The 65,609-nt window shown below is 44.1% G+C and overlaps 1 protein-coding gene across 1 annotated transcript; it reads left to right on the top strand.

Annotated features, from left to right (window-relative positions):
* Positions 1–15,864: 15,864 nt before the first annotated feature.
* On the top strand, positions 15,865–44,449 carry TMEM156 (transmembrane protein 156). The gene is given in 6 exon segments (XM_065404566.1): positions 15,865–15,964; positions 22,814–23,128; positions 25,634–25,891; positions 27,857–27,967; positions 31,619–31,717; positions 44,361–44,449. Coding segments are annotated over 6 exon segments (972 nt in total).
* Positions 44,450–65,609: the final 21,160 nt, after the last annotated feature.

The following is a 65,609-nucleotide window of genomic DNA, read 5'->3' on the forward strand; positions in this document are numbered from 1 at the left end:
ACCTAAATCTCCCCATGCATCATACAGGGAGCCTGGGCACCTAATTTAGGCTGAGGATTCCACTAAATAGCAGGCCACCAAGGATATATGTCTACACTGCAAAAACACAGAAACAAAATAAATCAGAGCAGAAACTCTCAGAGTCTACAGACTCGGGCTTGCATTGCTTGTGCTATGGAGCTAAAAACAGCCATGCAAACATTCTGACTCAGGCTGGGACTTGGGCTGTGAAGCCCACCTCCTTCCCGGGCTTCAGAGCACGAGGTGGAATGTCTACATGTCTAATTTTAGCGCCATAGCATGACCTCAAGTCTGTAGACCAAGAACTTGCTGCTGCAGGGTTTTTTTGTTTTTGTTTTTTTGGCAATGTAGACGTACCCCAACATGTTAGCACCTGCAAAGCTAAGTGGAGCAACAACTAAGTATATGTGAGGATCTGGCTGGTGTTCTTAGCCCATGGGCCATGACCTTAAGATGGGCTGACAGAAGGTTTATATAGTTAAAAGACTGCCTCCCATTCACTGGTAGCATAGTCAGGTCCCAAAGGTCAGCATTTTATTTGATCTATCACATGGAACAGATGGGATTTAGAGAAACAGAGAAGCATTTCTTGCAGCAACTACAAGGAGGTAGAAGAGGTTGTTGTTCCCTTGTCCAAATTGCCTATAGTGAGGAAGAGAAGTAGCATCTCCCCACACAAGAAACTCTGTGAAAAGCACAGAAACTGATCCAAAGGACTGTAGGATGTGGTGTTAGAAGAAAAGCACAGTAACTTTGGGTGACAGGAGGTAAGAGAAGGAAGACCACTCATCTATATTAATTATCTGTATTATGAACCTTCAAAGTTACTTTGAAATTAACAGCTTCTTTACCATCCATTGCAATGTGCCTTGCTATTTTAAAATAGAATATTTTTAGGGTATATTCATATCTTGCCTGTCAGTGTTTGTAAGACAATGATGGTTAAGTGGAGGTCTATTCTCAGACCAATAAGCACACAAATGACAGCCCAGATCTTACATGTTACTCCATGCCAATGGATCACTTCATCTGTGCACAGACGCAGTGAAGTCTACAGGGGTCCACCAAGCAGAATCACTTGCAGGATTAGGGCCTATACGTGCACAACAAAGAAAATAAATCCTATTCAAGAGCTGAAATGCAGAACTGTGGCTATATATATTATTTATGGGAGAGTTTCTGAACTACGATAATGGAATTACTAAAATGTGTTTTACAAGATATTGCACAGAATGATAAATTAACTGACTTTTCTAAAGATGTAGACACTGCAGTTCTCTAGAACAAATAAGTGTCCGTAGTTTTACAACCAATCACACATATATACATATATGTATTTGGAATTATGTCCAAACTGAAACAATGCTATTGTTCCTATTTGTCACTTCAGATGGGGAGGGATAGCTCAGTGGTTTGAGCATTGGCCTACTAAACCCAGGGTTGTGAGTTCAATCCTTGAGGGGGCCACTTAGGGATCTTGGGCAAAATCAGTACTTGGTCCTGCTAGTGAAGGCAGGGGGCTGGACTCGATGATCTTTCAAGGTCCCTTCCAGTTCGAGGAGATAGGTATATCTTCTCCCCCCCCCCCCCCCAAAAAAATGGTGTTCTAAAATATATTTTAAAAATTGTGCTCTTAAATACTAGGTCAATGTTTTTTTTGGCAATTCACAATTTAAGATACAGTTCTTAAAAATAATTTTCTGGTATAAATGTGTCGTCAACTTGAAGTATAGTTTTCATTTAGAACCCAATTCTGTTCCTGAAGTCAGTATCAGAACTCTCACTCCAATATCATCATGCCACAGGATCTAATCCTGCAAACATTCACTTTCTTATGTGATAGGATAGCAGATGATTGATAATGGAACTACAATTTAACTACTTAAATGCCTAAAGTTAAGCATATGTAAGCGTTTGCAGGATTGGAGCTACACTCTCTCTTTCAAACTACATTTATCTAGCAATGATAAGCATATTTCTCTGAATATGTTCCCCTCACATGTGCTACTGTTATGTCTCATCCTCACCCTCCGCCCAATGAACAAAAATTAAGAATTGTAATCCACATATTACCTAGCAGTGCTACTATAAAAAAAAAAAAAAAAAAAAAGCAGGCACAATACACTTTTACTGACACTGAGGTGAGTTTCTCTTTTAAAGAGTCTGGTGGTACCTAACATAATATCAATAAAAATGGTCTCATTTCTCTTGCTTTCATTACAAAAAGTAAATACATAAATAAAATAAAGACTTGTTATAATTTGTTCAATTTGTGCCCCATTAACTCTCTTGCAATTACACATTTCAAAATTCATCTTCAGTTATACTAGTAGTTAACAGACAACAACAGTGCATTGCCAAAGGCCTTGCAATTAAACAAATATGTAAAGAAATAAGAGAACTGTTCTCTGCAGAAATCCTTAGGGGCTTTAAACCACCAATAACAACATTCTGCCAACATTACAAGTATTGAACAACAACAACAACAACAGAGATACCAAAACAGAGATCAACTTCTATGAACTTTTCAAGAAAATACTCTGGCAACACAAGCTAAAGGAAAAGAGAATATAATTCCATACAAATGCTAGTAATAATCCAATTTTGTGGTGGAACATGTGGGAAGTCCACAACACAGTATAATAAAGATTTTTAAACATACCAGAAGCCAAAATACTGCCAGTTTTGGTTGCTTTTGTACAAAATTTTATTTTATTTTGAGAGAGGCACACATTTCAGTAGGCACTGGAAAAAAACAATAGAATTCCCCCAGAGTAGGAAAGGGAAAGGCCAATAATGGAACTATAATGGCAACTTTTGTTGATTTTAAATTTTGAGAATACCAGAAGTCGTCAGAGGTGAGATTGAACATTATAGTATGAAGACCTATTTTTCCTGATCTTATTCCTCATACCCAAAATAAAAACACTCATGGAAAGAATCTTCAAGAAAAGGAAGTGGAGGTATTGTTTCCAGCAAGATTAAGCAACTGCCCACCATAAAAGAGTTTTTGTTTTCTTGAACAACTAAATCCTGATCCTTGCAAACACTTAGGACATGTCTACACAGGAAAGTTATTATACTAGTATATAGTAAGATGAAATTTAAACTGATATAGTGATACCACTATAACTCCTATGTGGCCACTCTTATTCTGGAATAAGGGTGATTTTTTTTGTTTAATTTATGTCATTTTGGAAGAGGTTTAACTAAACCAAAAAAAGCCTCTCTTATCCCATAATAAGCAGTCGAGCCAGAAATCTGGTCTGGGGAGCCTAATCTAGCACACACATACTAGCCTAAGTCAAGAGGACACATACTGAATTTAAATTATTTGTTTGTTTTTTTTTTTTTTGGAGCAATTATCTTTGTACAGATTTAGGCCCCGATCCTGCCAAACACTCATAAAAATGACTGTCACAACTCCCATTGAAGTCAGTCTACTTGGTATTTAAGGGCTTGTCTACATATGAAAGTGTCAGGAGTGAGACACCCCGCTGTTCACGTCGGACCCCCCCCCCCCCCCCGCTGCCCACACACACAAAGATGAGTGACATTTGGCACGAGTCTCAACCCCACGCGACACTGACACAAGTTAAGTTTAGTTCTCTCCCCCCCGTCCCAGTCCCCAGGAGCTTCCTAGGACGGGGCCGCCTGCTCCTCTGTACAGCGCCCACGTCCAGCAGAGCGGCAGGATCGCTGCCCCTCGAAGCGCCCCCTCCCTACAGCCTTCTGCCTCCCGGCTGCCAAGCCATCAACCCGTCTCCCCTTCTCACCTCTCAGGGCAGGGGGGGCTGTCACTGTGAGGCCCCAGCCCCTTCCCTCCCTCCCTCTCTCTCTCGTAGCCCCCGCTATGCCAGGGGAAGGGAGAATGCAGTCACCGGGCAGCCCCCTCCCCGGCCACCTCTGCTGCAGGACTTCCCGGCTCCGAGCCCCGAACTTGTTCCCCCCCCGCACAGGGCGGCTTCATCCAGGCTGATGGAGGGGAACACAACGAGGGGAGGGGCCCTCAGCAACGCCCTCCGCCCAACCGCAGACTCCGCCTCGTCACTCGCGGGAGGGGAAGGCCAGCTCCTCCAACCGCCGTCCGCGCGCCAGCTGACAGTTCACTTCCGCGCGCCTGAGGGGGAAGGAATTAGAGTCGCCGGCCGATGGGGTGGAGATATGCAAAATTAGGGGCGGGGTCGCATCCACACAAGGGAGTGGGCGGGGTTGAGGCACGTCGCCTCAGGAGAGAATGTTGCGTTAGGCAGGGATTCCCTGGGATGGGGGGGCGGCACGGATAGAGCCATGCTCTTCTCCCCAGAGCTAAGGATTCCCTCTGGCTGGCAGATGGGATGTGGGGTCGCTGCTACTCTTCAGGATATTTATTTGTTCAATTCTGTACTAAACTACAGGAAGGCCAAGTCTGCAGATTCCCAGCTGGGGCAGGCATGCTCAGCTAGCTCCATGAGAGCTAGCACTAGTATAAAAAGTAGCATAACTGCAGTAGCACAGGTAGTGGCAGGAGGGCATGACTTAGCCATGCTGAGTACGTATCCACAGGGTTCAGGCATGTTTGTAACACTCATTGAGGTAGTGCAAGTATGTGACTCATCATACTCCTAGCTCATAGTGTAGGGGTAGCCTAAAAGAGGGCCCCACCAATTCTCCAGCTGCCGTTGGCAAGCAATCTTTATGAATATAAACATGAATGTATAAACAGACCCATCAGTTACCTCAAATTAAATCAAATAAGCCAATGACAATGTAAGTAGAACAAAAATCAACCTCCCTGCACAATCCCCACTAGAGTTACACATCATCATGCCCAATATCCATCTCCTCACAGGCAAAGGAGAAAAGCTGGGCCTTGCAGCATACCCTGAAGGCTACAAAGCACCTGCTGCTGTGTCATGCAAAACCTTATCAATGTCCTCAGCCCCATGAATGCAGAATAATTTCCCAAATGAATGGACTGTGTGATAGTCAGATGTGCTATCTATTGATACAAGAATGTATGAGTTCACCATTAAAGTTTTGCCTCACAGCATAATGATGTTGGAGTGTGTATTGTTTTTAGGTATATCTGTTGGATATTGATGTGAAAGCCTTTATGGAGTGTTATTGGCAGCATTGGGGCACTAGCAGAGGTGAAAGTAAGCCGATCCGGTCCGGTCCGGCTTCCCCAGGCTGGCGCTTTAAAGGGCCCGGGGCTCCCTGCAGCAGCTGGAGCCCTGGGCCCTTTAAATTGCCCCTTAGCTCCGGGGCTCCCAGCCACCTCTGCAGCTGGTAACTCCGGGGATGATTTAAAGGCCCCAGGGCTCCCAGCCACAGCCGGAGCGGGGCCTTTAAATCTTGATTTAAAGGCCCCGCCTCTTCCAGTTGAGGCCACTCCCCCGCTCAGGACTCTGGCATACCAGTAAATCCTTTAAATTACTTTCACCCCTGGGCACTGGGAAGGTGGCAAGGAGATTTTCCCCTTCTTGTTTGCATGCTTTTAAGGTTTTGTGCCGGTGGATAAGTCCTGATATAAGCTTAGCTGTAACTAAATGTAGTTTTTGTTATGAATAATTTACTTTAAGTATGTGACTTCAAATCACAAGCCTAAATGCTTAATTGGATTGGGACCAGAATTCTCATTGCCTTGCAGGATCAAGTCCTTAATGAACTACAAAATGATAGTGTTGGTCACCATTACACCTGGACAAATAATAGACTTTTTGGTTCAATGGTAATTTAACATATATTTATATTTAATTTCAGTTAATCAAAAAGTTGAAAAAATCTTCAAAATGAAATGTTAACTTAAATTTTGAGCATTTTTAGACATTTTTGAATATTTTTAAAATGAAAGGAAGTGTCTTTAAATTAACAAGTCAGCAAAATTGGTACAAATTCATGAAATGTTAAGGTGTTCCTGAATCTGCATTTTTTCACAGAAAAAAGTTTAGGTCAAAATTTTAGGAGCTCTAGTCAATATTCTCCATTCAGTTTAGATCCTTTAATTCAATGGTTCTCAAAGCCGGTCTGCCGCTTGTTCAGGGAAAGCCCCTGGCGGGCCAGGCCGGTTTGTTTACCTGCCACGTCCGCAGGTTGGGCCAATCGCAGCTCCCACTGGCCGCAGTTCGCCGCTCCAGGCCAATGGGGGCTGCGGGAAGCAGCGCGGGCTGAGGGATGTGCTGGCCGCCCTTCCCGCAGCCCCCATTGGCCTGGAGCGGCGAACCGCGGCCAGTGGGAGCCACGATTGGCTGAATCTGCAGACGCGGCAGGTAAACAAACCGGCCCGGCCCACCAGGGGCTTTCCCTGAACAAGCGGCGGACCGGCTTTGAGAACCACTGCTTTAATTAGCTGTGAAACAGTGAAGTTTAGGTACAATGCTTCATCAGCTAGATGCTTCCAAGGGAATTGGATCTGAAGGATACAGTCCTGATGTCACACCCCAATGGCCACCTCCGCTTAGGGAGTCCCCCCGGGAAGGTAGATTAGCACAGTATATTGCTAACGCTGTTGCAAGCATCGCAAAGCATTTTGGGGAGGGCCAAAGGTGCATGAGTGGAGAGTGGAAGGTTTTTTTGTAGGTTACAAGAGGCCGAAAAGGGGGGAGAAAAAAAAGAAGAGCAGAGAACCGGTTAACTCAACACTGCAGCTAGCAAGCTTAGTCCGAAGATAAGACGCTGGCCTCCGCCCAGGGACACTGCTTGCAGCCAAGACTTGGCTGACAGCCGAGAAAGATGGGGGCTTGAAAGTTGCCCAAGCGGCCATGAGAAACTGACTACACAGACCTGCACCTGCAGGACAGCAAAACCAGCAGAGAGGAAAACAAAGCCCAGGGCTGCAGAGTCTAAACACACAGACAAGACAACAAGAGGGGAAGCCAACTAGGCGTCCCTGAGTCTGGGATGTTTTGGGAAAGGGAAAGAAACCATAGCAAGCCTGTTTGGACTGGTGCAAAAAGCACCAGGAACAAAGGGCCCTGGACGGAAACACCCCCAAAGAAGCCCAGGACTTAAAACCCTCCTGAGGGCTGGACTTGGATAGCACAACAGATTCTTGGGTGCCCTGGGCCCAGGACAGCACTCCCGTCCACTTTTCCTCTTCTCTTCTTCTGACGTTACACCCAGACTTGGCCAGTATGGGTAGTGCGGGTGTGAGTATGAAAGTGCGTTAGGGCCTGGGAGCATTAACGCTTTCTTTCGTCCCCTGAGTGACGTGGGAATGGTCCCAGAACTCCCTGCTGTATTTTATTATTTTATTAATAAAGCTTTAAAATTTGAACACTTGGTGTGTTACGTCATCTCCTCCCCAAACGATCCTGTGGTGTCAGCCTGATCACCTGATGCTCCAGGCAGATTGGTAACGAAAATCTGTCACAGTTTTGGTGGAGAATTGTGGAGGGGGGGGAGCCTTGTGGCGCGCACCAACTGTTTTGCCCTTGATATTTCATGTTTGCTCCGTCCGGCACTGTTGGCATTGCATGTTGGGGATTTTATGATTAAAGGTGAGCCCCACCCTCAGTCGTAGCATGACAGAGAACTGGAGGGAGGTTTAGTATTCCTCTCTCCAGCTCGGTTGGTGGGAGAAGGGTGCAGGTGGGTTTACCCACGGTCGTAGCAGTACCGGGCAATAGGAGGAGGACTTAGTGATTCTCGCTCGAAGGGAACAATCCTCGGTGCATACACCCCCAGTCGTAGTATAACTGAGTTGAAGAGGAGAACATAGGGTGTCTCACTCTGACTGGGAAGGGTTGGGGTGTATGTACCCTTGGTGGGATCGGACCGAGTAATACGGAGGGAGGCTTAACGTCTCTCCCTCCGGCCCCTCAAAGGTGGGGGTGAGCATTGTAAGCCCTGGTGCCAGTTGGTGTGAGCAACGTGTAATTTCAAGTAATTGAAAGATCTTAAGAATGGTACTATGGTATTGTGACAACATGTTCAGGAAATAGAAGGGTACAGCTATGGACTCGGGAGTCCCGCAGTCGTGGGCAATGGCATCAACGGTGGGTTCAAGGCTGGACGTACGGGCTATAGGAAGCGTGGACATGGAAGTCCGGCTGCCCGGTTAGCTGGCATTACAGGAGGCAGGCGAACATGATGCCCGAGCCACGGGAGAGGCAGCAAAGAGGGACGGAACCCTGATGCCTCTTTCAAAGGGGAGGTGAGGAGCTCTTCCGGCTGGAGAAGGCTCTCACCAAGGTAAAATACAATCCCTGGGGTTCCGTGATGGAGCTTCAGAGGAGGATGCATTCTTGGCAAAATTTGTTGAATTTGTGTACTGGGTATAAAGAGCAGAAGGGTAAAAACCTAGGGGTAGCTGTGGGATTAATTGGGACTGCAGCTGCCATGTGGTATCAAATGTTGTCGGGACAGAAAGAGGAGTTGGGGAGAAGGGAGGAGGTGTGTACCCAACAGCTGGTAAAAATTAAGCAATTAAAAGCACAGATCACTAATCAGGCGGCAACCCAGGCCTATGCCCAGGACAAGTTGCAATCCTTAAGACAGGACTTCCAGGCGTAAAAAGCGGAACGCACCCGCCTGGAAGCACTGGCTAAAAAAGTACCAGTCCTTCAGGGACTTGTCAAAGACTTGACCATTCGTGCCCAGCATACGCCGCAACGGCAGTGTGCTTGCCATAAAAAAAAATTAAACAGTTAAAACACCAATTGGCCGTGCGTTCTGTCCAGGTGGCAGCCATTACAGCGGGTGAGGGGGAGAAGGTCGTATGTACGGCACCCCCCCCCCCAACTACAAGGAAAGCACCCTGTGGGGTAATTACAAAAAGGAAAGGGACCAGAAGGGGTGGGGGCTAGTTAAGAAGTCTACCCTCCTTGCTAAATTGATAGTGGAACAAAGCCTGTGCCCATGGAAAGGGACAGTGCAGAAAAAAAAAAGGATTGGGCCCAGACAATCAGGCAGGCAACAAATAAAAAAATGGGTTGAAAACCTTAAAAGCATAGTGGCAGAAGTAAAGGACGCAATAAGTGCAGACATGGGGAATTTAAAGCCCTAAAATAGTACTTAAAATGGTTAAATCTGGGAAATAAGCAAGTAATTTAAGGAAAGAGAGTGAGAAGTTAACTCTGCAGAGGCTGGAGAAAATTAATCAGTTAAATGTTGTAAAAGTGTTAGAGAAAAAGAGAATCCTTGGTTTCTTCAAAGGAATGTCTGTAAATAATCCAGGCAAAGAGATTATCTAAGTGAAATCATTTGATTATAAACAAGTTAGTCAAATTTGCTAAAAAAACACTCCTGGTGTTTTGTAGGTTTAAAATAAATTGGTGTTGTTTTAAATAATACCACTAAAATCCATTTGAATCTTCCATTCAAAGTTGCAAAACCAAAAAACACTTTTGCCAGACACAGGTAACCAGTTTAACTTTGGTATTTAACATTTAACCCTTAAGATAACTCAATGCTTTACAAAATTTAAATAATTTTAAATAAGACCAAAGTTGTGGCTGCAGCAAGCCAAAAAAAAAATAATTAAATCTGTTTTTTAAAAACAAAATAGCAAATAAAAGCTGTAGTAAAAGAGAGAAAGACCGTCCCCCACACTGAGCATTAAGGTGGCTCTGTATAGTCAAACTGTCACTTTGCCAAAGAAAGCCACAATAGGTTGTATTTTCTTTTTCAAATCACTGTGTGTTTTAAAAGCAAAAGTTAAAAGTAATCAAAACTCTGGTAGAAGTTAATTGTGTCCCTTTTAAGACAAAGTATCTCAGCTGCTAATGGCTTTAAATCCAAAAGCAAGCCAAAAAGCATCTGTGGTAATGCAAATTATCTAACTAATAAAGGTAAAAACCGTTAAAGCTTGGCCTGCCTATAAAACAAACACAGGAAAATATGGGGGTAACTCCTCTGTTTTTCCTGCAGTCAGCAAGGGTATTTGTAAATATATATAACTCCTCTGTTTTTCCTGCAGTCAGCAAGGGTATTTGTAAATATATATATATATATATTTTTTTTTTTAAGCAAAAATCTGCCACCCCCGAAAGGGTAGAAATATGTTCTTTTTGTCTTCCAAAAAATAAAAAAAACCACCTAATACCAGCTAAAGAGCAACCCAAAATACCATGCATCCACTGTCACAATAAATATTGTGTTTTGTGTCCCATGTCCTGTTTTGGTTTGTGTTGTTTGTCTTGTTGCTAGCATTGTTGTGTATCAAATGCTGCAAAAAAATATCCTCAGGCAGCAGACAACATATTGGGAGAAATTGGTTTTGAAGCAAAAATTATACCCTGGGTGGAGCTATTCGCCAGATGTAGCCACAGGGGGCACCCCAGCAGTGAATAGGAACCCCATGACACTCTACCATCGTAATCATTTTGATTGTAGACTGTCCTGTACTCTGATTTCACATCCTACTTTCCTCCTAACTTAATTTGTTTTAAAATCATCCAACTTTATACCTACCAGATTACTATCTTTCAAAGAACCCTCACCTCTACTGCCTCTAGTCTTCTGATGTCTATTTCATTTAATGCATCTGCTTCCAGACCATAGAGAGTAATACTATTAGTACACTGGTGTGACCCAGGCATGCCTAGGCAAGTATATTACGCCTGTGTCCAAACATCTTCTCAGTAGTTCAATGAAAGGTGTTGTCTCTGCTGAAAGCTAAGAACTAGCTGATTGTCATGGCTATTCTGAAATGTTTGTACAGGAAACAATTTTAGAGCTATGTAACAAGTAGGATATTATGTTCCAAAACTGTTAGAAGTGAAACTTGTAACCTGGGGCAGGGGAGTCTCAGAGCTGACTCAATCCATATTAAGAGCAACCTGCATCCATGGAGCCAGCCCTGTATTTCCTGTCTGGACCAGATGCAGGCTTGAGCATTAAAAAAGACAAAAGAACCCCAAGAAAAGTCTCTGAATAAGGGACCCTTGGGGTAGGAGACAACAATATATAACTGTATAAAGGAAAAATAAAGGTCACAAGATGTTATCCATTACAGAGGAGAGACTCTGCCAGTGGAAGTGTCTCATGACATATGGATTCCAGCTTTTTGGAATGGGCAAGTGCTGTTAGGACTCACCATTGGGTGAGAAATCCCTTATTAGACAGTAAGGTAACTTGTTAATAAGTATAGGGTATAGGTTGCATTTTATGATTTTCTTTTACTTGTAACCTTATGTTTCCAAACCCTTATACTTGCTTTTATTGAATCTCTATCTCAAGCTCTGTTAAATAAACTTCAGTTTGGTTTTACTATGGTTTTACTAGGTCTATGTGCTTTGTGCTAAGGAGTGTGTTGAATGGAGGTGAAACCAGTGAACTGGGGTGCACTGCTTCTACAGAGGCAGCTGATAGGTGTCCATAGCGAGTGCCAGAAGATAAGGCACTGGGCACTTGAGTGCAACAAAGTGGGGCATGTAAATTGCTAGCCTGCATTGGGAAAGAGCAGGGCTTGTGGAGCCTGGAGTGGAGCACTTGTGTTACTGAGCCTGGTGGGGACAGACAAGGCTGTCAAGTTGTTTGGAGTGGCTCAAGTCCGTGAATACCAACTTCAGTGAAGACTGTTACAAACCAGGACGCAAACCCCAAACTGGTTGTGAGTTTTATATTTAGATTTCATCAACTGAGCATCATGTGTGAACTCCACAAGCACTATAACAGCCTTAAGATGGAGTCACAGACAGTCCCCTTGAGTAGGGTTACCATATTGGAGCCCCTGAAAAAGAGGACACTCCAAGGGGCCCCAGCCCCACCCCAACTCCACCCATTCCCTGCCCCCGGCCCTGCCCCAACTCCGCCCTCTCCCCTGAACGCTCCGCCCCCCTGCTCCTCCCCCTCCCCTGCTTCCCGCGAATCAAATGTTCGTGGGAAGCCTGAAACAGGCAGGCAGCAGGTAAGCTGGGGCTGGGGCTCGGGGGGGGGGGAGGGCGCGAGGAGACGTGGCCCAGTCCGGCCCCCCCGGCCGAGCGGCTCCCTCTGGTGGCCGGCCAAGAGGCTCTGGCCCCGGCGGCTCCGGCCCAGCTCAGACCCTGGGGCGCCGGCCGAGCACCCCCAACCCCGGTCGCTCCGGCTCGGCTCGGGCCCCAGTTCCGGCCACCGGCCGCCGGCCGAGCACCCCCGGCCGCCGGCCAAGCACCCCCGGCCCTGGCCGAGCGGCGCTGGCTGGGGGCCGAGCACCCCCAGCCCCGGTCGCTCCGGCCTAGCTCGGCTCGGGCCCCGGTTCCGACCAGTGGCCGAGCACCCCTGGCCCCACCGGCCCGGCCGAGCAGCTCCGGCCCGGCCCTGGCCGAGTGGCGCTGGCCGAGCACCCCCAGCCCCGGTCCCAGCGGCTCCGGCTCGGCTCGGGCCCCGGTTCCGGCTGAGCGGCTCTGGCCCAGCCCTGGCTGGCGGCCAAGCACCCCTGGCCCCACCGGCCCCAGCCGAGCGGCTCCGGCCCGGCCCCGGCCCTGGCTGAACGGTGCCGGCCAGCGGCCTCCCAGCTCGCAGCCGCCTCCTCCCGGGCTCCGGCTGCTGCTGCGCTGGGGAGAGCGGCGGGAGCCGCGAAAGTTGAACCCTGGGGAGGAGGCGGTCCCCTTACCATGCCTCCCTATTTTCCCGGACATGTTCGGCTTTTTGGAAATTCCTCCCGGACGGGGATTTGAGGACCAAAAAGCCGGACATGTCTGGGAAAATCCGGACATATGGTAACCCTACCCTTGAGCACTCCAATCTTGCCAGCCAGGTAAACTTGCCTTTGTGATCGATCACAACAATATTCAAGTTACTGCCAGTCCTAAAGGACTGGTCACTTACCCCAGGTCAATTGCACTTTAGATCTTACACCAAAGATAAAATGTGTAGCTAATCCTATAATTAACTACAGATTTATTAACTAAGAAAAAGAAATGAAAGTTAATTACAAGGTTAAAGCAAGTAACACACACACACACAAATGAGTTACAGTCTTAGGTTCCAAAAGGTGATAGAAGCTGCTATAATATGCAAGCTCTAAGTCCTCTAGGGTTAACCCAGGCCAAGCACTGGGGATCCCTTGTTTATGCTTAGAAATCTTGCCCTCTCCAAGTCTAAGCAGCATAGTGATACAATTCCTTCTTGTCAGGGATTTTTATCCACTTCCCACAGAGTTCAAGCTGATGGGAGGAGTCCACCTGCATGTCTCTTCTTCATGGGTGTTGGGGAGGAGCAATCAACAAAGTCTTTGTTCTTTGATGTTTCACAATGGCTCATTTGGTTTATGTGGGCCTTCTTGGTGGGCAGGACCTACCACCTTCTATAGAAGCCTGCATTTTACATTAGTTAATGCTTCTTTCCTGTTTGGTGAGGTACACAGTTACAGAGGTTTAGAATGCACACACGCACCATAACTTTATAGCGGGGGGTACAGCTTTTATAAGTGAGTTTACTACATGCAGCATCCTACAAGCATATCATAAAGTCTAAACACTAAACACATTCATATAAACTTAACATCTATTTTAACACTAACACTCAGATGATCCAGACTGGTTTCCAGCTATGTGTTCAGTTGAAGCCTAGGGGCCTTGACATGAGCTGGCACCTGGTTGCCAGCGTCACAAAGGCCCATTCCCACTGTGAGTAGGTGGTAGTGATTCACCCCAGACACCTCAGTAGCTCCATAAAGTGTCGCAACTGGTTTGATACATTTTCATTTTGGTACCAAACAATGTTATCATCAGTCCATAAGGTCATCAATTTCTATGCAGCACTTAGAATCATTAGAATATTAGGGTTGGAAGAGACCTCAGGAGGTCATCTAGTTCAATCCCCTGCTCCAGTCCCTTTGTGGCTAAGGCACACATCTCCCTTCAACCTCATCCTTGATGGAGCACTGATCAAGCTTCCTAGGTACACATAAGAGTCTACTTTTTCTATGACTTCACCTCTGCTGCATTTCAAGACTTTATATATTGTCTCTTTTCCAAGATAAAACCACTTTGTTTTGTTGGAATTTACTGTAAATCCAAGTCAACTACTGCTATTTTTCGAAGGTATCAAAGAGTATCATCATCAGTCAACAGGAATAATTAGAAGCATGGAAAAACTTTGATACAAAGAGGAATTGAAAAGGCTGGGATTGTTTGCATTAGAAAGAAGACAAATAAGAGGACACATGATAAAAAGCATGATAAAACGGGGAACCGGGGCCAATGGGAACTTTGGGGGAGGTACCCGCCAGCGAGGGCAGTGCGTGGAGCCGTCTGCCACCCCCCGCCCTCAAGGGCTGCAGGGACGTGTTGCCGGCTGCTTCCGGGAGTGGCGCGGGGTCAGGGCAGGCAGGCAGGGAGCCTGCACAGGCTGCCACCCCGGAGCCGCTCCAGGTAAGCGGCCCTGGGCCGGAGCCCGCACCCTGAACCTCTCCTGCACCCCGCACTCCAACCCTCTGCCCTGAGCCCCCTGCCGCACCCTGCACCCCTCCTGCATCCCAACCTCCTGCCCTGAGCTCCCTGCTGCACTCCTCACCCCAATCCCCTGCCCTGAGCCCCCTGCTGCACCTCGCACCCCTCCTGCACCCCAACCCCATGCCCTGACCGCCCTTCTGCACTCCGCACCCCCTCCTGCACCCCAACCCCCTTTCCTGAGCCACCTCATACATCCTGCACCCCTCCTCTGCCCCAACCCCTTGCCCTGAGCCCCTTCCTGCACACCGCACCCCCTCCCATACCCCAACCCCTTGCCCCAGCCCTACATTCATGGCCCTGCATGCAACTTCCCCACCCAGATGTGGCCCTCGGGCCAAAAAGTTTGCCCACCCCTGGCATAGAAGCATGTCCTCTAGAATGGTCATTGAAGCATGAAGGGGCATACAAGTGTTTAGCATACCTGACATGTAAATACCTTGCAATGCCGGCTACAACAGTGCCATGTGAATACCTGTTCGAACTTTCAGGTGACTCTAAGGGCTTGTCTTCACTACCCGCCCGGATTGGCGGGTAGAAATTGATCTCTCGGGGATCGATTTATTGCATCTCGTCGGGACGTGATAATCGATCCCCGAATCGATGCGCGTACTCCACCAGCCCAGGCAGGAGTAAGCGCCATCGACGGGGGAGCCGCGGCGGTCGATTTGCTGCCGTCCTCACAGCAGGGTAAGTCGGATCAGATACGTCGAATTCAGCTACGCTATTCGCGTAGCTGAATTTGCGTATCTGAAATTGATCCCCCCCCGTAGTGTAGACGTAGCCTTAGTAAATAAGAAGTGGGTAGCATTATCGCCTGAAAATGTAAACAAACTTGTTTGTCTTAGCGATTGGCTGAACAAGAGGTAGGACTGAGAGAATTTGTAGGGTCTAAAGTTTTACATTGTTTTCTTTTTGAGTGCAGTTATGTAAACAAATAATAATTCTACATTTGATTGCACTACAGAATTTGTATGAGGTGAATTGAAAAATACTATTTATTTTATCTTTTTTACAGTTCAACTATTTGTAATAAAAATGATAATATAAAGTGAGCACTCTAAACTTTGCATTCTGTGTTGTAATTGAAATCAATATATTTGAAAATGTAGAAGACATCCAAAAATATTTAAATAAATGGTATTCTGTTACTGTTTAACAGTGCAATTTAAAACTGCGATTAATTGCAATTAATTTTTTTAATAGTTTGACAGCCCTGGTTTCTAGGCATGATTTACCTCTCACTTATACCATTTAATATTTAGTATACTTTCATTGTATTCAGTGGCCTTACTCCTCATTTATGCTAGTGTAAGTAACCAGAGAAACTGGCTCTCTGAAACTCATGTAACAAAACATTAAAAAAAAAAAAAAAGGGCAAGTCTTGCTAGAAAAAGGAAATGAATAAGAAGTATTTTGCATAAGACCAACACGAAAACAGGAAGGAACTTCCCACCAGTATGCTAGATGAGAGCTCTTCAGTGACATGTGCTTGACTATGAGAAAAGCAGATCTCCTGAAATTATTAACAGCAATAATTATCATGTTCATTGTATGTTTGCCTGAATTTTTCAAAACCCATGAAGGTGAGTGATCCGCTTTAAAGAATGAGGGCTCTTCTTTATTTTAAGGTCAGATTGCAGTTAAAGAATTCACATGTACTTTCCCAGAGGAGCTGATTGTGATGCAATTTTCTTACTGATAGTAAACTTTACAAAATTTATATGAAATGTGTCACTTCAATTAGCTTTTTGTTTATAATAGTTAACTATATATATATTAATTATGAAGAATATTTGTCAAACAGTTACATATACCAGAATCAAAAATATTGTAGGTATTTTCATTTAATTTATGTTGTACTTCTTGGCTTTGGCGGGGGTTTTCTACAGAAGGTAATTGCTTGTTAGAATTATAACTATTTTGAACTTCTTGCACCCAAAGGCACAAAAATGTTTGTAACATTATTGTATTATACTTTCATTCAAAGAACATGAAAAATAGTTAATCCCGTTGAAGATATCAAAGTAGTATGTATGTATGGTGAACTGAAACAAAATAGTGCAGAATGGGTAGAACTGAGTGAAATCAATCTCTTAATATGAATTCCAAATATAATTTGGTTATAGAAGTCAATACTGAGATTTGGGAGAATGAGAAAATGTATGAATAAAACATATATTTATTGTTATACCTTCATTTAAAAATCCATAGATAGGCTAACATTAATTTATAGGGTTTTTTCTTCTGTATTCCAAAGTAGGACTTTGAGGATAAAAACATAACAAGAAAGGTGTCCATCTGATAAAGATGGTTCATTTTCCTGAAAGGCTTTATGTTAATTTTTAATGAAAAGTGATATTCAGTAAAAACTCTGAAAGCTTAAAATATATGCAAGTTAGGAAAGTTAATTTAATTTGAATTTATATTTTCATTTACCAAGCAAGAATTAAATTGATTCTAACTCAAGCATAAGGATAACAATCTGTAGCTTACAAAAAGATACTCCTGAGGGAATTATGTGCCAAAAAATTAAAAATTCTGCACATAATATTTTAAAATTCTCCAAAATTCTGCAAATTTTATTGGTCAATAAATAAATGTGGAGGCTCCAGCATGGCAGTGGGGAGCACAGGCCACTGACGGCACAGAGGTGGAAGATCATCCTGCAGCCCCCACCCCGGGACATGGACTCAGTGGTGAGGCTGCACCCGACCCTGACACAGCGCAAGGCCCAGACTTGCCACTCCATGTAGACAGGCAGGCTCAGCCCAGCAGGATCCAAGTGTGGAAGGGCTTAGTGTGGGGAGATCCAGGCGTGGGGTGATAAGGGCTCTGTGTGGGGCAATCTGGGTGCAGGCAGCTTGGTGGGGGTGTCCGGGTACAGGGGGGGATCTGGATGAACAGGCTCATTGGGGGTGGGGTTCTGGGTGCAGAGGCAATGGGACTCTGCAGGAGCGGTCCAGGTGAAGGTGGTTAGGGCTCAGCAGAGGGGTGGGGGTCTGGGTATGGAGGGCTCAGTGTGGGGTCTGGGTGCTGGCTTGGTGGGGCTCAGTGGGGTGGGGGTCTAGGTCCGGGGAGCTAATAATCAGGGTGGTCCAGGTGCAGGTGAGGTAGGGCTTGTGGGGGTTCATATGTCTGTGGGGGCAGTCTGGGTGCATGGGTGGGGTCCAGATGCAGGGAGGTGGGGCTCAGCAGGGGTCTCTGGGTGCAGGGGGGCTCCAGCAGAGGGTGAGGCTTGTTGGGGTGTGGGTTTGGGTTCAGGGGGCTCAGTGTGGGGGGGTTCTGGGTAGCAGCGCATGACCAGTTTTGCGGCTTCGCTTTGTTTGCCCCATCAGAAAGTCATTTTTCTGTGGGGAAGCAAAGAAATCTGCGGGACACATGAATTCTGCACATACGCAGTGGCACAGAATTCCCCCAGGAATAAAAATGACAAGATCAGTGGGATGCTTTAAGTTTTCAGATATTGTAGAAGGTGTAAACAAAGTTTGCAGATTGCCATACCTAATGTTTTACCTCCATGTAAAAGTGGCAAAAGTGCTAAGTAGTAATCAAATTGTTTAACAGATTGCACGAATATACAGTGATGACATAAATGTTACTACAAGAGAACATGTTGACATTACTGTCAGTACCATGTAATAACTGTTATTTCTAGTTGATTTTTGCATATATAGTTCCTGTTTGATAACACTGCATGGTATAACAGATGCAACCTCAACATTTTTGTCATTTTGTACCTGCTGAATTTTAACTACAGTGTCGGTAAAATTAGAAAGCGCAGTTCTGCCTTAAGTTCTGCACTGAGGGTTTCAGAGGACTTAGAGCAAAGTATATGAGAAGCAGAATTCACCACAAAACTCTATCTAGAAATTTTAAAACTAGGTACCCCATGTTATCTGGATGCTCTCTAAACTATGTAACAAATTATGAGCTTATGTAAGAGGGTGTAAGTACACTGGAATTACCAGCCTAGAATACACCATCTTAGAATTTGGCCCTGTGTGTGTCCTCAGAGCTGCATGGGCATTGTTAGTTAAAAATCTTCTTTAGGAGACTGCTCTTGTTCTGAGTTTTGTTACAAACCTGAATCATGCAGATGTTTGCCGAGGTTCAGCTGAACTTCTGGCAATTTCAAATTAAGTGTTAAGGTACAGAAATACTCAGTTAAAGCACTCAAACAACCTTAACTTTGCTATATAGTGATACCCTGAGGAGGGAGGGGGGAAACAAGAAAAAAAGTCTGTGTCTTTAAAATCAGTTTAATCTAATCTGGGACAAGGACTAATATGGCCACAAAGACTAATAGGCATCATTCATAATGGTAAACTATTGAATGACATCACTACATGGCAGAATGAAGGCTGTTTGAGTGCCTTAATTGTCTGTTTCCATATCTTACATGTTTGGATTTCTTTTAGTTTAACCTTAACTCTGAATTTCCTGGATCTACAATGCTTGTTTTGATGATAATCACAACATGCACGTAATATATTTACCCTAACTTACTGATATGTGTTCTCAACCTTAACTCCACCTTAATGTAGTTGTGTGTCTGAGACAGTGGATCCTTGTTTCCTTAACTACAGTATATTTCACTATCTCAAGAAAGCATTATGAACTAAAAGGCATATCCTGTCACCACCCTTTTGTGGAAATGCAAGATCTATAAATAAAGCAGCAATACTGGTGCAGTTCTGCTGCAAAGCAGGGGGTCAGTTAGGTTGTGGACTGGCAGTGCAGGAGACAAAAGGCAAACTCCATGAGAGTGTGTGTGTGTGGGGGGACGACAGCAGAGACAGGTGGGGGCACATGTTACAACCTTGCCCACTGTATGGTTACCAGTCTGTTGCAAGTGGACCCCATCGGTGGGTCCTATGTGCTTCCAAGCTGAATGGATCTTGGTAGAGTCTAGTAATTGTTTCTCAGCTTAACCCGTGTAGTTTAGCCCCTTCATGGACTATGTGGGAAGCGAACAAGGCACAGTGGCAGAACTGAGTGAAATTTTGAATTTCCATCTGTGGTAAATTCTGACATTTCAACATTTGTTTTTGTCCCTAAAGAGGATGAAAAGTTGAAATTTAGAAACTTTTCATGGAATGGAAAATCTGAAAAATGTAAATGAACAAATGTCTAAACATTTCATTTTGACATTTTAAATCAAAACAAAATATTTCAACACTCCCACAATTGAAATGTTTCATTTTGATTTGTTGAAATTATCCCAAATGCTTCATTTCACAATTAACCTGTATTTTCTTATGGAAGCACATTGCATTATGGGAGGTATAGCACAGCAGGGAGCCTGGCCCAAAGGGAAAATAGGGACATCAAGGTCCCAAACATCTCCCACAATGCACCCAAAGTCATGTGACCACACCTCTCAGTCAGAATGAAATCAGCATGTTGCCTTATGGGAGAGATGGTCCTCTAGGAGGCCCAGTCCATAGGAGAGAATAGGGACCAGAACAACAGTTCCCATATGATAATGCTACATAATATGAAAATACAGTTTAATGTTTTGTTGAACTTATTCAAAATGAAACCCAACCCAAAATGATATATTTAATTTCAAGTTTCTTGATGGAAAATTGAAAATTTTCAGCAAAATCAAAGTTTTCCTGAAGAAAATTTCAGTGTTGCACAAACTGCATTTTCCATTGGAAAATAATTTTGATGGAAAATTCCTGAACAACTCTAAACATAGGCTTAGCAAAGGAACTTCTTAACCACAGAAACTTTACTCTTAAAGCAGCAGAGGGCTTAGAGATCTTAGAAAACAAAACAGGAGTCCTGAGCAGAGGTGAAAGTAAGCCAGTCCGGTCCGGCGTACTGGCAAGAGCCAGTTCACAGCCAACTGTACCGGCAGGGGGCTGCTTCCCCAGGCTGGCTGGCAATTTAAAAGGGCCCTGGGCTTCTGGGCAGCAGCGGCTGGGAGCCCCGGGCCCTTTAAATCGCCGCCAGAGCCCCGCTGCCGGAGCCCCGGGGTCGCAGCAGCAGCCGGGAGTCCTGGAGCTCTGGCGGCGATTTAAAGGGCCTGGGGCTCCCGGCCGCTGCTACTGCAGTGGAGTCCCGGGCCCTTTAAATCTCCACCAGAGCCCCGGGGCTCCTGGCTGCCGCCGCAGCTACCACTACCATGGGGCTCCGGCAGTGATATAAAGGGCCCAAGGCTCCCAGCAGCCGCTACTGCAACCAGAGCTTCGGGCCCTTTAAATCTCGATTTAAAGGGCCTGGGGATTTAAAGCCCCCCCCCTTCCGGTTGAGGCCCCGACCCCCTGCTCAGGACCCTGGCCCTGCGTACCGGTAAGTCCTTTAAGTTACTTTCACCCCTGGTCCTGAGACACACCCTCCCTTGGTCTGACCTCACCTCTTCTCGTGAATCAAAAGGTTGTCAGTGATTTAAGTTAGGGAGAGTCTCTCCTGCTCTCACTTGCCTGCCAGTCCTTTTTATGTGGTGATGGTTGCTCTCCCTCCACTGCACACAGCAGCTCCTGCTCTTATGTAGGCCTCTGTCTCTCTTCCATGTACTCCACTAGGGACCACCAATTTCCCTCCAGTCATGCCCACCACTTTTGAGGAAAGTCAATTGTTCCAGGGGGATGGGTTGGTAGTTAAGAAACACATATGATGATTCTAATCTTGATGGCTTCTCAGTGATAGTGTTTCAGTGAGGTATCAAGCCTCTTCCCCATGTAGAGCAGCTGCCTGGAATACATAAGAGGCTGCCTTCAGGTAAGTTTAGTTATATGTTCAGCACATAGTACAAAATGGAATTCATAATTTGATATAGAGATATCTCACTCTGATATAGCACACACAGTAGCTCCACAAACTACATGGACAGAATACCTATGTAAAAGATGTGTAGCAATAAGTAGCCATTTATAGCTTGAAAGCTGCAGTAATAACTTTGAGGTGGCTGCACCAGTGCTCCGCATCCTAGCTCCAGGATGGGAAGGAAAATTTAATTTCCTCCCCCTACACATTCTGACATAGATCATCCGCACAAAGAATATTTACTAGGAGTTTACTTGGGCAGACAATAAGAATTTGTCTCCAAGGGTCCACATCTCTCTCACTGTGCAATTGAGGAGAGATTATGGACATTTAGAAGACAACCTTCAACTTGCCTAAAGAAGGATCAGGCCCTAAATTCTGTATTTTTAAATGTTCTTTATAGTATTAGAACAAATCATTGTCTTATAGTTTATGTGCATAATATGGTATTTTAGAAATCACTGCAGTTTTTGTTTTTATGACATATTTATTACTCTCCAATCTACTGTCACTAAAGAAGAGAAGGTAATTGACTTTGCATTTACTGTAGGATGTCATTTCTTTATCCTGTCTGAAATTTTTCACTAAATTGATTCTGAGGCTAGTCCCCCTGGATGCTAGCACAGATGGCCTATTGCAACTGTCAGGCTACAATGAATGTTGGGCCAGTTAAGGGATGTATTTTCATCTCTATTCATGAGAATTTATGACCATATAACTCCCATTAGTGCTAGTGGGAGTTAGATACTTAAAACCCTATTTCATGGAGATGAAAGTATATATCTAAATTGGAAGGTGAGCTACTGTAGTGTGGGTTCCCATATCATGAGCAGAAACAGAATGGTTATTTGGTTTCTTAAGAAGTTGGTGTTAGGTACCAGCATTTTTTGTTCTTTAATTATTTTCAGATTTAAAAAAATATTTTAAGACTAGTACAAGTTCAAATATAAAAGTGAGCTGTACAAAAAAGCCTTAATGGTTATTTAGTGTGGAAGAGAGTAGGAAAAAATAGGAGATTCATCCTCCTCCTTAATAATAAATAATAGAATATCTTTGTATCACTTGTCCAAGTTGAATCAATGCACACTAGCTAAAACCAAAGAATACCAAAAAGAAGGAAGTGAAATAGGAGATAAAATTGGTGGATGATTTTTGTGTTAGAGTACACAAAAGCTGTAGTGTGGAGGTTTCAGGTATATATAATCTTGCTTTATAAGAGCATTATCTTTGGAGACAGGTTTAAATTTGACTACAGCTGTTCTCCAACACAATCACAAAGACTTATTGTTACCATGTAGGTTTCTGAGCAAACTTCCCCTCTGAAAGTGTTAAGGGCTTCATCTTTTTTCAAATAGAATCAAATCCTAAGAGCTTTGGAAGAGGAATTTGTCCAGATACAATTATGAATGCAGGTTACAGAAGAGATTTAGTATTATTGAACAATAAAATCCAGTATATACGACGTGAGAGGCATTCTTCTTTCATGCTCTCCCATTATACAATATGTTCAATATGCTGCCAGAATTCGAGAGAAAGTATGTTTCACAGTAGCATGGTGAAAGGATATCTATCTTTATACTTATATGTACATATTTTACTATGTGCTTCCAGTATGACCATCCTTACAATATATAACTATCTTTCTTTTTGTTTTACAGCAAGCACTGTGATTATATCATGCATGGATGCTTGTTCATTAAATAATGTCACCTTTCCAGTCTGTGCGTTTAACAATTCTTCTGAAAGCTTCCTGCAACAAGGAAGTAAAAAACAGACTGTTTTTTTGAAGGTCTTTATAAATTACTCTGATTTTCAAAATACTCCAAGTATTTGCCAAGTCTCCAGGACTGAACTGCAACCATGTATTTTAAACTCCACCTGTGAATCCAAGGATGATATGAATGTTGTTCACCAGGGATCAAGATCAGAAGGTAAAGAAAGAGAACAAGGGAAAAGAAGTGCTTAGTTTAGAGGTAGTTAATTACACTTGCATACGATTTTTTCATTTTTTTGCCAGTTAAACCATCATGAAAATGTGATAAGCTTTATACTGATTCCTTAATCATAAACTCCTGGAAAACTGTGTGAATATAGCTTCTTGGCCTTAGCAGCTTATTTTTGCATTGCTACAAAGTGCATAATTAGTGCAAAATTCTGCCCTCAGATACATAGGCAGTGTCATGAATGCAGAATTTATATTTAGAGCTAAATCCTGCCTTCTATGTTGCGGCCTCATCAAAAGCCTATTGAAGTCAAAGGGAGTTTTTCCATTGACTTCCATGGGCTCTGTATCAGGCTCCTGGTGCAGAAAGGTGACGTTATGGGAAAGAGTATAGAAATCCTCTTTTCCTCCCTCTACCTATTCTAGCAGCCAGCCAGAATACATCCACATATCCTTAACTTATACCATGATATGTTTTTAAAAGTTTGCACCTGTCCATCCTTCCCATCTTCATACATTCTGCTTAAATCCTTAATTTGCCCCTAAAGGGCATCCTTCCTGTCATCAGTTTTCATGCAGAATTCCTTATTGATTTCAATGTGGAGCTCTACTATGGAATATAATTAATCAAAAGATAGTTTTCCTGTGGTGGAAGGGGACATTGAGAGAAAATATCTGAAGAATGGCTTTGAAGACAGGATAATAAAACAAATAATGATTAATAAGAGTAGACTGTAGTTAGCTCTATACAAGTGCATGGGTAGCAGAGAGCTAAAAGAATCAGTGTCAATATTTGCAATATTGAGGATGCTTAGTTCCAGAGTGACATTGAATAATTCAAGTAGGACAAGACTGAAAAAGTCCTAGCCTCTTTCCAGCCATCCAGGGCAGAGCAGGGAAGTCAGAATCTACACCTTTTCAGAGAGGGTCTCATCCTCTCTCTCTGGCATGCACTTCTCTAGTGCTTCTGGAGATATTCTGGATTTTGCCCTCTCAACATGGGCTCCACCTACTGTGACAAAGTTGAAATTTTCTGTAATATGTTTATGAATCCTAGGCATGCCTCAGTTCCCTCTGTATGCTGCATTGCTATCCAGTGGATACAAAAGTGTTAACGCTGTTCCTGGAACAGTGCAGGAGGCAGAAGGTGTGTGTGTGTCACCTTGCTGTCTGGGGGGAATGAATACAATCATTAAAGAACTGGCTCAAACTGACCCAAATCAACAGAGGGTCCAGCCAGACAGAGAGATGTCCCAATTAACATGTAATAGCAGGAAACTCCAGCAGGCAGAACTTGGGAACTGAGCTGGAGAACAAGATGTCAGGTGACTGGATGAAGGGGGCTTTTTGGAGGAGCCCAGACTGGGAGAGACTAGAGGGGACAAGAGATGGAGCCAGAAATGGAGTCCGTCACAGCTTCACTGGCTCATCATGGCACTCCTTTGACCAAGATTGGACTATGGCTTAATTTCTGCCTCTCTGTGCTGACCTAAGGACTTTCAGATTCTGTGTGCCAGATGACTACTAAATGGGTACCTTGTTTTCGAAAGGCTGCCCGTGTCACTGCAAACACTCACTGAAAGCACTGCGCCCTGAACGGGTACTGCACAAGCCTCCTGTAGGACCCTGGCTTGGCTGGATTCATTGCAGGGAGCCACGGAGAGAGATAGGGATTGCTGGTGCCGATGGCTCAGTTTTGGAGGCATGGAGGTCATTGGCCTTCCCCTGTGGAACTGTATGGGTCCTGGGGGCCTGGCCTACTAAAGGGGTCACTCCCAGGAGATTAGTTACAGGCTGGAGCATGGACCAGACTTTGTGACTCTGTGACACCTGCAAAAGCCAGAATAGGACCCCGAATGAGCAAGTGCCCAAGTCTAAGATATTGTTGTTATTTTCAAACTGCATGCATAAAATGAATCCTCTAGCTTTTACAAATTAGTTCCCTGTACAGATTTGGAGAATAACCAAATAAGAAGTATATGGGACAAATTCTGCCCTCATATTCTCTTGTTGAACCCTATTGATTTTGACAAAGGTATATGGATGTTACTGAGGGGAAAACATGTTCTATGTTGTTGACATGGACATGGTGGAAGCCCCATAGCTTGAATCACTTAAAATTGGACTGGGCAAAGCTCTGGAAAATATTCTGAAATGGCAAGGAGATGGGCTAGATAACCTAATAGGTCATGTCTAGCTCAAACCTCTATAACTTTCACATTTTTATTTTTAGTTTAGTGTTGGTCTGTGTTATCGCTGACAACGACAAATTCCAAAAAAACTTTTGCAGCTGGTAAATGAAGTCACTAATATTTACAAGGAAAACACATTTTGTATAGCAAAATCAATACAACTTAGATCCATTCTGAAGGCTTATTACATATCTTATTGTCCATTTTACTACTAGTCAGTAATGATGAGTCTTACCGTCTATTTATAGGAATGGGGTTTAGTAGTGAGTTATGGTACTTTTATTTTGTAAGTACAATGTGCTACATAGCAGATCTTAATGTTTTTGATTTATTTGTAGTTCCAGAAGTGAGAGGATCATTAGATATGAAAGCAAAAAAATTTATTTCTTTCCATAAACATTTCAATTTCACTGTGGGTTATGTGAATGAAGAAAGTGAGGAATACAACATTTACTATATACTGGAAGTCCTCATTAGAAATTCTACAACCAGAAGAGGAAACACTACAGAAGAAAGCATAAATCACTCATGTATAGCAGCAATGACGGAAGACCAAAATGGCTGTATAAATATTTCACTGCAACTACAGCCTTATGTGGAAAGTAAGTTATGAAAAGGGAATCAGAGGGCAAATCAAACATGGAACTAATATGAATCTTACACTAAGGAAGGAAAACTTCCAATAGGCAACCATATGCAACTGTTTGAAAGTATCTCCCAAAAATTGAGTGCAATTTTGATCACCCTTTAGTGAAAGGCCACCTGAGTTGGACAACAAATGGTCTTTAGATAGTACCTTAAGGTAGATTTGCTGTATATTTTTGGAAACAACCCAAGAGCGCTAACATCTGTGCCTTTGATTAACCTTTTTTCTGGCTTATAGTTCAGAGATTGATTGAATTTGTGTTTAACAAGAATTGATTTTTCTTATTTTTATTAGTTTATTTTGCCAAAGTTTTTGGCACAGTCCTGCTCCCTTTGAAGTAAATGCCAAAATTCCTGTTGACTTCAATGGGAAAAAGGTCAGGCTGCAATGTCAGTGTCATGATGCAATGTTTTGCTTATATTCTAAGTCCAGTATGCTTCAGGGAGAAGTCTTAGTCCAGGTAGTGAAGACAGTCTCCTTGTGAAGACAATCTTTTTCCAGAGGATAGCCTGTCAACTCTTTAAATTTCTTCTGGTGCTGCATAGGCCTTTTAAGAGTCTTTTCTGTCTGACTGTCTGTCACACTCAATGTCATAGAACATTTGCCATTGGGAAATTGGTGAACTCAAGTATTGTTTATTACTTATTTATGTATTGAAAATTCTAGATTTTTAAGTAGGCTGTGTCTTCTCTAGGGAAAAATAGGTGTGTTCTTCACTCGAATTAGCTAATTCAAATTAACTAATTTGAGGTAAAATCCTAGTGAAGATAAGGCAGTTTGCAGTTTTCACACAATTAAGTAGGTTGAGTTGAAGTCTAGGCTGCCTCACAGTCTTTCACTCGATCTACTAACTTGTGTTAAAGCTACAATCTGTTAGGTCCTCACTAGAACTTTACCTCAAGTTAATTAACTCGACTTGAGAACATTTTTTTCCCTTAGAAAGACAAGGTCTAAAGTTTGGGAGGTGTCCAGAGCATCAGGGAAATAAAAATCAATAAATATAGGGTAGCCAGGTGGGGAAGAGCCATAAAAATCTGGCCTTTGGAAGGGGAACGCATAGGTAACTGCATAAGGCTGCCTCTCAGGGGCAGCTTATCCATGAGAATTGGGAGCTACCAAATGGAACCATCTTATTACTTACTGGGTTCCTCTGTGGTTTCTCAGTTGTAACCGAGTAGGGGACCCAGAGGAAGTTAATACAGCTCTAAACGATATTAGCTACTGAAGAGATTTCCATGTGGAACTCGTGGGTTTCTGCAGCAGATATTTCCACAGAGAACAGCCTCCTTCCCATGCTTGCCCTGCCCCAAGATGCTTTCTCTCAATAGAGCCCTAATAGATGGGATTTCCCAGGAGGTGGTCTTGGAAGTGGCACTCCTCTCCCTTTTTGCATAAGCAAGAAGATTTCCATAAGCACCATGTTCCTCCCTCTTATGCATATGCAGTTGGACTATCTGGTTGTGGACACAAGAACAGGTGTACGTTGTACGCTGCGCATGTTCCTTCTATTTCTCATCAAAACATATGCCCCTTTTTTGTTTATATCACACCCCCATGTAGATGTTGATTTTTGCAGTATCTTCTCATTGACAGAGTCACATATAATTTATACATGAGTTGTTAATTCCCATATTTTACTTAACTATCTCAGACATGCACTGTGATACATCCAGATGAAGATGAAACTTAATTCCAGACAACCCTACTGCAACCATGAAACTTAATTCCAGACAACCCTCCTTCTGAACAGCAGGGGAGGGAAGAGAGAGGCAAAGGTGTTTTGTCTTTTCTTTTAAATTTGTAAGCCACTGAGATACCCTGGTGATGGGTATGGTATAGATATCTAGATAGAATGATGGATGACAGAAAAATAATTATGTATTGCTTTATTTTATCTCTTCTCCATTTTATTTTATAACAGATACAATGTGTATACCGAAGATCATTTGGCTTGTTCTGATTCCATTTGTTTTTGTGCTTACTGTCATTACTGTTACCTACAAAGTATTCCAAGAAAATAAAAAACACATCCGTAAGTAATGAAGGGTGAAGCTATATAAATTTAAATTCCTATAATTTTTTAAATGTACATTCAGCTTTGCAATAGACTACGCCCTTATTTATTAAAGCAGTTTAAAGAATTATGTTTTAGTTGTAATATGTGATACAATTAAAATAATTGCAGATGGGGGATTAGAAGGCTCAGCAGATTGATAATGTAATCTTTCCCCACTGGATCACAGGTTCAAATCCAGCACAGGTTGGCAGTGACTGAAATATGTTAGCAACTGACTGATGCCTGGTAGCCTATGTGAAATGAGCTGATGGTTTGAGTCCAGTTCTCGGAGATAGGAAACCACAATTAACGCCTTTGTTCAGAGTCTCAACAGAAGAGCCAAAGACTGAATAGGCATAGAAATTGAAATATCCTCTTGCTCCTAAAGATGATCGCTGAAGGTTAGGATTGAGGCAAATTAGGTAGATATGATGAAGCATTCACGGCAGCTGCCTGTTCTGAAGACTGATAATCCAAATTCAGCCCTGGTGCAGTGACACAGAGGTCAACTGCGTTGCACTTGCTTACACTGAAGCTGAATTTGGACCAGACGGCACTTGTTCAGTGCTGTTAATTCAGCACCATGTATACATTTTGAGTATTTAAAAAAGCATTTACTGTGCTACAGAAGAGTTTGTCTTGAGTTCAATGACCAAAATAATTTTCTAAACAGTATCTTCAACACTACGAGCTAAATTCTGGCTGCTCCCAAGTGAGATCAGTTAGAGTAGAGGCTACATAGGGAACTACCTCCCGCCTAGAAAGCCAGCACTCCATTGAGAACTAGACTTCTGGGCAACTGACATAATGCCTGCACCCAGCAACACTCTTCTGTACTGAAGGAGTGTGGCCAGCTGGCCTTTGCTTTCTGTGTGACTACCAGAACTCTGAGATCAGTAGATGCGGAGGGGAGAACATACTGCTCCTTTCACCAGCATGTAAGGAGAGTTAGTAAGCAAGCTTCCACCACAGTGCTCACTAAGGCATCTGTCCAGAGCATCCAGGATGCCTCCGAGTACTAGCACTCAGTTGTTACAGCTTTGTACTCTCCCAATGCTCCAGAACTGAGCAAAGCCAGAATTTTTTATTACTCACATGGCTAAAATGATATCACTTATGTGCCTTTAGCCATCCTAATTCTGTGCACTGTCAGCCATTTCTGTAATAAAGGTACACTGTAGGATTCTGGCTTTAATCATAATTGAACAAGAGGAAGAAAACTAAATGCATGGAAAATGTTTCTATTTAAATGAATCTGAAAGATTATTTAAATGAATAAGCACTAGAGTTGTCTAAGATCCTAAATCTGAAGCAGAATACATGGATGAATTTACAAATAAAAAAAAAGAATATATTTTAAACTATATCATTAGAAAATTATTTTATCTTTTTATTTCTTGCCAGAACCTGAGTCAGAGTATCTGAGTCAGCCCCCCCCTAGTATGGGGGGGCACCAGATAAAGGGGAGGACATGTGACCTCCCCAACCCATGTTACCTGGGGGGGTGGAGGGCTTTGTCCTCCTGCTGCGCCAGCTCCCCCCTGGCATGTTCAGCTGCTCACAGCCAGACCCTGGAGTCATTCCCAGATGCTACCTGGTGCAGTACAACAGCTGCCTGGGAGAGTGCCTGGCTGCGGCGGCAGCAGGCTGCCTCCCACCCGGGCTTGGCTTCCCGGACAGCGGCTGCGTGAGTCAGAGCCTCCCCACTGCCCCCCAGCATGCTCAGAGTCGGCTCCTGTCCCCAGAAGCTGAGCCTGGGCAGGGAGGGGTGGCAGCGGCAGCCTGTTACCTCCCCAGGCTTGACTTCTGGGGACAGGAGTTGACTCTGAGCATGCTGGGGAGGGGAAGGGGTGGGCCCTCCGACTCACTTGGCCACTGTCCCCAGAAGCTGAGCCTGGGCGGGGGGCAGCCTGCTGCTGCTGCAGCCAGGTGTGCTCCCAGTCAGCCACTGTGCTGCACCAGGCAGCGTGCTTGGAAGAAGCTCTGCCCCTTCCCCTTCCTCTCCCCACCTGGGCCAGCTGCTGGAGGGGCACTTGACCCTTCGTGTCCCTCTCAGGAGTCGCCTCAAAGCCTCATTCAGTGCACAGGATGGACAGTGCTCAGGGAATGAGCAACTGTTCAATATTTTTATCCTCATAATTCAATTAGTAGCTCTTGCCTTATTACTGTATACCATTCAAAGCATGCAATTAATACAGAAGTATTCATTTCCTTCTAGGCTTTTCTAGGGTTCTCCTCACCATAATATTTAAGTGTTTCACAAACATTACAGAATTTATCTCCAACGTGAGATATGAGAGCATTAGTATTCCCATTTTATGGTTGGGGAAATTGAGATGAAGATTTGCCTGAGGCCACAAATGAATCAGTGGCAAAGCCAGGATTAAAAATCAGGACTTCTGGCCCTAAACCTTCCAGTCATTCCTCCAGACTGCCCTACTGCTGTGCATCCATAGCTCCCATTGACTTTAGTTGCTGTTATGAGTGCTCAGCACTTCTGCATATCAAATCTTACATGTCTTTAATTGGAGTTTCAGAAAATGAGGAACACACAATTAGAAGCTATCTGCCAAAATTTTGGCTTTAGTACTTTTCTTGGTATCATATAGGAATACTGCAGCAAAGGCAGAGATAGAACTGAACTTATCTTGACTTGAAGACAATCCTTTCTGTATTCTCTTTGCCTTCCTTTCTACATACCTTCAAATGGGGCAGGGCTCATACAAACAGCTTAATCCACTATACAATCCTGATTCTCCCATTTTTCTACTTTGGAGTGCTTGAATTTGTAACCTAAACAAGGTTAATTTAATTGTGGATATAATTCCCTAGGGTTTTTTAAAAGGTAAAACCAAATTCTATTAGAGAACTGTAACAACCATCCATAACACTTCATTGGTAGGGTTGAACTCTGAATCATCAGCATTGCAATATAGTTTTACTACAGAACTAAGCACATCAGCCTATATCAAGAGCAGGCTTTTGTCCTGATGGGGCATAGGGGAGAATGATTGCTAAGATCAGGTGTTGGATCCAAAAGGTGGTCAAGGGTAGCTCTGCCCAGTTCTCTCTCTCCCCATTTCCCCCTGGGAGGGGTGTGTGTGTGGTTCCTTCTCCATGTGGTGCTCTCATAGAAGAGGACAGGTTGCTGGGTCCATGAGGAGGGAATGTTAGGGGGAAGCTCAGCCTGACTCCTTCTCTTTCTGCTCCCAGACAGACTGTCTGCCCCCAGAACTCGCAGTGCAATATGTGATGCTTCTGCTTTAGCAGTGGTTTGGGCCTGCCCTTAGATTAGACTATTCATGTTCAGTTAATATTTTGGGAGGCTTCCAAAGTTATCCTGAGGTACATAAGTGTTTGAAAGGAAAAGATAATTTTCAAAAGCCAAACCTGAATGGAATTTCACTGGACAATGAAAAATCTGGCACCAAGGTTTTCTCTTGGCCCAATTTCCCAGTCTTGCTGTAAACGATGAAGGCATTAAAGCAACTTAAAAAAAGTCACAAGGCTCATTTATAATGGAAAGTGTTAGGCAACCTAAATATAGGGGTTGCTATGAGCTCCCCGGTAATGAGAAATATATATGTAATGATACAGCTGAAGATAAACTATTTTTGTTTTAATCAGATAGCAAATATAGAGCAACGGCAGCTTCTGTTATCCAACAAAAAGACAGCAAAAGCTCAAAAGAATCTACACCTACTAATGTTATTCAGCTCCTTTCAGGTGAGTAATATATAAGCAAAATAAAATACTAACGAATTCTGAAACAAAGAGAGGGGCCAAGAAAGACCTTCTAAGACATCCTGTCTTAATCCCTATATTTTGTAGAATTCTCACTACATCTTTCACAATGTCTCTTCTGTCCTGCTCTAGGACCTCAGCAATGATGGTACCGTGACCACTTCTCTTGTTAATCTTCTCCCTTACTCAGCTATGCTCATTGAAGTCAATGGGATTTTTGCCGTTGGCTTCAAAGAAAGCAGGAGGAACATAGCCATAGTTAAGCATGTTTTCCTAATATGTAGTCTAAACACTTCTTTCCTTTGTTTCAAATCATTTTTCCTTGTTCTGCCATCTCCTGAGACTATGAATAACTCCCTTTATGTATTTTGTTTAACTTGTACAATTTAACAGACTGTAATAATATCCCTCCTGAATCACCTCTTTCTTAGATGATAAATATTTAGCTATCTCAGGTTTCCTCATATATTCTAATCCTAGTATGTTGCCCCGTTATTTATTTTTTTCTAGATTTTGTATCTCTTTCTGAAACTGGGGGTAATTGAAACACACATTTGTTTTACATGTTAGCATTCTATGTATAAATCTAAAAAGACCATAACTTTGTTTAACAACTGCATTGCACTGAATGCTCTTATTTAGGTCCAGATCCTCAGATTTCAATGAGAGTTAGGTGCCTAAATTCCTTTGAGGATCTGGGCCTTAGTATCTTACTTCTGCCCATAGGTCTTTCATGGATTTGCTGCTTTCTAATTAGCAGCCTCCAATTTGTATTTTTGCTGTTTATTTCCTATACCTGTCTTATTGTTCAGTGTTTGTACAGCACCTAACACAATAGGATCCTGGTCTAGCACAGGGTTTCCTAGATGCTATGATAAATAATTATAATACCTAGCAGTATTGCCTTACATTTGTTAGCACTGAATTGCAAGCCTGTTTGGCAAGAAGCAGGAGATGACTTAAGGTTGGGGAACTGTTCCCTCCTATGCAGGGAATTGGTTTTGGGGAGGGGAATAACACAGCCCTGACTCACCCAATGTACAGGAGCTGGTTCAGGAACAGGAATGCGGGAATTTGTTTTTGCATGAAAGCAGATTGAGAAGATGAGAAGACATAATCCATTCGGGTGAATGCCCTCACATGCAGGGGCCTGCAAAGAGGCAAAAGGGGAGGGGAACGGGGCACTATAATCACTTTGTTACCAGTACTGCTGTTACAGCAGTTTAGGACTGTGATGTTAGCACTGAAAGCTAGAGTCACAAGCCTCTAGTGTTTGTAATGAAATCCGGCAGAAAGAAATCAATGTGAGTGGGCAGGCCAGGTACATAACCTTGCTACAAGAAATTAAAAAGCAATTGTATGGCAGGGATAGCGTGGATTGTCTACAAAGAGAGGAAGTCATCTGTATAAAAGCAGAACTTGTGTCATCCCTTGACTGACAAGCACTCTGTTCTCAGCTCAGAACAAATGAAATGGGCTAGCAAACAAATGAATCCCCATGTCATGTGGAAATAACTCTGGGTCAAATCCTGCAGCCTTCTGAAGCACCATAGAAGGCCTTATACACTGGTGTGACTTACTGTGAGGCATATCCTAGGCATGGAAAGGCCACACAGGGTGACTCTACTCTTCTTTTGTGCCATTGCACTGGAGTTCAGAGCATACCTGTAAAATGTCCCTCAAGTCACGTGAAGGCGTACAGTTTAGTTCCAAAGTTATCTCCTTCCCACATAAAGATGGCATTCACTCACTTTTATTGTTGAAAATTATTCATATCAGAAAAAAAGAACTGTGAAACTGAGGTTATAGAAAGACTTATGTGCGCTAAGGGAATGCTGCCACAGCTTTTAAATTTCCTGCATCAATAATTTTGTTGTGTTCCTCATTTTTGGTTCCTTGTCACGTATTGCATCCCACATCAGGGCCTTGGCAGATAAGGTATTGTGGCCTGAGGCTCTATGACTATGCAAGCTCATCTTGACTAAAGTCCACATTAAAGAATAGATTCAAAACTATAGTAGCAACTTGACATGGCTGTGCTGGTTTTCTGGATTCCATTCCTTCCATCTGCACAGAACCCATTGATATGGCTTCAGGCAGGAATCAGTATTTGATCTTCTAAATGTACATTATTATTCAGCCCAGGGAGACTCTGGTGCATGGCTCAACTCACTGCAGGGTTGAGTGATAACCAACATACTAAACTGAGGAGGTTATTCAACTTGGTCAAAATATCTTTGTTGCAAGAAGGGAAAGAATAGTCCTGGGCTCAGAGTATTATTGATATTACTAGAAGAACCATACTGTTTAATAAATTCCATGTAATTTGATTTCCTTATCTTTTTATAGATTAACACAAACCAGGAGTCCTCTGAAATAACTGTAAATGGCAAAAAGAAAAAAAATAAAATAAAATCCAAAGTCGGCAAATGGGAAAATAGTTTTTAAACTGTCTAGACTTGGGCACCTCACTGTTCATTCAGCATATTAGCAATAGCCTTGTCTTGCCAATTTCTTCAGCAGTTCAAGAGCCTCAATAATTTCTCTCTACAATCCAGTAATTTGTGGCATTTCAATCTTACCTAGAAAAGAGCAGATAGCTTCCTGTCTGCCTGAGCACTCTTGGGAATACAATTTATATTCCCAACATTTAGAGAGCTGGCTAACTTCTGAAGATGTATTTATGAGCTCATTATTTTCATCCCTCAGGCAGGGCCGGCTCCAGGCACCAGCTTAACAAGCAGGTGCTTGGGGCGGCCAAGGGAGAGGGGCGGCACCTGCGGCAATTCGGGGGCGGCAGGACCTCACTACCTCTAGGAGTGAGGGACCTGCCGCTGAAATGCCGCCGCCGATCGCGGCTTTTTTTTTCCCCCCCCCCAATTGCCGCCGCCGATCGCGATCGTGGCTTTTTTTTTTTTTTGCTTGGGGTGGCAGAAATGCTGGAGCCGGCCCTGCCCTCAGGAAAGGAATCTGTCTCTGAAATCTTTTGTCTTTAGTAGCTCTCACTAATAACATTCTTGTTTTATCACTATGTTCACAATAGCATTGTTTAGCACTGTATGTCTAAGGGTTTTTTGACCATTGAGTGTCTTATGAAATCCCAGTGTAGATTTATGATGTTGAAGAAAGAACACGATATTGGTCTTAATGTTATGCTCCTTCCACTCCAGGCTACCCATATGACTGAAAAGTTTCTTGCTTATGAACTGCTTTTACTAACACCATGGGGCTGATTATGGAGCCATTCGCTGGTTTCAAACCACCATAACTCCATTGACTTGCGTTAGGGTGACCAGATCACCCAAGTCAAATATCGGGACGCGGGGGGGGGGGGGGGGGGAGTGTAGCGGGAGGGGGCAGGGCAACCCCCCCCCCCTTCCTCCACAAGCACTGAAGGCAGGCCCGGGAGACGCAGGGGAAGCGCGGGGCCGGGGTGAGTGAGAGTCCGGCCTGGCTCCGAGCAGGCAGGACTCAGTTGGGCGGTAGGGAGAGTAGGGGGGCGGCCCGCGGGGCCAGGCGGCGGCTGTTCTCCCCCCCTGGCCAGCAGGACTCAGGAGCAGCCGCTGCTGCAGCTCCCACTGCCGCGGGGGGAGGAAGCGGCCATGGCGCTCGGCGGCTGCGGCTCTGGTGCCCGGGCCCGAACCCCCCGAGCCTGGGCCTGCTGCGGAGACCCAGCAGCGCACACGCTGCGCCCAGTCCCTGGCCAGTCGCGTCTGGGCTGCTGCCCAGCTGGTGCTATCCCACGGCGGCCCCGGAGTGGGGGCAGCAGGCCCCAGCCCCCCCGTCCTGCTCGGGTCCCGCAGGGGAACGAACGGGCCTGGGCTGCCGATGCCTCCGCCCCGCGGGCCGTTCCCCTCCTCTCCCTACTGAGTCCTGCCTGCGCTCGGGGCCAGGCCGGACTCTCACTCACCCCGGCCGCGCGCTCCCCCTGCGTCTCCCGGGCCTCCCTCTAGCGCTTGTGGAGGAAGGGGGGGGGTGAGCCTGGGGAAGAGGCGGGGATTCGGGGAGGGAGCCAATGGGGGAAGGAGGGGGCGGAGTCGGGGCGGGGCGGGGGGCGCGAGCACTTCCGGGCTTGTCGGGACGCGGGACAAACAAGGAAATATCGGGACAGTCCCGATAAAATCAGGACGTCTGGTCACCCTAACTTGAGTGAAGTTACTCCTGGTTTACACCCATATAGCAAGCAGAATCAAGACTACATGGAAAGAAATGCTGTTTCTCCTAAGCACTAGTTTTAAGATCTGCCATTGCCAAGATGGATTATAAATATCTACTACCTCCATTGTCTCAGAGAGCCATACTCTGACTCTCTACATATTAGAATACATTCTCCAACTAACCTGTCTTGCTCATGACAATGCAAAGTTAACTTTAATGAACTTAGGACATTTTTTTTTTAAATGAAGTTATGATACTCCTGCCTTTCAACATTAGTAAATTAGCATTCACGTCATAGGAGCTGAAGACAGACTATGAATAAAGCCCAATAATGTCACTGAATATAACAAAGATCATTATGTAGAAACAAATATGTAACTGAGAATTCAGTAGCTTGTGAATTGCGAGGTATATTTTTCCAATACGTTATTTTGTTAGGTTCATTTTACAATCACATCTATAGCACTCAGCTGAAGTTTTAGGGCTATTTATGTAATTCTTTTATGAAAATGAATGTAGCCCAGAAATAGGAAAGTACACACAGTAACCAGGTAAATCAATGAAATCCTGGCCCTTAAAAGGTATAAAAGATTGAACTCTACATTGAAACAATAGAGATACTATTAATTCAAAATCCCGAATTCTGCAAACCTAAGGCCAACAGAAGTTTTCTCTGTGATTTTGTTTTTTAAATTCCAGTGGTAGCAGTTATTTTAAAAAAATAAACATTAACCTGATGTGTTTGCAAGCCAAGCAGTACCACATTAAGAAACTGAAACTGAAAATGATTATATAAAAGTAAAAGTGATTTAATTGACTTTCTTTTGTTCAGGCAGGAGGACACTGCATAAGTAAGCAAGCAATATAAATGATGGAAAGGAAACTGGAATATTTAAAACTCTTTCCATTTTAATTTTAACAACCTATGACATTAGTAACATGGTAAATGAAGCAACAGAGGGTCCTGTGGCACCTTTAAGACTAACAGAAGTATTGGAGCATAAGCTTTCGTGGGTGAATGCCCACTTCATCAGACGCAAGTAATGGAAATTTCCAGAAATTTCCATTACTTGTGTCTGATGAAGTGGACATTCACCCACGAAAGCTTATGCTCCAATACTTCTGTTAGTCTTAAAGGTGCCACAGGACCCTCTGTTGCTTTTTACAGATTCAGGCTAACACGGCTACCCCTCTGATACATGGTAAATGAAATGGTTTGTTTAGTATCTGGGGTTTATATTGACAATGACCTCTAATAATGAAGGGCTGGATTGTAACTTTATCATCTAGCCTGAATAAGGGGCAGGATGTCACTGCCCTACACAATCTGGTCAGGAATCAAGGCTCTGAGAATCAAAACCTGGTGCTTCCCCTTCTGTGCTGGTTTTGGGGCACTGGCCAACGTGTTGAGGAGCAGATCCTGCCCACTCCCCACTGTGTTCGTCCATCCCTGCCCATCTGTGTGGGAGTAGAAGTAGCAGCCTGGCTGTGGTTGCGCTCTTACAACATGTAGACTTCAAAGATGTGGGTAGCCCATGAAAGAGAGTATGGGGGCTCAGTGGCTACAGTGTGTGTAAATAAGTGAACAAGACACATTACCTCAAATCATTCAAATTTCTTATTGCCCTATTAAAAGGATAGTCCCTTGTCTCTGACATCAGAGAAAATAGTTCAAATCCTCCCTCAGCTATACCTGTGTAACCTCATTTAAGTCAATGTGGTGTAAATAAGAGCAGAATTTGGCTCAATGTATAGAACAGTGTTGGCATTCCAGGGAACTCTAAGCCCAGGCCCACCTCTCCTACCTGTTCGGCAGCATTCCTTCTTGTTGAAGAAGGCAGGCAGGATGCATCTTCAGCAATGTTAAATAGATGTGAAGACTAGTTAAGAAGGAATTTTCTTTTTTTAATCTTGGCCAAGTAGAGCATCACATATTTGATTCTGTTCCTCCTCAGTTAATATTTGACATAGGTGAGTGGTTGTCTCTTCCTCTACAGCTAAGGTGAGTAATGCAGAGAAAAAAGCAAATCTTGTCACAATATTTACAACAGACCTCCCAGCTTCAAAGACATGAAATTTAGACAGAAAAGTATGAAACCTAATGACTAATTTGGGTTTATTCCTGTGTTTTACAATGGAGGATAAAAAAAATATGGGTCCAAGGCAGTTTCAGAGCAACTATTTTATAGTCTGTATGTGATTTCAGCTGCCCAGGTCCACAGTTATAGCCACAGACAACAGGACCAGAACACTGGTCCAATATACGCCTGGGTCATTTCTCCATTTGATATGCAGGCATAACAGTGGGAGTTACACTTAGGGTACGTCTACACTACCCGCCGGATCGGCGGCTAGTGATCGATCTATCGGGGATTGATTTATCGCGTCTACTGTAGACGCGATAAAATCGATCCCTGGTCGCTCTGCCGTCGACTCCAGAACTCCACCGCGGTGAGAGGTGGAAGCGGAGTCGACGGGGGAGCGGCAGCAGTCGACTCGCCGCCGTCCTCAGGGCCAGGTAAATCAACCTAAGATACGCTGACTTCAGCTAAGCTATTTGCGTAGCTGAAATTGCGTATCTTAGGTCGCCCCCCCCCTCCCCCAGTGTATACCTAGCCTTAGACTCTGAAGGGAGAATGGATACATTCACAAGTCTATTTTAGCCTTGTTTTTCAAATTTAATTACTTAAATGTTGAGAGCTGAATTGTTCTTTTGAATTATATTTACAAAAAGGGGAGGCATAGAGCAGAGGGCTTTTTTCGACAGGATGTAGCTTAATCTAAGCAGCATAATTTGTCCTCCTCCTTGGAACATATAGAAGTTCCTTTGCAAGTTTGGAAGGGTTGTGGCTGTGCAGGGAGCAGGTGTCTCTGGAGTTAAGATACTATCTACAACATCATCCCATTTCAGATCTGCAAAAAATGTATCATATCAGATAATGCTGATCTCTTGAGTGCTAGCTTATGAAGAGCTCCCAGCAAGCTCCAATTCCTCCATTTCCTAATGGCTCAGACTCCTTATGTGGGCCTTACTAAGGTGTCTTGGCTATAGGGCAGCTCCAATGCCAGCCTGTTGGGTGTCCTTTTACCCCTTCACTGCCTCCACCACTTGCAGATGTATGTCGGTAACTGTGTGATTCCTGGGAGCACTCCATGCTCCCCCTGTAGCCACAATAGCCTTTGAACATCATGCCCCTTACCTCTGTGGGGTGGTTGTTCAATCCTTCCATATGGATGATGATGCTCTGGAAAGTCCACAGATTGAAAGCTACAGAGTTTTCTGCTTCCCGCTAGCTAATCTACAGCTTTATATGTAGGAGGGCTTGATTTAGCCCTGAATTTGCTCTTACTAAACATGTTTCTGTATTTTCACTGAGTAAAATTTTCAAAAGTTTCTAAGGCCTGGTCTACACTAGGAGTTTATATCGAATTTAGCGCCGTTACATCGAATTAACCCTGCACCCGTCCACACCACGAAGCTATTTAGTTCGACATAGAGCTCTTTTAAATTCGACTTCTGTACTCCTCGAAAACGAGAGGAGTAGCGCTAAATTCGAAATGGCAATATCGAATTAGGCTAGGTGTGGATGGAAATCGACGGTAATAGCTCCGGGAGCTATCCCACAGTGCACCACTCTGTTGACGCTCTGGACAGCACTTCGAGCTCGGATGCTCTGACCAGCCACACAGGAAAAGCCCCGGGAAAATTTGAATTCCTTTTCCTGTCTGGGCAGTTTGAATCTCATTTTCTGTTTGGACAGCGTGGAGAGCTCAGCAGCACTGGCAACGATGCAGAGCTCTCCAGCAGAGATGGCCGTGCAATCTAATAGAAAGAGGGCCCCAGCATGGATTGATCGGGAAGTCTTGGATCTCATCGCTGTGTGGGGCGATGAGTCCATGCTTTCAGAGCTGCGCTCCAAAAGAAGGAATGCAAAGATCTACGAGAAGATCTCTAAAGCCATGGCAGAGAGAGGATACAGCCGGGATGCAACGCAGTGCCGCGTGAAAATCAAGGAGCTGAGACAAGGCTACCAAAAAACCAAAGAGGCAAACCGACGCTCCGGATCCCAGCCCCACACATCACGTTTCTACGAGGCACTGCATTCCATCCTAGGTGCGGCTGTCACCACTACCCCACCACTGACCGTGGACTCCGAGGATGGGATATTGTCCACGGCCGGTTCCTCGTCGGAAATGTTAGGTGACGGGGAAGATGAGGAAGGAGATGAGGAGGACGAGGCAGTCGACAGCGCTTGCACCGCTGATTTCCTCGACAGCCAGGAGCTCTTCATCACCCTTACCGAGATCCCCTACCAACCGTCCCCAGGCGTTACCCCGGACACCGAATCAGGGGAAGGATCAAGCAGTGAGTGCTTTAAACATCTAAACATTTAATTTTAACATAACTGGAATATTCATATTGTTAAGAATGGGCTTTTCATTCACTCATTTAAACATAGAAACTTTTATTTATAACAAAACAGGAATATTAACTATATTAGTAATTTGGTGTTCATGATTTAGTTGCCTTAGTCAACTATTTAGTCCTAACTATGTATAAAAAATCAAATAATGTCCGGATATTCATGATTAGGCCACCACAGGACGATCCACTCTGTTGTCCCTTATGCTGCACTTAAAGGAAAAGACGGTCAATGTGCCCGGGAATGGACAGAGAGTCCTCCTGGGATAGCTCGGCATAGCTCTCCTGGAGGTACCGCTCAAGCATGCGCATCAGGTTCCGCGGCAGGGCGATCTTGTTCGGTCCACCGTGGTAACACACGTTCCCACGCCATGAGTCCATTAGGTAGTCCGGGATCATGGCACGGCACAGCATGGCGGCATACGGCCCTGGCCTCTGCATGGTCTCCCGAAGCATCCTTCCCCTCTCGGTCTCCGAGATCCTCATCAGAGTAATATCACACATGACGCCCTGCTTTAAATTAGGGAGGGGAATGTTAGTATTGGGACTGCTTTGCAGCCACGCGGTGGAGGCGGCAGAGGGGCAGCATACAGGGAGCTTTCCCGGGGACAGCCGCGAGGTGGTGGGACAGGGGCAGAGCTCATGCTTCCCTGATTGCTGCCAGCAGAGAGTGGCCTTGCATTCAGTGTGAAAGGAGCCCAGTACTACTATTACATTTTTAAGCTGCCACAAGTCTACGGCTTACCATGTTTTCCTGCAACAGAAGTAGAGGTGTCCTGCCACGCTTCTCTGATCGCAACTGCAGGACCCCAGGCACTGAAGGCGAGGGCCGAAAATTCGACCTTGTCCTGAGTGCGCATGTGAAAGGTCCAGTGCATGGTGTTGTTCACAGAGAAAGACTATGTTCTTTGTTAGCAACTTCATTTATCTGTCTCAGGAATTCACTCCCTTTTTCCCATTGCCACAGACACATCTGCGACTGTCTCCCAACCCAGCCTGGCATCACACTCCCAGAGGCTAGCGCAGATTAGGAGAAGGAAGAGGAAGACGCGTGAAGACATGTTTTATGAACTTATGGACTGCTCACGAGAGCAGGCAGCCCAGACGACACAGTGGAGGGAGAACTTGTCACAAATGCACAGAGCAGTCATGGAACGGGAGGAGAGGTGGCGCCAGGAGGACCAGCAGGCTACTCAAACCCTGCTTGGACTAATGAGGGAGCAAACGGAGACGCTCCGGCGCCTAGTGGATGTTCTGCAAGACCGGAGGCAGGAGGACAGAGCCCTGCTGCTGTCTATCTCTAACCGCCCTCCCCCGCCACCAAGTCCCACACCCCCCTCACCAAAAGTCCAAAGAAGGAGGGGCGGCAAGGACCGTTAAAACTTTCAGTCGGCCCCTGCACACTGCTGCAGCACTGGAAGGCTCTCGTTCCACAAAGTTTGAAAAGTCCTTTCCTACCCATCTCACACTAGCCCACGTCCAAGTTTCCTCCCCCCCCTTTTCATGTGCGGTTCATAATAAAACATCTGTTTCTGTTAAGTACTGTTTCTGAGAGTGTCTTTTAGAGGGGATTCTGTCTGAAGGGGGGGAAGGGGTTTGTTACTTGGACAGGACAGTCACCTTTAGCAGGCTACAGAGGCGGGGGCAGGTCCAGCATCAGGACACATACACAGTGCAGTCACCAGTTACCCTGGTCAGTCTGGGAGGCGGTTTTCATGTTCTGGGGTGCGAGGGGGTTGATCTGTGACTTTGTGGCGGGGGAGGGCAGTTAGAGATCTTATGCCGCGGTCCTTATCCTGGATCACAGAGCCACGCAGCAGGGGGTCTGTTACCCTCCGCCCCCTGCCAGAAAGTCACTTGGCCGACACATACACGCAGTCCCGCCCAGGACTGCTGGCAGGCTGCGTTGAAACAACCAATCCAGCACTGCGGAGCCTGTCATTCCTGGAGTTTAGAAGCATCATTTGCATCAGAACACTAAACCCGCCCCCCGCCACAGTCTGCGTCCCCGGTTTAAAACATTCCCGCGAAAACAGTAAGAAAGAGAACTTTGTTCATTAACAAAACGGAACAGATTTTATTTGTTGGGAAGGTGGGGAAGGGGGTATGTAACTTGGAAGGATAGTCAACAGTAACTGGGTAAAGAAACGGGGGCAGGTTCAGCATCTGTGTCCACAAAGTAAACAGTCAGGAACCTGGCTTTCAAAGCCTCCCTGATGCACAGCGCGTCCCGCTGGGATCTTCTAATCGCCCGGCTGTCTGGCTGGGCGTAATCAGAAGCCAGGCTATTTGCCTCAACCTCCCACCCCGCCATAAAGGTCTCCCCCTTGCTCTCACACAAATTGTGGAGCACACAGCAAGCAGCTATCACAATGGGGATATTGGTCTCGCTCAGATCACAGCGAGTGAGTAGGCTTCTCCATCTCCCCTTGAGACGGCCAAAAGCACACTCCACCACCATTCTGCACTTGCTGAGCCGGTAGTTGAATAGTTCTTTCCCTGAGTCCAGTGCGCCAGTGTAGGGCTTCATGAGCCAGGGCATTAGCGGGTATGCAGGGTCCCCGAGGATGACTGTAGGCATCTCCACATCCCCAACAGTTACTTTGTGGTCCGGGAAGTAAAGACCTTCCTGCAGCCGTCTAAACAGACCAGAGTTCCTGAAAACCCGAGCGTCATGAACCTTGCCAGGCCATCCAACGTTGATATTAGTAAAACGTCCCCGATGGTCCACCAGTGCTTGCAGCACCATGGAAAAGTATCCCTTTCGGTTGATGTACTGGCTGGCCTGGTGGTCCGGTCCCAGGATAGGGATGTGAGTCCCATCTATAGCCCCACCGCAGTTTGGGAATCCCATCTCGGCAAAGCCATCTATGATGAGCTCCACGTTTCCCAGGGTCACTACCTTAGATAGCAGTAGCTTGACGATTGCCTTGGCTACTTGCATGACAGCAACCCCCACGGTAGACTTGCCCACACCAAAGTGGTTAGCAACGGACCGATAGCTGTCTGGCGTTGCGAGCTTCCAGAGGGCTATGGCCACTCGCTTCTGGACAGTCAGGGCTGCCCGCATCCGGGTGTCCTTTCGCTTCAGGGCAAGGGACAGCAACTCACACAGTTCGAGGAAAGTCCCCTTCCGCATGCGAAAGTTGCGCAGCCACTGGGATTCATCCCAGACCTGCAGCACTATGCGGTCCCACCAGTCCGTGCTTGTTTCACGGGCCCAGAATCGCCGTTCAACAGTATCCACAAGACCCAGTGACAGCGAGATGTCCTGGGCGCTGGGTCTCATGTTCTCTGAGAGGTCGGAGCTAGTGTCCGACTTCATGCCGTCACGGTGGTGCCGTAGCCTCCTCTCATGATTTATCTGCAGCTGCCTCTGGTACAGGTGGATGAGAAGCTGCGATGCGTTGAGAACTGCCACAACTGCAGCGATGGTCGCAGTGGGATCCATGCTCGCACTGCTGTGGCGTCCGCGCTGTCAGTAATCAGAAAAGCGCGCGAACTGATTTCCCGCCGGCGCTTTCAGGGAGGGAGGGAGGGAGGGCAGGAGTGACGGACGGATGACGACAGGCGCCCAAAAGCACCCTCGACACATTTTTTTACCCAGAAGGCATTTGGGGCTCGACCCAGAATTCCAATGGGCAGCGGGGACTGCGGGAACTGTGGGATAGCTGCCCACAGTGCACCGCTTCCAATGTCGACGCTTGCCCCGTTAGTGTGGACTCACAAAGTCTCACAAAGTCGAATTACTGTCCTTAGTGTGGACACACACGTTCGACTTTGTAATATCGATTCCACATAGTCGAATTAACTAAAATCGAAGTACTCTCGTAGTGTAGACATACTCTAAGTGACTTAAGCACCTAAATCCAGCTGACTTTCAATGGGATTTAGACTCCTAATAATGGGATTTTTTAAAATGTGCTTGAACAGATTAGGTGCCTTACTTTCATAGAAATCAAATGGGAGTTAGGTGCCTGTAACATTCCTCAGATGTTTTTGCTATTTATTAATGTGGACTAAAACTATTTTCTCTTTTAACAGAGCCCAACCAACGAAGACCCGCAGCTATCACACAAACAGTAGAGATATTGCCTGCAATTCCTGAACATGAGCATTCTCAGCAGGCGTAGGAGGTAAACAAATACCTTAAACCTCTCAGATGATTCTGCTTTCCCATCTATTGTTAAAATCAACAGATTGACCACATGTAATATGTACTCTAAATAAATTACATCGTACTTCTGGCCAAGATGCAGGAGGTGGCGAACCTGAAAATATGTTTCACGAGAGCTAGATGGCAGGAAAACAAAATCAATTTTTCTTTTAGCACCAAGACTGATCAATAAACTAATCTTTTAGTCTGTTAAACCCTGTGTGCCCCTGAAGACTTTAGCAGAAACGTTTGCACTATTTTTATGGTGTGGAGTAGTGTGTCCTGGATTTCAGAATCATGCTGACAGTTGTTTCTGACAAGGAGTGAGGCTATGGGAACCAGAGAAAGCAGCAGGGGAAACAATTTGCTAACGAGTCCTGAAAAGAACCATGTGTTTGAAATAATAAATAATTTGCTGACCAAATTCAAACAGCAAAGAAATCCACCATCAGTCCACTCTGACCACATTACAGCAGTCAGCAGAAATGACTGAAGATGTGGGTTTCAATCAGAGGTGGGGCCAACTGTGGAGTTCAGATTTACTTTCAAACTTCCTCAAAGTTCAGAAGCATCTGGATATAGGGTGCCGGCTCAATAGTAATGGAGACAGAGACAAGTCTGAAAAGATATACTTACTGAAAGGTGTTTTAATGTCTGAAAATGAAATAGATCATATTTGAATAAGTAAAAACAAAATACTAATACAAAGCTGCATAGAAGAAAGGGGCCTACAGATACTTCCATAGAAGCTTAAGAAGATCCTTCATTATTTACATACATTAAGTCTGCAGTCTTACAGAAAGGATATACTTTTGGTTTAATCATAAATTTTCCTAAAAAAATTATTTGCTAAAATACAGTTTGATTTCAATAGTTCAGGTGTGTTAGGAGTATTAGTGTCAATGTAGTTTTGCTGAGTTCTGCTTGCCTCTTTGGTTTTGGATATATATACATTTTTACTAATATGTGTGAACAAAGGGATTCTTAGTAAGAACAAAGACACACTGTAAATGTTGCTTTTGCCTAAACCAGATGGGTTTGTTAATATAATGGAAAAAGATAAGCACTGGGCATGGTGGGAATATGAGCGCACACGTGAAGACTGCCTCAATTCCTTATCTCAAGGCATGGTCAAGCAACCAGTCAGGAGGGGCAAAGGGGAATTGGGGGGGAAGGTAAAACACTGAAAGACCAGAGAAATGCCTGCCCCTGACCGGAGTACAACCTCACTTCTTACCCCTTGCATGGGGTATAAAAGGGAATGGGAATGAAGACCCCAACCCAGCAATCTCCGAAATGGAACATGACCATAAGTTGTTAGGGGTGTGACTAGGGGCGTGCACTGCAGGTATATTTGGGCCTGCTGAGGAGGTGGGAATGGGGAACGGGGACACAGGCAAGGCTCTGCGGTGTCAGAGCTGGGAAGGGGGACACTGGGAAACAGACTTTGCCGGGGTGTAGAGCTGTGGATATGTTTGCTTGGAACTAACCCCAATAAACAGTGCATTGTCTGCACTTTGGACTTCTGGTCTTCTGCTTTCTGTCTGCATGACAAGAACCAGGGGAGGGGGTGAAGGGAAAACCCTCTAACAAGGTGGACCCATAGAGAAATCAGTTTGTGCATGGAAAACACTGAATTAGTTGCAGAAGTAAAATTTTTAAAAGCTATGGTAGGAGACAGATGAGCTAATGACATAGCAAACTCGTAGAGCTTTGATTCTAAGTGAGACTAGCTGGGTCATAGGCAGGATAATATAATACTTAAGAATATTGACCACTTATATAATGCTTTTCATTCATCATGGGATTTATGAAGGTGAAAAAGTATCACTCTCACCATTGTAAAGATGGGGAGACTGAAGTAGAGAAAGGTGAAGTAACTTGCCTAAAGACACACAGAAAGTTAGTAGCAGAGATGAGAATAGACCTCAGGTCTTCTGAGTCCTAGTCCATTGCCCAGTCCTGTGATACTGCATAGACCAAAGTGGATTTGCCTCCTCTTCTGTGAAAATTCTCCCCTCCTCAGAACCCTGTCCACCTTCTCCTCTGTACAGCATTTCCCTTCCCGTGGGAACGCCTCCCAACCATACATGTCCTCAGTGGTAGTCATCTCATTTTCAGATCCCCACCCACACATCTGTCCATTTCAGATAGACACTTCTCTCTTCTCTGCAGTGCAGGCATATACCTAGGTCTAGTGTTTAGTTGTGGCTAAGAACTGTCCCTCTGAATTTTCTAAGGTTGCAGTAGTATCTGTTACTCAGATTCATATCACTGATCCAGAGACCACACTTTAGATCTGCTCTAGTGTCAGTTTTAAATATGACTTCAGTATCATTGCTAATTAGACTCACATCATGCTCCCTTGGTTCATAGAATAAAATGTGCAAGGAAAGAATGATGAGCTGCTATTCGTATGCCCTAACTTCTTTCATTCCCCTATGTGGAGATAAAGAGCAAAATGACTTGTCTTTTTGCACTTGCAAAACGTGGCAGTCCAGGCTGGGCAGTTTGCATTTAGGGCCTTGTTTCTGAACATAGGGTGTTTTACTGTGTTGTGAGTTACTCTCTTGGGGAGCAGATTGAAAATTTGTGCTGTGCGGCTTCCTGCCAGTCCAGTTTTCACAGACACATTCCTCTCTCTATGAAAGGCAGCTATCCTGCTCTTATTTCCAGGTAGCAGAGGCCTCAGTGCATGTATATGGTGTAACTCAGGGTAAAATTTATTCACAGCAAATGCCAAATAGTGTTGAGAGGGGAAGTGTGCCTATTCAACATCCCCCATAACAACAGTGAAGATGTAGCTATCTGTGGTACCAACAGTAAGCTGGAGGAAAGAGAGACAGATGAGTGTCTGGTTCTTGTCATGAACCCCCAGTCTTGTTGCTGAATTCAGATTCTGCTAATGCCCTGGTGTGAAGTATTTGTCTTGCTAATAGTTAGGGACAGCTCAGTAGCCAGTGACACAAACTTATCACACACACAGTGGCAATGTCTGCTGAAATGATTTTTTTCCTTTCTAGGGAGGAGAGACCTACTGGGTAAATGCTGTAGATTTACTGCTAAATCTATGCCCCTTCTTTTTTTTGTATATATGCACTGTTCCTGGCTTCTCATTTGTTACTGCCATTGGTAATCTCCCTGCTTTCTTTTTTCTTTGTTAAATGTATTCAGAGCGGAGTATCTCTCAGATTTTATCTCAAACAATATCTGACTGTCACTTACTAAGGTGGGAAACACAAATTTGGCAAATCATGCTCTTTTTAAATTTTCACCTGAAGCCGGCTTTTATTACTGTCCAAAACACCTAGCAGAAGGGTTTGATCCCAAGCCCATTGAAGACTATGGGAGTCTTTCCATTGTCTTCAGTAGGTTTTGTATCAGGCCTATTATGCAGTGTTTATCTCTGCTGACATGCTGAATACAACCAGGATGGCTGACTGAAGTTAACTCAACTGGTAACAAATGGTTTAATAAAGATTCATCAGCTTCCAGCACTGCAGCTTTTCTATGTGTCTGTGTCCTAAGTTCCCATTACAGTTCATCCAGTCTTTGTGTGGTATTTCAGGACACTCCTCACCATATTATCTGACTGTTGTGGCTGGAGGTCACCCCTACCTTTCATGTAATATTGCTACCATTCATTAAACTCCCTACCAGCACCCAGCTAGGAAAAATACAGGCCAAGCATCCCACATGTTGAGAAAGTTCTCTTCAGAACACTTTAATAGCGATTTGTAAAAGGGCATGCCTGCCTTGTAGCACCCCCTTCTGCGTATGACAATGCAGGTCTGCCTCAGTTTCCCATTCTCTCTCAGGCCCCCTTAAGACTGCCACACCATCTAAGGCTGTAAGACAAGATTTCCCTTGGTGGGGTTCTACTATATTAGCCTTAATAAACTTGATATAAAGTCTCTTCCAACCTACATCAAAATAAAAATCTCCCTGGCCTGCAGTTTCTGCCCTCCTTACTTCAGGCCTGTGGTTCTGGGCCTCTAGTTGCTTCCTGCAGTAACCCTTCAGCCACCTCTATGTGGCACTTTCCATTACCTCACTGGGCTGAGAGAGGTCCATAGGAAGCAGTTGTTCCCCTGCTGCTGTTTCCTGTTCCCATCTGGCTCTTTCTAGAGATCAGCTGCCCTCTATCAGGACCCATAAAGACTGTTAATGAGGCACAGGTGGACTGAACTAGTTCCCTCTTAGAGGGCCCAGTCCAACCTGTGACAGTATTGTTTATCCCTAATTTAAAAGGTGGGGAAACTGAAACAAAGAGAGACTATCCAGAACTTTAAAGCCCTGCAAGTACCAAGTAGTATTGCTGTTAGTGACTATGAGATGACTTGTATTTTGGTCTGCCACTCCTATTTTGGTCAGCAGCAAATAATCCCTGCCCCTCACCATTACAATGAAAAGAAAAGCAGGAAGCTGAGAAGAGTGCAGGAATCTTGGGAACCTCAAATTCCAGAACATACCAGAATAGTAGTTCTCAAACTTTTGTATTGGTTACCCCTTTCACACAGCAAGCCTGAGTGAAACCCACCTCCCCTTAAAGTTAAAAACACATTTTTTATATTTAACACTATTATAAATGCTGGAGGTGAAATGGGGTTTGGGGTGGAGGCTGACAGCTCACAACCCCTCATGTAATAACCTCGTGACCCCCATTTTGAGACATCCTGTACCAGAAGGATAACACAAAATCAGTTTACCAAAGTCAGACTATCAGCTTCAATTACTGACAAATAATACAGTACTTGGGACCACGAGAGGACTAATGTATAGGAAGGGGCACGTGATCCAGGTATGTTTCCTTTTCTGGCCATTCAAAAGAGAATAAGAGACAAAGAATTGCTGAAATAATAGATAAAAGAGGGCAACTAACTATGAGTCAGACCATCCTGTTCCGTGAAAAACCCATTCACTGGACAGTCTACTGTAAAGTCTAAGGCCAGGTCTACACTAACCCCCTAATTCGAACTAAGGTACGCAACTTCAGCTACGTGAATAACGTAGCTGAAGTTCGAAGTACCTTAGTTCGAACTTACCTCGGTCCACACGCGGCAGGCAGGCTCCCCCGTCGACTCCGCGGTACTCCTCTCGTCTAGCTGGAGTACCGCAGTCGACGGCGAGCACTTCCTGGTTCGACTTATCGCGTCCAGACAAGACGCGATAAGTCGAACCCAGAAGTTCGATCGCTCGCCGCCGAACTACCGGGTAAGTGTAGACCTACCCTAAGAGATTTGGGGAGATGACTTTGTTTTTCATGGCTCAACCTGGAAGTCGTGTGGAGCCTGATCTCCCATATAGTAACACAGAAGATTTCAACTGAGCAGACACCTTGAGTCCCAGGGGGAGGGATAGCTCAGTGGTTTGAGCATTGGCCTGTTAAACCCAGGGTTGTGAGCTCAATCCTTGAGGGGGCAATCTGGGGCAAAATCAGTACCTGGTCCTGCTAGTGAAGGCAGGGCGCTGGACTTGATGACCTTTCAGGGTCCCTTCCAGCTCTATGAGATAGGTATATCTCCATATATTTTATATGCCTGGGGAATGACTTCTCCCAAACTCTATCCCTTTCCTGCCTCTAAAATGTCCTCTCTTAACCCACAGAGCCTGGACTATGTGGAATCACTACAAACTGACTGCAAGTTGCCAGTCTCCCTAATCTCTGTGGTGACCTATGCAGTATAAGAACACAGATAGATATAGCATATGGTGGAACTGTTACAGCACCCCCATCTCAGAGTGTGTTGGGCCTCTGTCCCTGGCCCATGTAAGGGGAAGCAGCAGCATGTTCTCAGAAAGATCATGAAAAAGGCATATCAGAAAAAAACATTTAAAAAGAAAATATCATTTGGGAAATTAGAACCAGACATGAAACCAAGGGTCAGCACCACCCTGTTGCGCAGTGGACACATGACAAAATTACTGTACTTAGTGACAGACATGTGTGTGTGTGTGTGTGTGGGGGGGTTATGTCATTCAGTCATTCAATTTTTTGAAAAATTATCACATACCTCAACATTTTTACCATGGACACTTGTGTCCATGTACGGACACATTGCTAACCCCTGCAGGAAACAGACAATTCACGAATGAAATCCTACACTTTCACCTCTGAAAAGAGCAATATCCTAAAGTCAGCTGGATACAGAGATGCCTTTTATAAAAAAATGTGCACACTCATTTTCCTAGTTGTTGCTAGATTAAATTCACACCACATAAATCAATATTACTGAACATGTTTTATTTACTGCATCTGTCTCTTTGGCAACAAAAGCTCCAAGAGCAGGAGGGGATAACCCCAGTGTCCTGTCCAATATTTGTTCTTTTAATAAAGTAGACTAATGTCCAAGGCTGTATGAGGGCTACTGTGGGGCACACATTAAAGTTTATTCTTTTTTCCTACATAATTCTGGCACCATCAGTACTTTACATTGCAAAGTGCTTTGAGGTCCCTTGGATATGGACAAGGTTTCATTGTAATTTATTATTTCTATTGTGCCATGGGCTTCACAGTCAAATAAGACAGGTCACTCTCCCAAGGAGTTACAATCTAAGGATCTGATACTGTTCAGTTTGCAGGATGGAGGTCTAAGATAGTTACAGCACAGTTAAGGGTGACAAACAAAAGGAGGATGTGGTTATAAGAAAGATTAAACTTCCTATAGCAAAGATAATCAGAAAAGAGAACCTGATTCTTTCCCTTATGTAAAATATAATGGTAGCTTGAGGGAGCAGAGCCTTGCAGGTGTGGTAGGGCAGAAGTAATTTCTGGACAATTAACTGAAAGGAGCTACATAAAATCCCAAACCCCATTCTATTTAATTTTGATCATCTTCTTTGTCATCTTCTTTTTTTAAAGGGACCCTTGCAATCTAGCTATGTTGGGCCTGATCTAAAGCCCACTGAAATCAACAGGAGTCTTTCAATTGTCGTCAGTGGGCTTTGGATCAGGCCCCTCCTGCATTACTGGAAAGCATTCAGATACCATGATTATAGGCTCAGTATAAGAACACTAATAGAATAGGCAACTAACAATAAAGTGAATTAAAATAGTTTCAAGTAGACTCCTGTCTCAGTTTCCCTGTCAGTTTTTGTGGTTGTGGTTTTAAAATCACATCTTCCTTACCGCTGAGTAAAGACTCACTCAAACAGTAGGAAAAAATGACTAATTAATTATACAGGTCAGGGCTGGTTCCAGGGTTTTTGCCGCCCCAAGCGGCAAAAAAAAAAAGAAAAAAAAGCCACGATCGCAATCTGTGGCGGCAATTTGGCGGGAGGTCCTTCGCTCCGAGCGGGAGTGAGGGACCATCCGCCGAATTGCCGCCGAATAGCTGGACGTGCCGCCCCTCTCCAGAGTGGCCGCCCCAAGCACCTGCTTGGCAAGCTGGTGCCTGGAGCCGGCCCTGATACAGGTGCAACAGTGAAGCTGATAAATCACAAATGTAAGAACTGAATATGCTGGTAATAGGGGAGGAGACAAAATTAATGTGTGTCTGTTTTAGGAATCTTAAATGTTTATTTGTAAAAAACAGGCAAAATATTCAGAAAAAAATATGATTTTTAAGGTAATGGGGACCCTTTGATTTTCCTAAAAATATATAATGCCCGTTATACTCTGGGATACAGATTTTGTGCTGCTTTGCTATATCTGTATAATACTGTAGTTAAATCTGGTGGGTTGGTGAGACTGAATGCAGTGACTTTTAGTCTCTGTAGCATTTAATATGCCAATTAGCCATTTTTGCAATGTGTGCCCTCGATTGCTGTATACAACTTTCTGGACATAGATTCAGGTCAGCATATGGCCCCAAATATTGTAATGAATGCATTACAGGCAAATCAGTTACATATTTATTTTGTAAATATCAGAATGGAAAAGTTATTTTCTGCCCTTTTTGCCTCATTATAGATTTAATATGTAAATTAAGTTTTAAAATCCATTATGTCTGTTAGTGTAATATGGCTTGTGGCATCACAAATTGCTGAGTATGTTTCAGAATATTTGGCACAACTAGCAGCTTCTGCTTAAAACACACACAGCACAATGTACTTTCCTCCACATCTTAGGATCCATCAGAAATTTAGAAGCTGTTAAAAGAAGGATTTAGTCTTTACATTGCTTTGGTTGCAGGAGTGCCAGATTTGGCTGCAATGGGCACTACACAAACGGTTAAAAATTGGTGCCTTCCATTAGCTGGCACCAATTTTGGATGCATTCTCTCCTGGTTATATTTATCATTTTTTAGCTCACCTCAGCAGCTGCTTCAGCCAATACAAATCCCCATCCTCAGAAACACTTTTTACCAAAAGCTCCTATAGGGTAATGTGAATGAAAAATAAGGACAGAGAGAAAGGTTTCAGAGTAGCAGCCGTGTTAGTCTGTATCCTCAAAAATAACAGGAGTACTTGTGGCACCTTAGAGACTAACAAATTTATTAGAGCATAAGCTTTCGTGGGCTACAACCCACTTCTTCGGATGCATATAGAGTGAAACATATATTGAGGAGATATATATACACACATACAGAGAGCATGAACAGGTGGGAGTTGTCTTACCAAGTCTGAGAGGCCTCTCAGACTTGGTAAGACAACTCCCACCTGTTCATGCTCTCTGTATGTGTGTATATATATCTCCTCAATATATGTTTCACTCTATATGCATCCGAAGAAGTGGGTTGTAGCCCACGAAAGCTTATGCTCTAATAAATTTGTTAGTCTCTAAGGTGCCACAAGTACTCCTGTTATTTTTGACAGAGAGAAAGATACTCTAGCTGGGAGCCCAAACAGGTTAACTGCCAGAACGGGAGGCAGGCCATCTTTTGCTTTGTCACTCAAGGTGGGAATATGAGATACGTCTCAGCGCTAAAGATGGACTTGATTTAGCTCTGGACATTGTCAGAGTTTTGTATTGCTCAGATACGGGGTTCTCCTTTGCCCCATTAGAGATAAGGACTAGCTATCAGGTCTGGATAATTTTCTGCAGCCCAGCTTCCCAAAGTCTGGCTGTGACACCTCACTCATTGAATATTAGACTTTCTTTCATTCGCGAATGAGGAAATGGCTGCCCTCATTTAATTATTGACAAGCCTGTCCCTTGGTATGCTGGCATCCTAGATAAGGATGGGATTTGATTCCTGCTTCAATCTTTCACTTGTTTGCTGGTCCTTTCCTCTCACTAGTTGATTTGGTCCCATTTTTCTGTCATTTCCTCTTTCAAAAGGGTGTCCTCGGTTATGCTCACTCACCTCCAGTAGACATCTATTAATTCTCAAAAATACCCCCAACATCCTCGGCACCAGCTGCAGTGATGCATCGAGGAGCTACCTTGGCAGTCAACATAAAGGATTCTGGGGTTCACTTGTCATAAAAAACCACAACTGAGCAGACACACAGAAATCTTTTATCATTATTTGGGTGAGGGAAATTTTCATGTGCAGAATCTCAACAGCCAGGAAAGAGCAGGTAGGTACAGGCCTGTTGGTGGGTAGTGACCACTGTATCCCCTTTACATTGGGTATCCTGGGCTATTGATCTTGCTCCTGTCTGAAGCATGTCCTTCATTTTGGCTGTTTTTTCATTAGATTTTTTTTTCTTTTGTGATAAAAAGGAAAATTCAGTACAGTGAAAGCTATAAGAAAACTACATTTATTAAATACTTTATAAGGGGATCCACTACACAAAGTAAATGAGAAATGGCTCTCCTTTTTCTCCCACATTCCTTTTATCTGATAATAGTTTCTTCTTCAGTTTCAGGCATTCCAGTATGAAACATAATCGATACACCATGAAAGAAGCCATCTTCATTTCCAATACATCCTTCCTGGCTCCCTTAGCCACCTTTTATTCCTAAGAATGCCAGGAACCTCAGTTAACAGGATTTTGTATTCATCAAAACCACTCTATTAAAATATGAACAATGGATAAACTGATATGGTGCTGTAGCATCAACCTCTGTGGAAGACTATAGATTTCATATCTATTTTGGGTTCATTCAGGATTTATACTTATTCACAAAGTTGAGAGATTATTCTTGCTATAATTTTTCTTTCCAGCTGAGAAGAAACTCAATTTGTATTCTCTATGAAAACATGAGACCGTTTTAAATGGAAAAATATGTATATTTTGATGGACCATGGATGTTAGTTTGTGTAATGTGAATGTCATAGGTGACAATGATCCTTAAAGGTGTATTCTCTGGCTGCTGCTGAAGAAGCAAGAAGGGTCACACATCACGGGCTAAATCTTGACGCTCAATGTGAACACAATGGAACTTTTGCAGTGAAGTCAATGAGAGTTTTGCATGCACAAAGACTGCAGGATCTTAATGGGTTAAGGGAAAAATGTGGATAAATAGTGCAGATTTGGCTCCAAACTATAAAACCAATTTTTAAAAACAACTCATTAGCAGCACCAAATGGATTTGGTACTACTTGATAGATTGCAATCCTATTTTTGCACCAGCTTAGGTCATTAGTATTCAGACTCATTATCTCCTGCAACTTTTCCTTACTTTCCATTTATTACTGTTCCTCGGAGTGTAGTGGAGCTGTTTGGGCTGATCAGGGTACCAAACTCATTCTGTGCTTACACATTATTTGTGGGTACAATTTAGCCATAAATTACCAGCAAGAGACTGAAATTGCAGAGCCAGGGCTTCTAACTCCCTTGTGCTAAATCCATCAGGATGAACAGATTGTAAACTGCCCATTGCAAATATGATATGCAGCAATTTAGCATCATGTTAATACTTCATAACCTCCATCTCTTACATTTATATGGTTCTTCCCTCCAGCAGCTTTCTGAAATTGCTTCTCTAGTCATTACACTGTACCAAGCAATTCAGATTTAATAGGAACAATTGTGAACATTAGTTTTTGAATGGCTGAGCCTATCTGAAATTTTTATATCTAGTTGGATAAACTTGAAATATTTATTTCTACTTGCTTGTGTCATCATATTACAAAAAATCCAGGAAAAACCTTGATTTTTTTGAGTCTTTGGGGCTGACATGTTTAGTTGTAATAATAACTTCAAACCTTCCAGAAATGGCTTCTGAAATATAGTATATAAAATAAACTTTTGCCTCTATTTGGTGTGGTTTTCTTTATTGAAACTTACAGATGGAAGAGTGATGTTTAGGTTATCTTAAATCAATGACAGATTGCTAGTGCTTTTCTAGTGAAGAGTTAAATGCTTCAAGGGATGGCACTTTCACTGCTTTCTATAGGAGATTACTCAATAATTGAAAGAGATCTCACTGTCAGGAATTTTTTCTTCATATAAGCCTATTTTTTCATTAATTTAATTCCATTACTTCTGCTCAGACCCCATTATACCAGCCTATACAATTCCTTTCTCCCTCCTTAGATGTCATTGGGCTAAACTATAACTTATGTAGTTATTTGATTTCCTCCTCGTCAATCCATCCATACCTTTTTGTTGCTCTCTTCCAAATTGTCTGTATCATTCTGGTACTGAGGTGCCCATACTTGAGCACATTATTTCATGTGTGCTATTTCCTGGCTTGTGATGAGGATGACTATTACCACCTTACTCTGTGATGCCTCTGTGTATGCAGCTCAAAATCCATATCACATTGCAAATGCATATATAATATGCAGGCAAATATTATCTCTCTGTGTTAAGAATTCTTTTCAAAACACCAGTATCAAACAGAAACTGAGAAGATCTAGTATCTTTCTGTCCCAAGACTTCATCTCCCTGTGACTGAAATTTACTTTTTTCATCCTGGCATGTGAAAATTCCACTTTCACGTGTGCCCAGTTGTGGGTAAGGACATCAGTGGGAGAATGAAGAGGCAGCAGGTTATCAGATGCAGCCCAAGAAAATAGCAAGAAAATAATGCAATGAGGCAGTTATCTCAGAACACATATGATATATTCTTAAGGACGTGCAATGAAGGGGTGTGTGCAGGGATGTGCATGAATTTCTTCAGTCTCCTCTTCTTGACAAGAGGTGCCTCCTGCTCAGTCTCCTTCCCACGAGGTTCCTGCTCCTTTCACTTTTTCATCTTCATATTTAAAAAATAAAATTTTTCTCTATTGCTGTTGGTCTGAGCTCCAGTACTTTAGTCATCAATGAGAAGCCGCATGTGATCTTATGAAAATAGCTAGGATCAGCTCTCATTAGAGCTGTGCAAACAGCAGGTTTTCCAGTTCACTGGATGAACTGAAAAATTAAAAAAAAAAATATGTTTTGGGTTGACCTGAAATGGAATTTTTTGAATTTTTCAGCAAACTGAAAAAGTTGGAAAAAATGTTTCAGGTGAATGAAATATTTCATTCAAACTGAAATGAAATGTTTCATTTTGTTTGAAAATTTTTACCCTTTTAAAATTAAAACAAAAATGAAATAGAAGTAAATTTTGAAAGGAATAGTCATTTCCAATTGAAAATAAAAATATTTAAATTTTTTCCAATTTTTTTTGTTTTTTACCAGTACAATTCAGTTAGTTCAACATGAATTCTCAGTATGTTTCAGTCAACCTGAATGTTTTGGTGAAAAAAAGTGTTGTCCAAAAATTGTTGCCCAGCTCTACTCAATGTAACCAACCAACTCCTGAGTGCTAATGCTTCCTATGCCACCCTTTGCATATGAGCTGTCGATGAACAGTGTCCAAAGTGATCAGAAGCACCCTGAGTAGGGTTGTGACGTTACATGCTTAAAAATGGGATTGGGATATCTCCACAAATGTTTAAAATTTTTTGTTGAATTACACAGTGCCCCACTCTTGGGTGCCGGAGTTCAGCCTCGTAGTTAGATTCCTTTTGTTGACCTAATCTTGACAGATAAAGAAGAACTGATCATAGAACTAAAAATTAATGGTAACTTAGGTACAAATGATCATGACTTTATCACATTTATGATGTGCAAACAGAATAAAGTCCAGACTAGTGATGGTTACACACACACACACTGCTTTAAAAGGGCTAACTTCAAAAAGCTGAAAATAATTATGAGCAAACTCAGCTCGGAGAAAGAATTTAATCAGAAAAATGTGAATGACAAAGAATACTTTACCAAATGCACCAAAAGCCACAATTGAGGAAGAAGGCTGTATTGATTAAAGAAAAAAAGACCTGGTTTAGAGGTGAAGTGAAAGCAGCTATTATATATGGAATAAATGGAAATAAAAGGAAAGCTGATAGTAATGACTACAAATCAGAAGCTAGGAAAAGACAGTTACCTTTCCGTAACTGGTGCTCTTCGAGATGTGTTGCTCATGTCCATTCAACTCGCCACCACCAGTACCTTGCACCCACAGTGCCTTCTTGCCGGAAATTCCGACAGTGGGGAAGGAGGGTGTGTTGTGGAATGGACATGAGCAACACATCTCGAAGAACACCAGTTACGGGTCTTCTTCGAGTGCTTGCTCATGTCCATTCAACTTAGGTGACTCCCAAGCAGTACCCCTCGGAGGTGGGTAGGAGTTCACAGATGTGTAGATTGCAACACCACTCTGCCAAACCCAGCATTGTTCCTGGCCTGCTGAGTGATGGCATGGTGGGCCGTGAACATGTGCACCGAGGACCACATCCCGATCCAGGACATCTGTCAAGTGGCGAAGTGTGCCAGGAAGGCTGCCGAAGATGCCTGCGCTCTGGTCAAGTGGGCTCTGACGATCGGTGGCAGAGGGACTCCCGCCAACGCATAGCAGATCCAAATGCAAGAGGTGATCCAGTTAGAAATCCTCTGCGTGGACACTGGGAGGCCCTTCATCCTATCAGCTGTAGAGATGAAAAGCTGAGTTGACCTACAGAACGGCTTTGTTTGATCTAAGTAGAAAGCCAGGGCCCTTCTTACGTCCAAAGCGTGAAGGCACCTCTCTTCACTAGTCTCATGGGTCTTAGGGCAGAAGACCAGAAGGAAGTTGTCCTGGCTCATGTGGAAAGTAGACATCACCTTGGGAAGGAAGGCCAGGTGGGGACAGAGCTGGATCTTGTCCTTATAGAAGACCGTGTATGGCGGTTCTGAGGTCAGGGCTTGCAGCTCGGAGACTCACCTTGCTGACTTCACTGCCACCAGGAAAGCTTCCTTCCACAATAGATGAGACAGGGAGCATGAAGCCAAAGGCTCAAAGGGTGGGCCCGTGAACCTGGACAGAACAAAATTGAGATCCCACTGACGGACTGGGGACTGAACTTGAGGAAAAAGTCTCTCGAGATCTCTGAGGAACCTGACTGTCATGTCATGGGAGAACACCGTCTGCCCCTAGATGGGCAGATGAAAGGTGGAAATGGCCGCCAGATGCACCCTGATGGAGGAGTGTGCCAGGCCCTGGTTCCACAATTGAAGCAGCTAGTCTAAGATCGACTGCACTGAAGAATGTGAAGGGGAGATGCCCCGTTCAGTTGCCCAGCGGGAGAACTTCGTTCACTTTGCCAGGTAAGTCTGTCTAGTCGATGGCTTTCTACTCTCGAGGAGGACCTTCTGGACCCCTTCTGAACAGGCCCGTTCCTCAGGGTTCAGCCACGCAACATCTACGCCGTGAAGTGGAGGGATGCGAGGTTGGGGTGCAAGAGTTGACCGTGATCCTGTGACAGCAGGTTCGGTCAGTTTGGCAGGGGCCACGGAAGGATCGTCGACAGGCTCGATAGCATCCCGAACCAGTGCTGGCGAGGCCACGCCGGAACGATCATGATAACCTGAGCCTTGTCTCTCTTCATTTTCGCTAAGACTTTGGTGGTGAGCAGAATTGAAAGGAACGCATACATCAGGCTTCCCGCCTACGGCAGGAGGAAGGCATCGGAGAGGGAGCCCTTGCCCAGACCCCCTCTGGAGCAAAACCTATGGCACCTCCTGTTCTGCCTGGTGGCGAACAAATCCACTTGGGAAGTTTCCCACTTCTGGAAGATCATGCCGACTACCTCCGGGTGGAGCACCCACTTGTGGTGAGAGGAGAAGTCCCTGCTTAGGTGATCTGCTAGCGTGTTCTTGGCACCTGGAAGGCAACATGCTTCTAGGTGGATTCCATGGTCGATGCAAAAGTCCCAAAGACAGAATGCCTCTTGGCAGAGGATCGCACTCCCCCTTGTCTGTTGATGCAGAACATCGAGGCTGTGTTGTCCATCAGGACTCTGACCACTTTGCCCGACAGGTAAGGTAGGAAGACCGTGCATGCTCTGTGCACCACCCTAAGCTCTTTGATGTTTATGTGTAGCATCATTTCTTCTGGGGACCACATACCTTGGGTCTGCAGGGTGCTGAGGTGCGCCCCCCAGCTGAGGTCCAAGGTGTCCGAAACCAACTTGACTGAGTGAGGAGTGCTGTCGAAGGGGTCTCCTTCAGGACTTTCTCGGGGTTGGTCCACCATCACAGCGAGGTAAGTACAGTCATGGGGATGGTAACAACCTTTTCCAGGACTGGGAGTAGACAGTCGCTAGCCATGGCTGCAGGGGTCACATCCGGAGCCTGGCGTGGCACACCACATATGTACATGCTGCCATGTGACCTAGTAGGTGCAGGCAAACCCTGGCCGCGGTCAGGGGAAATGCGGAGACTTCCGCGATGGGGTCTGTCAGTGCCCTGAATCCCTGCACTGGCAGGAACGCCCTAGCATAGGTAGAGTTGAACACCGCTCCGATGAACTCTATCCTCTGTACCAGAACCAACGTGCATTTTTTTGTCGTTTACTAACAGGCCGAGGCGATGGCAGGTGGCTAACAGCATCGCAGCAAGCCTTTTGACCTGGGACCTGGAGCTGCCCTTGACGTCTGAGGTAAACAGCCACCACCAACATGTACTTGATAAATACCTGCGGTGCTGTCACTGGGCCAAACAGGAGGACCGCAAACTGACAGTGCTTGGGACCTACCATAAACCGGAAGAAGCGTCTGTGTCCCTCGAAGATGGCGATGTGAAAGTATGCATCTTTCTGATCAAGGGTGGCGTACCAGTTTCCCGGATCCAGGAAGGGGATGATGGAGACCAGGGACACCATGCAGAACTTCAGCTTTTCTAGGAAGCGGTTCAGGTCTTGCAGGTCCAGGATAGGTCGCAGACCGCCCTTGGCCTTTAGGATTAAAAAGTAGCGGGAATAGAACCCCTTGTTCCTGTAGTCCGGAGGAACAACCCTCACCACACCTAGCTGCAGTAACCCCTCTACCTCCTGTGTGAGGAGACTCTTGTGAGAAGGGTCCCTGAAGAGGGATGGGGAGGGTAATGGATGAAGTTGATGGGAATGGGTGGGCAGTAGCCCAGAGAATAAAGCAGTAGCAACTATTAAGGGAAGTAATACGTGACTGCTGTTTATAGGGTCTATGTGTTGGGACCTGGAGTAGTGGGGCAGGCCTGAGTCCTGCCCCTGGGGAATTGACCTAAGCCCCAAGAAGAGGATAAGACCCATTTAGAAGCAAAGGGCTTGAATTTAATAGACTTGGGGATGGGGCTGAAGACCCTGGTAAGGGCAGACAGACTGTCTATTGACTGCTTGGTTAACCACCCCCTGGAAGGGGACTGAACGTAAGGAGTGAGCTGGCTGGATTGCTGGGACACCAGAGAACCATTGAGGACAAAGAGTCTCCAGGGAGAAAGCCCTGGTGGTACTGATATATAACAGGGCAGAGATGGACTTAAAGCTACCACAGAAGGGGCTGAGAACTGAGCCCAGAGACAGGGCTGCAGATACCAACAAGGGCACAGCTATAGTTCTTTGTTGGACCTTTGTTATCCTGGAAAGGGTTCATCCATTTAGATGATATGTGACTTAACTGGATAGCTTAGCCACTGAAAACCTGCCTGATGAGGGTAACAAACTACAGGGGACACCAGGAGAGAGGGCAGGATCATACCCAGCTGATAGGAGGTGCTCATGAGAGGTGAGTGCACCACATCATGGGCACACAATAAATGGATCAAAATCTGGCTAACTGATAGATCTCATAATTCCCTGTTTACAAATATATTATCACTGAGCAGGTTTGTTTCTAGTGGGGTCCCATAGGGATTGTTTTTTGGCCCTGCCATTTAACAATTTTATCAATGACCTGGCAGAAAACATAAAATCATAACCGATAAAGTTTGCAGATGACACACAAATTGGAGGAGTGGCAAATAACAAAGATTGATACATTGATACAGAGCCATCTGGATCGCTTGGTAAACTGGGCACAAGCAAACAATATCTGGTTTTAATATGGATAAATGTAAAGCTGTATATGTAGGAACAAAGAATGTAGACCAGTGGTCCCCAACCTTTTTCGTCTGGCGGGCGCCAGACGACGAGCCATGGAGGACCATGGCGGTGGACGAGCATCTGCCGAAATGCCGCTGACAAGCGGCAACGTCAATTCAGCGTCGCCGCCTCTGGATGACGCTGCTTGTCGGCGGCATTTCGGCGGATGCTCGTCCGCTGGCCAGTATGCGGGTGCACTTAGACGCCCCAGTGGGCGTCATGGCGCCCGCGGGCACCGCGTTGGGGACCCCTGATGTAGACCATACGTACATGATGAGGGACTGTATCTTGACAAGCAGAGACTCTGAAAAAGATTTTGGGGTCATGGTGGATAATCAGCTGAACATGAGCTTCCAGTGTGACTCTGTGACTGAAAGGGCTTATGCGATCATGGTGTGCATAAACAGGGGATTCTCAAGTAATAGTAGAGTGGTCATTTTACCTCTGTATTTGGTATTGGTATGGCTGCGGCTGGAATAGTGTGTCCAGTTCTGGTGTCAACAATTCAAAGAGGATGCTGATAAATTGGAGAGCGTTTAGAGAAGAGCCATGAGACTGGTTAAAGGATTAGAAAACCAGTTTTCTAGTGATAGACTCAAGGAGCTCAATCTATTTACCTTAACAAAGAGACAGTGAAGGGGTAACTTGATTAGTCTGCAAGTACCTACATGGGAAACAAATATTGGATAATGGGCTCTTCTGTCTAGCAGAGAAAGGTATAGAACACTCCAATGGCTGGAAGTCAAAGTTAGACACATTCAGATTGGAAATAAGGTGTACATTTTTAACAGTGAGGGTAATTAACCATTTGAACAATTTACCAAGGGTTGTGGTGGATTCTCTATCACAGGCAATTTTAAAATCAAGGATGGATGTTTTTCCAGAAGATCTGCTTTAGGAATTATTTTGGGGAGGTTCTATGGCCTGTGTTATACATGAGGTCAGGCTAGATGATCAGAGTGGTCCCTTCTGGCTTTGGAATCTATGAATACTTTGCAGCCAAATGCACCTCCACCCTGTCATGCACAAGAGAAAGACCGGTCATTTACTTGGGCGTAGTGTCCTCATGCTTTCCCTTTTCAACAGCAGCAGCTTTCATTCATAGAGTTACAATTAGCCCTTGTTATGGGGTTTGTTTTGTTTTCTACAGTTTATGCACTTTACTATGATGTTATATAGGCAGGGCCGGCTCCAGGCACCAGCTTAACAAGCAGGTGCTTGGGGCGGCCAAGGGAGAGGGGCAGCACCTGCGGCAATTCGGGGGCGGCAGGTCCCTCATTCCCTCTAGGAGCGAAGGACCTACCGCTGAACTGCCGCCGCCGATCGCGGCTTTTTTTTTTTTTTTTTGCTTGGGGCGGCAGAAATGCTGGAGCCGGCCCTGTATATAGGTAATAGTCTCATTAAGTTCTGGGGGAGTAGGGGGGAAACAATTAAGAACTGGAATGAATAGAGCTCAACTCCATTACAGAATCTTCTCCAAAGATGGTAATGGGACACAAAGTGGGGAAACTCCTCTATTGCTGATTTTTTAGCAGGTCTGCATTTTGGAGAGAAGGGTTGGAGGTAAATGATAGTGGGAAGTGAGCATTGCAGATCAAGTTTGATCAGTTCTTTCAAAGTAACTGCCCTCATTCCTTTGTGTTTTATTTCTTTGAATGTTCTGATCTTTGCCTCATCTTCTGCATGCTCATGCTTAATTTTTGTTTTACTTCAGAAAGGCTGTGACTCAGATCCTGCTGGAACTAATTAGATGTCATCTCTTCAATATTTTGAGCAATGCTCAGCACTTTAAAAAAAAGTCTCTTCTGGTACTGTCATCAGATCTTAACAAAAAAAAAATCTCCCTTTTGCCACAGATCATGTCCTTTTTTTCTCCCTGCCTGGCTTGTGAATACAGCTGAAATTATGACTATTTTCATTTTGATTCCACATTTATGCACCATCATCAACAACCATGAGTTACAGCAATATTGTTGATATGCTGAGTCAGGTATCAAAATAATGGAAATGCATAGGTCCTATGATAAGAGTGGTTATTTTAGTCCTCATATTCTCAGTAGCAGAATTTGATTTTTCGGTAAACGAATTATACTTGTTTAAAGTCCAGAGGGCTTTTCAGTCAGATTGCAACAATTTCCAAGTAGGTCAGATTAGTTGACAGTGTCACTTTAAGCCTTGCTCTGAGATGGCTTTAAAAAGATCTCAGAAAAGTCCTTACCCAGTCTTTCCATTCCTTTGAGACCAATAGAAGAGACAGGGCTGTCATTTTGAATTAAAAATAGAATGTCGAATTAATACTACTACTAGTGGGTGACTGTTCATGTGATAAAAAGTGCTTCTGTGAGTCAGACAAAGGTAAAAGTTCTCTAATGTGTCAAACAGGACTCGTCTACCTTTCAGACTCATTGAAGTTGTTATGAAGCCTAACCTGCTGATGACACTGACATCATTAATAAAACATCTGAAATGCTGCTGGCTGCAATCATTTATTACAAGTAAAAAAGAAAGAGGTATGTTTTACAATTTAGAAAAAGATAATCAGTGGATAATCTAAGGGACTTCAAAAAAGTGGAAGTGGCAGTTCCTTTGTTCAGTGGTGTTAGGCAGTGGATGCTGTAGTATAGGAGTCAGTCACTGAGAAAAGCCATTTATAATTGAACAGCAAATAGCAGCAATAAATAAATTATACCTTTCTTTTTTCCATTTTGGAAAAAAAATGCAAATACTTTTGATACAGACATACAAAAAATGCCCTGTAAAATAGTTTGAAACCAAACTGAAGTTGAGCTAGATGCAGTCACCTGAAATAGTTGGGATTATTTTCAGGTTTGCAAATGTGCAGACATTCCAGCTCAACACACTTTTTCAATCCAATGCGTGTAAAAGCCTAGTTTATTCTGAGGCCTTCATCTCTGGATAGTAAAAGTGTTCATAAAAGTGAATCATTACTCAACAACTAAATATCATGTTCTACAATATGAAAAACTGGTTTGTCCATGAGTATAAGTGACTTTCATAAACAAGAATTATTTTTAATTAAATATTTAGGGTTTAGTAGTTTGAGATTTTCTTTGTGCAGATTTTACGAGGAATTATATATATTGTTTTCTTTAAAAAAAAATTCTTTTTACTTAAGGTCAAAGCACTGATACACTACATGCATAATTTAAGTAGTACAGTGAAACCTGTTCTGAAGACCACCTTAAATAAGAAATCCCGTCTCAAATAATTTCCCTCAACAGCTCCTTACAGTATCCCCTAGGGTTTCCCATACAATTCTGTTCAATCTTTAGTTAAAAGAACATTTTTATTAGACAACCAATTTTCGCTGTCCCCTTCAGTGTTTCCTTGTCAGGTTCAACTATATGTATCTTGCTCTGAATGCCAGAGGAAACCTGAGACACTTGCCCAATTTTAAATCCAAAAAGATTAACCTCTGCATAGGGGTAATATGAAACTGCCATAACTATTCCTTAGAAATGATTCATTTGGCAGCAACATCACACTTACCCATACCTAATGCACAATTCTGATAAGTCTGGTTTGAACTGAAAGGCTTTTCTCAACTATAATTAATGGTCAGACTAATTTAAAGTCAATAACATCTAAAACGTAATAACTGATAAATAAAGGCACTTTACTTTTTGTGATACTCTCCCTTTAAAATGAAAACAGGATTTTAATCATGCATGATATACTAGTTTGACAACACTGTGATTAAACAAAAATATTGCTTTAAATAACGAGGTATCCATAGTAGGGCACTAGGCCTTGGAGGCATGCACACATCCTAGTGCACCCGTTGTGGATTTGTGCCCTTTAAAACTGGGAGCTGAAGGTGCAGGGCACATGACTAGGAGAAAACATGTGACCTGGTATATGAAAACAAAGTACAAAGCTTCTTCTCTCTGGGGCAGGGGAACAAAAAGGAGAGACCCAG

The sequence above is a fragment of the Emys orbicularis genome, chromosome 5 (assembly GCF_028017835.1).
Source record: "Emys orbicularis isolate rEmyOrb1 chromosome 5, rEmyOrb1.hap1, whole genome shotgun sequence".
Lineage (NCBI taxonomy): Eukaryota > Metazoa > Chordata > Testudines > Emydidae > Emys > Emys orbicularis.